Source organism: Glycine max, chromosome 15, assembly GCF_000004515.6.
Source record: "Glycine max cultivar Williams 82 chromosome 15, Glycine_max_v4.0, whole genome shotgun sequence".
NCBI classification, from domain to species: domain Eukaryota; kingdom Viridiplantae; phylum Streptophyta; class Magnoliopsida; order Fabales; family Fabaceae; genus Glycine; species Glycine max.
In genome coordinates, this window is record NC_038251.2 from 479,498 (window position 1) to 541,389 (window position 61,892).

Consider the following 61,892-nt stretch of genomic DNA (forward strand, 5'->3'; position numbering starts at 1 on the left):
TAACTTCTTAATTGAAAGGCCAAGTAGGAAAGAGGCGTATTTCGTTCGAAATTCGAATCATTAGGATGCAATAGGACTCGATATCTTTCAAGGAAATTAGAACAGAACCCGTCCATTGAAGCCAATTTTGTAGAACGGATTTCTGGATAGGAACAAAAATGAGGGAATGCATTATCTAATATTGGAATTTTGTTCTTTGCCTCCAAAATTAATTACTAGACAGGGCATTTTGTTATTCGGTAGAGAATTATTTCTTTTGCATGCATCCTAGGTTTAAGCATGATAAATTGGCATTCTAAGTCGTATAAACCCTTGTCTGTGTCGAGGGAAAAATTATTTGGTATGTTTAGCTGTTGGTGTGACTAATATTTATGGATGGGCGGTTTGGCTCTGTTAAAACCAATGATTTCTATGGATTATCTTCTTAATTTTTCATACATTTATTATATTCATCCTTTATACGTTCCTTTTGGAATCTGATTTGACAAGAATATTCTGTTTTTGTTGTTTCAGTTGATTAAAATTTGATGGATAACAATAATTGGAGACCTAATCAAGGCACTGAAGCCAATATGGATACTAGTGATTGGAGAGGTGGACTGCCGCACGAGTCACGCCAAAGAATTGTCAACAAAATGTAAGATTCAGTTTTAATATTGTATCACTAATATCATTTGTAATTTTTTATTTACGTTTCACATCAGATATAAATCACTGATTTCATAGATTGGCAACATTTCCATGAGGATTCTGGTTGTCTTTTTTACAAGAAAATGATAAATGAATGTATGTGAAAGAACTTAAACAATGCAAATAAATTATGAAACTTGTGCTCAAATTTTTCTCAAAAATGTTTATTTGAATCCCAGCTCAACATTGATTTTTTAAATATCATAATCATATTCAAAGTGTATGCATGAACTTTAGCATGTCAATGTGGCACATGCTTATTAGATGGGTTAGTGGGACCGTGTTGTTAAAATCATGATCTGCCTTGTAAGGTTGTATGATGACAGGTCAAAGGACCCCTGGCGAGCTGAATCGCTGGAGGGTGAGATCACTCTAGGATTGCGATTTACCAAGTTCAATCATGGGATTGTCGATCCCAGCATCCCAGCAAAGCGGAGTATGGCTAAAATTACCCTTTATTTCTCCTTTGATGAAATGTTCCCTGCCATTCGAGACCTAAATCCCATTCAAAAATCACTCAATCGTGTGCCATTGGATCTCTCCTTCTTCACAACTGCCAAAGCTTCACCTCGTGCCACTAGTGCTGCTGTGCGTTGTCACTGCTGTTGCCAGTTATTGCACCTGTTACCCAACGTCCCAGACTCCCAGCATATTTCTTCTCATTTTCTCTAGTTCAGCCTTTGTTACACAGCATTTGGTAGCATCTCTGCCACCGACTATTTGTTTGTGCCTCTACTACCCAGCTCAGGTCTCTCTGACTCAGTGACTCAGTCACTTTCATCTTATCTCACTTTGTTCCATCTTTTAATTCTATTTTTTGGCTTCTCTCACAGAGACTGGACTGCCAAATTTTATTTTTTTTAATCGGCCAATTATTTTCAGATTTTTCTAACATTATCTTTGACTTATTATGAATTTTATTTCTATCAATCATTTTGTTATGAACATCCATTAATCTGTTATGTTATGAATTTTCAGAATTATGAATTTTAATTCTCTCACTCTCTCTGTCTATCAATCTATTATAATGAATTTCCTATTTAAGTTTGCTTAATGCTTTGATTTAGAGGTTATGTTCTTTATCTGTTTTTTTTATGCATATGTATTATTTATAAGTATTTTAGGTTGAAACATAGGATATTCCAATCCGAGTTATGAGTTTTCACCCCCTCCTAATCCTAGGTAGGATCTTGAGTTTAACACTTGGGGTGGGACATTATCATACTTGGCTGTTAAACACCATGTCACCAACATGTACAATTTTAGTGTTTTTCGATCATTTGGTGTTGTATTGCACAATGTGTTAGAACAAACTTTTGCTATCATGGGTGCCTTAGAATATGAGGCACTTGCTTATTCATTTTACTATTTTAGAGGTCTCAAAGGAGGACTATGAAAAAGGTTCATTTTTTCCATGCCCTATCTTTGCTAGCATTTGGTGTGTTTGGTTGGAGCTTACTGCCATTATTTTCAAAGAGGAAAATGTGTATTTTCTGCATACTGATTAGGATTGTGTATTTTGCTCCCTTATGACAGAGGTTATACTTATTTTCTCTTCGTGGAATGTGTGGCAGATGGATGCTTAGTAGAAAACTATAGTACTATAAGTAGGATTTCTTTTTCTTATGTTTTGTATTTAAGAAGTTATCAAAAATAATCTCTGCCGCCTGCAATCCATTTCTGACACACATTCTACTATATTATTTTTCTGAATATGTAGATTTCAATGAGGTCTTCTTACATGCTACAATCTTGTAACATTTGAGTATTGTATAATTACCATAAAATTTCTATAGTTTGTATTATTTAGTCACTAAACTGCTGTTTTTCATTTTTTATAGAATGGACACGTTAAAAAGACATCTTCCTGTTTCTGTTCAAGAGGGATTGCATGAACTTCAGAAGATTGCTCAAAGGTTTGAAGAGAAAATTTTTACTGCTGCAACAAGCCAGGTACATTTCTAATTTCAGATTTATCAATTTATGGTTATGTATACAGACATATGCAATGTGAAAGATTGACGGTTTAATGTGATATTCCCTAATTTCAGTCTGATTATCTACGGAAAATATCTTTGAAGATGCTTACGATGGAGACTAAATCCCAGGGCTCCATGGCCCCCAACTTACCTCCAAATCAAGGTGGCCCCAGTAATAAACCTCCTGATCCAGGTTAACATTTAAGAACCCTGGCATAGTGGTAGTATTCTCATTCTGATAGGATCTAACTCTGAGTTATTTCAAGTCTTTCAGCTTAAGTTGTTGGGAGTGTATTGTGTCCTATTGATGTGAAATATCATTAACATTTTGTTTTTCCTCTGCTATATTATCCTTGTTGCTTGTCTTAAATCTTTCTTCCTTTTAAATTTTTACATTGATATCATCTTGTGTTGTTAATAGTTCATTTGGATCCTGATGTTATATTGTACTTGTTTTGGGGGGTTTCTCTTACGCCAATCATTATTTATTTAATAGGACTTGGTATTCCACCTCAAGTTCACAATCCAGGGCAGCAACATCCTATTCCTATGTCCAATCAAACTCCGAACCGTCAACAGCTTCTACCTCAGAACATTCAAAATAGTATTGCGTCTCAACCTTCGAATATAGCCCAGGCTCCCATCCAAAATGTTGGGCAGAATAATCCCAATGTGCAGAATATACCTGGTCAGAATTCAGTGGGGAGCACCATTGGCCAAAATGCCAACATGCAAAATATGTTTCCTGGTTCCCAGAGACAAATTCAAGGAAGGCAGCAGGTTGTTCCCCAACAACAACAGCAGCAATCACAAAATTCACAGCAGTATATCTACCAGCAACAAATGCAACAGCAGCTTATCAGGCAGAAACTCCAACAACAGCAGCAGCAGCAGCAACAACAGCAGAATCTTCTACAATCAAATCAGTTGCAATCTTCTCAGCAACCTTCCATCCAAACATCAACTGTTATGCAGCAACCTTCCATGATGCAAACATCTCTACCTAGCATTCAGCACAATCAACAGTCCAATAATCAACAACAATCAACACAGTCCGTGCTTCAGCAACACTCCCAAGTTATCAGGCAACAGCAACCACAACAGACTTCGATCATTCATCAACAACAAACACCGATGACTCAACAGTCAATATTACCTCCACAACAGCAACAGCAACAACAGCTTATGGGGGCACAGGCAAATGCACCAAACATGCACCATACCCAAATACTTGGGTCACAAAATAATGTTGGTGATTTGCAGCAGCCACAGAGGTTACTTACACAGCAGAATAATCTTTCAAACCTGCAGCAGCAACAGTTAATAAATCAGCAAAACAACCTATCAAATATGCATCAACAGCTGGGTAATAATGTCCCTGGGTTACAGCCACAGCAGGTCCTTGGACCTCAACCTGGCAACTCAGGCATGCAAACAAGCCAGCACTCTGCACATGTGCTACAACAGTCGCAGGTTCCAATTCAACAACAATCACAGCAAAATGCATCAAATTTGTTACCATCTCAAGTGCAGCAGTCACAGCCTCAGGCTCCACAGCAGCAATTGATGCCACAGATTCAATCTCAACCTGCACAGTTGCAACAACAGTTGGGTTTGCAACAGCAACCAAATCCCTTGCAACGAGATATGCAACAAAGACTTCAGGCCTCAGGTCCCTTACTTCAACAATCAAATGTTCTTGATCAACAAAAGCAGTTATACCAATCACAAAGACCCCTTCCTGAAACTTCATCCAGTATGTAAAATTGCTACTATGCATTTTTCAGTGTCTTTTATCTTTTGTCAATTGATGGCTCCAAGGGGATCAAATTTGTGATCCTTCCTACTACCTTGGATCATATAGGAGGTAGACAAATTGTGTGATCACATCATGGAATATAAGATCCCCCTCTTATTTAAATACTATATTTCAAACATATATAGGTAGGATAACTTTGAAATTGTTACTGGCATTGGAATAACTCTTATTCAAAATACATTATAGATGGAAGTCTAAGCCTTGTCTGCCCAACAAAAGAATCAGATGATCTAAGCCTTCTAATAAAAACCAAGGTCACAAATTAAAGATACAAATCACAACATTAAAACACTAAAAGATTGACCAGCTAAATGGAATTTTGTGAGGGTTGGCCTGCAAAATGTAATATTACAAAAAAGAGAAAGGACTGGACACAACAGGCATATTAATTATTAATATAGTATGCTGGGCTTTCTGTTATGACAGCTGTCATCTTTAACTAACTCTTAGTTAGTTAGACACTGTTAGAGCTTAGAGTCTCTAGCCAAACTCATATAAATACTTAGTGTTTTTTTAAAAGGCATATAAGTACTGAGTGTAACTCAGTCTTTGTAGCTTTTGATTCATATTTCAGAATACAAAAATATTTCACTGAAATTCTCTCTGAAGTCTGAGCTTTATTATGGTATCAGAGCAGGGTTCGAACCCTGGATTTATTCCCTCCCTTCTGTGCACAACAACTCTTCTCCTCCTTCCCGATTGACACCTATTCATGCAGAGCCTGTATCGGCTTTTCCTCTGGCAGCATCTGTTATCTTCTCGCACACCATATCTGAAAAATGGATGTAATCAATAGCATGCTCTAGCAGAGTGCGGACCGAAGCACAGCCATGGGCAGCTATGGGATTCAAATAGTAGTCAGTAGAGTGGTTTTCAATAGTGCTCATTGCATCTGCAGTAGCTGCCAAAATAAGGGGGCACTACGAAGATATGGCCTGCAAAAACCCATTTTTACCCTTGAAAAAATATGATTATTATTATTTATTTATTTACTCTTTTTTTTTTTTTGGGGGGGGGGGGGGGGGTGCAAAGTTGTGATTTCTCCCCTATTTTATAATTCTTTTATTTTGCTTTAGAAACATAATAAGACTTGAAACCCTTCTTCCTTGACCGTTGTACAAAAGGTTACCTCTATTTGACCTTTGTTTCTTCACTTTTTACAAGACTTTTTTCCCCTTTGTGTTTGTTCTATCTTCCTTTAAACTTCCCCATCCTCATTCAGCTACTTTTTTTCTTCTAATTTGTTATGTTCTTTTTCTGTTAATTTCACTATCACTTGTTCTTATTGTGCTTAGATTGGTGGTAATTGTGTGTGTAAATTGTGACTTATATTTATTACCTTTTTTTTTATTGGCAAATGTTAGTAGTTATTATTCATTACTATGTTCGTATTGCGCCTGGATTGGTGGTAGTTGTGTGTGTAAATTTTGACTTATTATTATCATGAATATCTTTAATTATATGTGTAGTATAAATCAGTGGTCCATAGGTTAAGCCACTTTGTGAAAGTATCTTTGTGAAAAATGACAACATAGGTTATCACAATGTCTCATGAATGTATCTTTTGTATTTGATAGATAATGTTCTCTAAGTTAGTTGGCAAATATCTCATTTTTTACTTCCAAAAAAGCAAATATCTGCATTTTTTGGCCTTGAATGCTCATGTACGTATGAAATATCTTTTGTAGCTTCTCTGGATTCAACAGCACAGACTGGACAGTCAAGTGGGGGTGATTGGCAAGAAGAAGTGTATCAAAAGGTAATATACTATTTTCTTATCATCTCTTTTCCTTTAGTAAATTGGGTTGAACAACAGATATTTGTCAAATGAACCCTAAAATAAAATAATGAAGATTCATGGCTTTTATTGTGATGAATTTTCAGCAAGAACATGGAACTCTTCACAAGTCTTGGAAAAATAATGAGAACTCTTCTTAAATCTATACTGTTCAATGTTTATGTGGATGCCATTCATCCTTCACATAATATTTGAAAAAATGTGTACTGCAGCAGTAGAAACTACTGGTGCTTTACCCAAAAAGGTTTTTTATTTTTTGGTTTTCTGTCTGCAGTTAATTTCTTTTATTACTGTGTTTTTGTCCTCTTTTAGTTGCTTGCATTGAGAAAGATTCATTGTAATTGTAAATATGATTGTGTTGATATGAGTGAGATTTTAAAGTTTTCAATTCAATATTCAAAATCGTGGTGCCAGGTGCACGTGTGCATGGTTAACATCTCAATTTTAAGCATGAAAGTGAAACTTGGAATTTATGATGCATTACAAAATTGGAAAATAATTCTTATCCTTTTTTAAGGCATCAGTGGTACATATCTTCTTGCACAAGAGATTACAAGATTTTTAATCCATTGATTATTTGATTCTGTTTATTTTAACTTGCAGATTAAATCTATGAAGGAAAGTTACTTGCCCGAGTTGAATGAAATGTACCAAAAAATAGCTAGTAAACTTCAGCAGGTATGTTTAGTCATGCAAATTTTTAATATCTGCTATGGATAAAGAAGCCTTTTCCATTATTATTATTATGGCAAACTCTGGAGATTGCACTGTGTGCTAATCAAGTCATCACACTTCCTGAAAGGGAGTCCTTTATTGTTTTTGTTTTTACTCAAATTATTTTTACTGTGTTTAACCTTGTATCTTTTCATTATCAGCATGATTCCCTTCCACAACAACCAAAGTCAGATCAGCTTGAAAAGCTGAAGGTATTTAAAATGATGCTGGAACGAATTATAACATTCCTTCAGGTTTCCAAGAGCAACATCTCACCTAATTTCAAGGAGAAATTGAATTCATATGAGAAGCAGATTATAAATTTTATAAATACAAATAGACCTAGGAAAAACATGCCTGGACATCTTCCCTCACCTCATATGCATTCCATGTCACAATCACAACCCCAAGTTACTCAAGTGCAGTCTCATGAAAATCAAATGAACTCTCAGTTGCAAACAACAAATATGCAAGGCTCTGTAGCAACAATGCAGCAGAATAATATGGCAGCCATGCAGCATAATTCTCTGTCTGGTGTATCCACAGCACAGCAGAGTAAGATGAATTCAATGCAACCAAGTACCAATTTAGATTCAGGACCAGGAAATGCTGTGAACTCCCTGCAACAGGTTCCAGTGAGCTCACTTCAACAAAACCCTGTTAGTGCTCCTCAACTAACTAATGTTAACTCCTTATCTTCACAAGCCGGGGTTAATGTAGTCCAACCAAATCATAATCCCCTTCAGCCAGGTTCTAGTATGCTTCAACACCAGCAACTAAAACAACAGCAGGAACAACAGATGTTACAGAATCAACAGTTAAAACAACAATATCAGCGGCAATTGATACAGAGGAAACAACAACAGATCTTACAGCAGCAGCAGCAGCAACAACAGCTACATCAGACAGCAAAGCAACAGCTGCCTGCACAATTGCCAACACATCAAATACAACAACTTCACCAAATGAATGATGCAAATGACATAAAGATGAGGCAAGGAATCAGTGTTAAGCCAGGGGTCTTTCAGCAACCTCTTACTTCCAGTCAACGCTCAACTTATCCCCATCAACAGATGAAAGGGAGTCCTTTTCCTGTTTCTTCTCCCCAACTCCTTCAGGCCACATCTCCTCAGATTCCACAACACTCATCTCCTCAGGTTGACCAACAAAACCACCTTCCATCTCTCACAAAAGTTGCTACCCCTCTGCAATCTGCTAACTCACCTTTTGTGGTACCCACTCCTTCACCTCCCTTGGCTCCATCTCCCATGCCAGGGGATTCTGAAAAGCCCATTTCTGGTGTTTCATCAATCTCAAATGCTGCAAATATTGGATATCAACTAACAGGGGGTGCAGCAGCACCTGCTCAATCCCTTGCCATTGGAACACCTGGAATATCAGCCTCTCCTTTACTTGCAGAGTTCACTGGCCCTGATGGTGCTCATGGTAATGCTTTAGCACCCACTTCTGGAAAGTCAACTGTTACTGAGCAGCCTATTGAGCGCCTAATTAAAGCGGTTAGTTTAGTGGATCTTAAGCTGGCCTGATCAGTGGCTGTGGGTTTTTTATAAATTTGACAAATAAACTACATAAAGGTTTCCATAATTGTTCAACTGACAAATTTATATCCAATCATGATTCCAGGTCAAATCAATGTCACCAAAAGCATTAAGTTCTGCTGTCAGTGATATTGGTTCAGTTGTCAGCATGAATGATAGAATAGCAGGATCAGCTCCAGGTAATGGATCCAGAGCTGCTGTTGGCGAAGATTTGGTTGCTATGACTAATTGTCGTCTTCAGGCTAGAAATTTTATCACCCAAGATGGTGCCAATGGAACAAGGAGGATGAAGCGCTACACTAATGCAACACCCTTGAATGTTGTATCTTCTCCTGGTAGCATGAATGACAGTATCAAGCAGTTAACTGCTGAGGCTTCTGATTTGGATTCAACTGCAACATCTAGATTCAAGATGCCAAGGATTGAGGTACTTATTTTTTTAATTAATTTTTATTTATAATTGATATCTTTTACCATCAATGTCTTATTTTTTGGGCTTGCCATTGCAATTTATTAATGGGCATCAATACATGATGAATGACATGCACCAACACATTATGCAATTACTTTTTCACCCTTTCTGTCTACAAGGATTCAGACTCAAAAATCAATGCTACTAGTTCAATAGAAGTATGTAGAAAGGTGTAATTTCATGTTCTCATTTAGATGGTGAAATATATCTAGAGGCTATATATGAAAATGCATTGTAGGTGGGGCAAGGGGAAAGAAATAACGCAACAAACAAGGATCCAGGTGGGGCAAGGGGAAAGAAATAAACATGTGGTGAGATATTTGAACTGATGTACACTTTTATTTCATGAAAGTGCAAGTTATTTGCAACTACCAGTGTTTTGTACATGTATCAAAACATAAAATGTAGTTTATACCTTTGATTATGATTTTTCAGGACATTTTTGCTGGATCTAGTCAAAATTTTGAGATAGGAATTACTGTATTAGATATTCATCTATGATATTAATTTGATCAATTTAATAGATAAATGTTATTTTTAAAGATTCAAGTGATACCGAATGATTTAGTAAAATAATAGCTATCACAACCAATCAAAAGAAAAATTGTAGTAATAGTGGTGGTAGTAGTAGGCAGTAGCATGCAACAATAAAAAAAATATATTAGTGGTTAGGTTGATTCATGTTGTTGATTTGTTAGTCTTTAATTCTTTTGAATTTTGATTAATAATTTCTCCAATTTTTACAAATAACCATTATCCTTCCCATTTATGGATAATAATCAAGGGTGGGAGGAGGTTAGAGCATAGAACCTATCGTTACGTGTCACTCTTGTAACAGGTCTTGAATTGTTGACCTGGACAGCAACTGGATTCATTATATAATGTCTTGGATTTTGCATGATCTGGATTAGCTATTGACATTTCTTTCATCAGAGCATAATGATTTGTCATATATTAGGTTTTAAAATTATTCTGAAGTTTGCATTGTGAGGATTAGGAAATCACTTTATAATATATGGATTTGCTCTACACAACCTTTGATTGCTGATAAGGAATTTATGTGACTTATATGGCAGGCTAATCATTCCCTTTTGGAAGAAATTAGGGAGGTTAATCAGCGACTTATTGACACGGTAGTAGACATAAGTAATGAAGAAGTTGATCCAACAGCAGCTGCTGCTGCTGCTGAAGGGACAGAAGGGACCATTGTCAAATGCTCTTACAATGCTGTGGCTCTCGGTCCGAGCTTAAAATCCCAATATGCTTCAGCACAGATGGTGGGCTTTAAAACTCTTAAACCATGTGCATATTAAGTATTTATTAATTCTTTTTGTTATAGAACTTTGTCTTTATTTGTGTTTTACTGCCATGCAGTCACCAATTCAACCCTTGCACTTGCTTGTTCCTACAAATTATCCTAATTGTTCCCCCATACTCCTAGACAAGTTTCCAGTTGAATCCAGGTGAGAGAATTAGCATTTTGGCTTCTCTTATGTGTCTTATACTTTTATTTTCTCTGTTTGCATTTATCAATAAAAAGGACAAATGTAATGCTCAAATCTTGCAAAACAAAACTTCTTTTGGTGATTGTGACGTTTTTTTCATTGATGAAACATGTGTTTGCTCTATTGTATCAGACTGAGTAAAGAAGATAACGCTGAAGGGTGCCTCTTATTATTTATAGCAAAGACCATGGCCGTTTTACCTGTCAGATTTGCTTTAATATGTATCCGTCATCCAAATGAACACGTGTGATTTTAGAAAACATATGTTTAATTTATGCCTCAAATTAATCCTCTATTGCTTTAAGCTATAATTTCTCTTTTTAAATAGCAGATGTGAATTTTTGAGTTTAAATCTAACAAGGAAAAATGTGAGATGTTTTTCCTGAAAGATACATATGACTCTGATGTGCTGACGAGACTGACTGACCATTATTAATTTTTATTATCCTCTGAAATGTTGGTTTATGCCCCTTCCAAACAGAATGTATCACTTTACCTTTTATTTTAGATTTGCTTAGAATTCTTCTGTTTCTAATAAAAATAAGTGGTATTGAGTATTTCTTTTTTCAGTAAGGAGAATGAAGATCTTTCTGTCAAAGCGAAGTCAAGGTTTAGCATATCCTTGCGAAGTTTATCACAACCTATGTCCCTTGGGGAGATAGCAAGGACTTGGGATGTTTGTGCTCGCATTGTTATTTCTGAGCATGCACAACAGAGCGGTGGTGGGAGTTTCAGCTCTAAGTATGGGACTTGGGAGAATTGCTTGACCACATGATGATCCTTGCCGTTCCATGCAAACATCTTTTTTCCTCTTAAATTTGCCAAAACTTGTGTCAATCATTGGATACGGAGTTTTTGGGTGCAGGTGAAAAGCGATCATGCATCAGGTCAAATTGGTCTCGTTTCAGTGAATTGTGTATTCAGTTAGTATCCCATTTTCTTGCTTATTTTTACGCTCAAATTGCGATGTTTGCCGCTGCCTAAGACGCTCAATGTAGTAAGATTTGTGTGACTTGAATCAAATTGCCTTCACCAAGGCTTTGTTAATAACTAATATAGTAGCTCAACAGTAAGGCCCGTAATTTCTGCAGAAGAATAACACTTCCAGATGCTCATAATTAAATTGTAGTTATGATTAGTTATATATCTTAAAAAAACTTTTTCTTTCATGTGAGTTATGATTGAATAACTTAAGTCATAAAATGATGTCATTAGGAGTTTAATAATGAGAAATGTGATATTTACTTATTCGTTACTAAAACTATATTATCCAGTAATTTTGTTTCAAGTTACTTTACATTTAAATTTAAAAATTGGCGATGACTTCATTAAACTAAAATAAGTTACGGTCCTTACTGTATATGAGTATATCTCTGTATGAACGTTTTCTTTTCCTTTATTTTAATGTACTCTCTCTGAGACTCATTAGTTTCGACCTTGAGAATTTTAAATGCATGGCCCAAACGTTAGAGGATAACTAGTTATTTACCCTAATCGATAAACACTAACCTAATAAAATGATTGTTTTGTCAATCTCAAATTGAACTTGTTCAACTTTTTACCGTAGATGGATTGCCGGTACAATATATTATTGAAGAGTTAAAATTCAAGTACTAGTGCATTGGCTTCAAGTTCAACTTCGATAATCACAGTATAAGGCATTTTATGCAGGAAATAGTATTAAAGTAAATGGTGTAGCTGTAAGGAACTGTAAGCCGGCACGTCAAATCAAAGTAAATGGTGTAGCTGTAAAACAAGGAAAATATTTTGTGTTGCATTCTATTTTAATCTTATTTTCTTTTTCTTTTCTAATAGAATATTTATCATATCTATTTTTTCTCTTTCTTCTTTCCACTGTATATAATTGGTATAAAAATTTAATTAAAAGTCATTTCAAATGTATTTGTAAAGAATTATTATTTTTATTATAGATGTTAATATATAATTGGATAATATTATAAAAAGTAATATATTTTAACTAAATTGTCAAAATAATTCACAATGAGGATTTTTTTTATTCTTTATTTTTATGAAGGATATTATTATTATTATTTATTTCACAGCCTGTTTATCTTTTTTTTTTCTCTTAATTTTAATTTCCTGCTTGTGTCAAAGTAGCCCACAACATTCTCTAATCTTAACAAAAACAAGCAACGGTTGCTCGACCGCCCAATGTTTGTGCAAAAAAATACTGCTTTGCTGTCACGTCACCATAAATCAAAATTACTGCTTCTGTTTCTTCATTTATCAAATTATATATTTTAAATATTTTGTTTATTTATTTATTCACATGTACATTGCTTTTTTGTTACACAAATAAACCTTTACGTTTCTGAAAAAGACAGTATATTCTTACATTCGTTCAACTTGCGCGATGTTATTTTACTTTAATAGGTAAGTTTGAATTCTAAATATGTTATTTTCACAAATAAATTGAAGTATATAACTATAGTAAATATTCGAAGAGTTGCCACCTTTTTTTTCTAGAAAAAATTTGTGATTGTAAAAAAAAATTGTTATTACTTTAAAAATTTACTTTGGAATACACACTTTTGATTGTCGTGATGTTTTGAAATTTCATAATTCTTAATCACTAATTAGATAATGCTTATAAGATACTCAATTATCCCAAATTACTTCCATTGATTTCATGTACAAGTTTGGTTCTTTCTTTTTTCTCTCCGGTACACTTTCTCACGATTGATGCCGTGGGTAGTTTTCAAAATAAAAAAAAGCAATAAAGTTTTAAAAAATTGTAATCTATGTTGATTTTATTACAATCTCCAACTGTTTTTCCTTTATTATTATTATGATTATTATTATTAAATTATGCATTTCAATGTCATGTGAACAAAGCTTTAGTTTAGCATAGGAGAGCCAGAGCCACAATGATAAACATAAATTATAATTATTTATTATTTATATATTAGCATGAGGCATAATGACTGTTTTAGCCTTGGTGGCCTTGCTATATAAACCTGAGTGGACGTGAGTTTGCGTAACCGATTCCCGAAACAACGCATCCATAGCCAACCGTCTCTAACAAAAAACAAAACTAGCTTCTTCTCTTTCTCACTCTCTCTCTCTCTCTCTGCACTTGTTCAATCAACAATGTCAATGGCTTCTCCTTCTTCAAGAAACCAAACGTCGTCGCCGCGTTCGTACTCCTCGGCGTTCGCGTCCACGTCCACGTCCACGTCGTCGACTAGTTTCTCTCCCGTCAGAGTGCAGGAACACCGTCCGTTGCCGTCGAAGAGTGAGAGGAACAAAGACGCGGTGTCGTCGTCGAGCGAGAAGAGGACGTGCATGTGTTCTCCAACGAATCATCCTGGCTCGTTCCGTTGCGCGTATCACAAACAGTTAGCGGAGAAGCAGAAGCAGCAAACGACGTCGTTGAGTTGTCGGAGGCTGAACCTTCTTAGATCGGCGATGAAGAACTCGGTGGTGAGAATCGGAGGAGTGGAAGGTGATCAGATTGTGAGGAGAGCGTTGACGACCACTCTCATTAGGCCCTCCTCTCATCACTTGCGTCGCCGCGAAACCTTTCAGCCCAGGCCCACTCGCCTCTCCCTCATGTCCAAAGCCCAAGATCACTGAACAATAAGCGGAAAATACTTCTTGTAAAATTCTGTGGATAATCTTTCAAGAAATTGTTTCTTTTTTGGAATGAAAATAAAAATTACTGAGTTGTAAGTAATGCTTCCAGTTGTAACCTGTTAATTAGATATAGACGTACACCGGAGTTAGTTTTGTTACAAATTCCAATTAATTGTTCTCACTCATGGAGATCCACTTTGCAATTTCATTCACACTCATCTATTTTCACCATTTAATTCACAACGAGATACATTATATATGACTCTAGCTAGTACTTGTCTTCTTAATAAGATTCTGGTCTCCATCTAAGTTAGTTTCTTTGTTTTGGATTCATGTATAATTATCAAACTTGTCAAATTTCTTTATTTTAAAATCAAGGAAAAATTATTTATAAATAAAGTTAAATTTAAGAGTTGAACGTTATTCAAATGCATGCATGCATGTATGTATTGTATGTAACAAAAAAAAATAAAAATACATGCATGTATGGAACTGATGATCTTTCAACCGTTGAACTTTCAATGGGAAAACGAGGGGCTCTAGCTACTTTAGCCTTTTAATTTACTTCTGAAACAAAAATAGTATCTATTTCATTTTCATTTTTTTATCATATCCTTCATTATATTTATTCTTACATTATAAAAAAAAAATATATTTATTATTTTTTTTCTATTATTTCCTTCTGCTGAAAGCATCTTATTTTAATTTTTTTTATCAATAAATATTAATTGTTAATATTATTAGTAAAAAATTCTAATCCAAGACATTTCCTTCTTTCTTTTTCTCTACTAGACTAAACCTTATATCTTCTATGTTTATGGATCTTAGTTTATAATAGATGTTTATGAAAAGTACAAACAAGTTATTGTTTTATATTTATCTAATCCAAAACATTTAACCTCTCACGTATGTGTTTGTATATCTTCAAACGGTAAAGGATTTTCTTTTAAATTTAGGTTCAATAAGCACTTGTAAAAAAATAGTTTTTCATATAAATTAGAATTAGTTTATGCATAAATTTTTATAAGTCCTCTCAAATAAATTTAACTTGTAAAAAAACTTATAATTTTAACAAGAATGATGATATTTTTACATAAATGTTTATAACAATTAATTCTTTATATAAAACAAAAATAAAAAAATTAAGTGATATGACAGAGATGTGTATAATTAGAATCAATAAACCAATTACAAAAGTGTTGTGAAAATTTAATTCATGTGTACCATTAAACTTTTAAAAATTAGATTTCATATCTAAAATCAATCAGTTAATAAACCGTACTTTTAATTAGTTGACGATGTTAAACCTAAATATCATACAATTTTCTTTAATCACTCTAACTAGTGCAAATGAGTGATTAAGTCTTTGCTTGCTTTGGAATTAGAAAATAATTTACACATTCTTATGTTAATTTATTGCGATGGATAATTTAGATATATATCTCAATTACGTTGAATAATTTAAAATTAATTTATTAAAAACAATTGATTTAAATTATTTTTATCAAATTCAATTTTATTTAATTTGCACTCAATTTATAGGATATATATATCTACCACATTTGTGATACAGCTTATTATAGTTTTTTTTTTTGGGTAGAATACAGCTTCTTATAGTTATTTCCCATTGCAGACGAAAGTGTATTTTTGTTAGCGGGGCAATAAATGTTAAAATATTTCGTATGTATCCTCTCATACACGGAATATGATTCGTAAATGATAGTGATATTCTAATAGTATACTATAATGTCTGGAAAGACAGTAACTATTCCACGTTTACGAGTGATAGTAACACATTTTAAAACATTTTTTTTAATATTAGGAAAACATTCTTTCTAGTATATTCTCTTTTAATGATAAAATCTTATTAAAAATTATAAAATTATGAGATATTCACTAAATAGAACATGAAACTTATAAAATTATAATTTTTAGTAAATTTCAATTAATTAAGAAAAGTATATTTAAAAAAGTGTGTAAGAGATTGTTTTTCAGAGATTAGGCTTTGTGAAATATGATAATGCCTACATTGATATGCAAATGCAAAAATGAAATATGTTTTAATTATAAATAGTCACTTTTGTTTATAAATATGTGATTCTATGATAAATACGTCCTTAGATGAAAATATAAAATTTAGTTTTCGAAAGGGTATAAAGTATAACAAATATATCCGCTTGTTAAATTTCGTTCGTTACCGTTAATAAAATAGTTTACGTGATACATAGAGATGAATTGATCAGTAAAATGATTGTCCGCGTGGCCATCTCTAATTGTGACATATTTGTTATATAATATTTTTTTGACTTTTTGTCTTCCCACTCTCTGCGAATATGAATGGATAAATAATCATTTTTGTCTTTTTGAATATGTCCCTAAAAGATGAAAATATAAAATTTAGTTTTCAAAAGTGTAAAAAATGTGATAAATATATTTGACGGTTAACTTTCATCGGTCAGCATTAATAAAAATAGCCAAAATTCGAAGAAGTGAAATATGAGATATATTTATTTCTTAGGAAAATTTGTAATGATTAATACATCGTTACATTATTTTATTTTGGTAAACCGATACAATGTTTATTTTGGATAATTTCTACTGTGACACACAAATTATGGTTGATAATCGATATTAGTAATTATTGTAATGTTATGTTTGTAATGATAAAAAATAACGAAAATTTATCATAAAATTATGGTCTAACAAATTAGTTCAATAGAAACATATTGATATTTAGGTCCAATAAGAAATTATTGACATTTTTCATACAATAATAATAACTTATTAACATTTTTGGTCTAATGGAACGTATTGACATTTAGGTAAAAAAAAATTAATGACATTTTCTTCCAATGAAAAAATATTAACATTTTCGTCTAATAATAGTATCTTAGTAACATTTTTGTTCAATATAGTTAGCATGATCACGTTAACTATCATTTTAATGACAAATTCGTCCTTTGACGATTTCATTAACGGTAACGGACGGAAGTTAACGGTTAGATATATTTATTGTATTTTTTACATGTTAGTAAAACTAAATTTTATATTTTCATCTTTCAGAAACAAATTTATTAAAAAATTATAGATTTAAAAACAAAAATAACTATTTACCCATATTTTAAATATTTCTAAATATGGTCATATTTAATTCTAGTCATTTAAAAAGTTTGGTTTTAGATCTTATAATTAATAATTAATATGCGTCTAAACATGAAAAGACTGTTAATTAAAAAAAAAAACTACCACGTAGGATTCATTTATCTCAGGTCCTAATGATCTTATTAGGTACAGTTGATGTTGATATTGGATGTGAGTGAATTCACTTGTGACATGACATGTTCACAGCTCACTCAACCTTCACATTTCAAACCTACCATCTCTGGCATTCTTAATTTCATCGAGGCTCACTTGTGGCTTCTAGCATGCAAGCAAAGTCCTTGTCATTGTCATCAAATCTGAAGTTGAACAACGCAGACACAACAAATCCAAGGACGAGCAATGCCTTCAACGTTCCCCGACCCTCAAATACCACCATCCTGATTTTCTTCGTCGCCTCTTACAACAACAAGTATATGCAGTCCATCTACAATTTTAAATTCATTTTTAAGAAGAGCCAAAGTGTGATCCACTGCATTTCCTCTGAGAAAAACTCCACTCCAATATCTTTGGTTTACTTTTTTTCTTTCAGGTGTAACAGTTCTCAATAATTAATTGGAGTTGCCTTGGGTGTACAAGATACAACCATATTGCTCTCACTGTCGGTCTTCAGCATTTACAAGGTATTCTCTTCTATTTAAATGTTGATAATTTTAAATAAAATTGATTTTAAAATAATATAATTTATATTTGAATGTTTTTGTTATAAAATCAACTACAGAATAAAATTTAATACAAAAATTTTAATTTAAAGTAAAAATTACTTAAAAATGATTCAATCCAGAGTTAATTTTAAATTCTTCTTCAACTTTAAAAATGTATTCAAAATTAATTTTAAACGTAAAATCCATTTCCCAACATGAAACCTAAAAATACATTTCTAATAGTTTCTTTATGAACCGAATCGTGAATTTGAATTGTCTTGTGGTAAACTTGTGTTGTGTCTTTTACTTGGTTCTGGGATTTGGGCATATATACATGAGGTTACTACCTCGAACATTTTGGATGACAAGTACACACATAATTATGTCTCGATGGCACTCTTTATGCTGCAACGGCTTTGCTTGGGATCTGCTACGGGGCTCAATATTCTACAATGATTTCAACTGTCTCTGAGCTTTTTGGTTTGAGGCATTTTGGTGTTATTACTAGCTTCATGATGCTATTGGTGCCCTTAATTTCCGCTGTTTTCCTTGCGGGGAATAGTGTATGATGATACAGAAGCAAGGAAACTCGACTCGACCTGCTATGATGCAAATTGCTTCAGGCTCACTTTTCTGGTTTTGGCTGGTGTCTGTGGACTTGGTACCATCTTGAGTATAATTTTGTCCCTTAGAATACGACCAGTATATCAAATGCTGTATGCTGGTGGTTTATTTCGTCTATCTGAGACTTCATATTCAAACAATTGAGAGTGAGCAAAAATTATCTGTAAGGTACAAGCTGTATCAATTTTGTGGAGTCACTCTTCAACAAGCATATAGCAACTACCCTAAGCTTATTTATGGCTTTGATGTGTTACTCCTGAAAAATACTCAGCTTTAGGCGCTCCCTGTATTTGATTGCTATAGGAAATAATTCTGGGGAATTGTTCTTTCGTGATTCTCACAATTGCGATCAAGAGTTTTTGGGTATAGATTAAAGAATTTCCTAAAATTTAAATTGTGGTTTGTGCATGTCATACTCATACCATGCTGCTGTATTTATAGTTGAAAATGCTTTACATTATTCCCCAAGTTTTTTTACTTACTAGAAGTTTCTTATTTTTTCAGGTACTTGTCTGCAAATTAGAATGCACAAAATTTTGCATCGCATGCAGTCTAATTTCATCAATCTCAAAATTTTGAGCGCATCATAGGTAGATGTAGCTCGGTATGAACTTTAAAGTGATCAATGCTTCAACTAATTGAACCTGTCAAAGTGTACATATAGAAGTCAATAGAAATTGTTGGAAACCGCTGCCCCAGTTGAGGGGTTATGTAATAAGAGCAGAAAACAGCAGGACACAGAGCAAGAACCAGAACCAAAGAAGGAAGAAAGGCCAAGGAGAGATTTCATAACAGACTAGGAGCAGGGTTTCTGAGCTGGCACCATAGGATTGGTCACTTAGAATATCCTGTTGGGAATATATCTTTCTGTTAGGATATTTTTCAAAATCTGTTATTGCTAGCTCCTTCCTAGACCTGTAGAAGGAACAAATAATTAGTATTTTGGAGCCTATAAATAGATAATCATTGTAATGAATATGAAAGCAGAAATATAATCAGAAATTTCCTCTCCTTAATCTCTCTTTCTGGAGGAATCCTATCCTACGCCTCGAACACTAGGAACATAACAGGTTAGCTGAAGATATCTTCCTCAAAGGCAAATATAAATAAAATAAGAAATTGCCAAACAAAAATAAAACTAAATAAATAAAGGCAGTTTACAATATTTATGTGCTTTCTTCCTGTCTAGTGCATTAACTCGCCTACTCCGTGTGATTTCATTATTTCAAGCTCTCATTGGATAAAAATAAACTTCCATAATGTTATGGTTTCTACTTTCTATAGTTCCTGATTTTCAAATGCTTATTAAAAAAAAAGACACTAGTAAACTATCTCGATAAAACAAGTCTTGTAGGTGCTGTATTGAGCCATATTGTGTAAGAACTGAAAATTAACAATGCCAGTAGTAAAGGTGCTTTCCTCTCCTCTCTGAATAGCTTAAAAGTTTGTAAAAGCTGAACTATTAAGCCCCAATCTCTGTTGTTGTCTTCCTTATCTCATTTCCCTGGTTATTGTAATTTCTAAATTTCTGAATCTCTGTTGCTCATACTCTTGATTGCATGGATAGGCACTCCTTATGATTAATCAAAAGTTGAAATAAAATAAATGAAAGCATTACATAGAAGGAGATTCTAAACTGATAATAAACTCGAACAAAAATGAGGTCACTCCCGCTCAATCCCAATCCCTAGTTAAGTGCCACCAACTTGGATTCTGCAGTCACTGACATCACATACATGGTCACGTTACGTGATCCATCTCTTCTCTCTCCCCTTCTTCTTCTACATGGTTTCAGGGTTCAGAACAGAATCCTGTTTCCAAAGATCTTCTAATTTATTAAATGCAGTAAAATATTGATTAGGCCCAAGAATGCCAAGATAGAATCAAATTGTTAATATGATCATCACCATTAGACATAACACAATACAGTAGCTAAAGTAAAGTCAGGCAGACTCAAGCCTAACTGCTTATGCTTCAAAATTCAAATTATATACTTCTTGCTATATAACGGCCTAGTTAAATATCTACCTCGATATTTCTCTGCTCATGAAATCTGATGCAATTTTCCCCCTATCAAATCTAAAGGACATGAACAGAACATATAATAGTACAAACTCGATACTACAGAACATACAGGGTGCTAAACTTACCCACCACCAGTATCTGAAAGAAGAAGAAAAACACTCAAATCTCTCACCCATTAGTTTAAAATCAGGGATAGAGTCAAGTCAACCCCCAAAGAAAAGAGAAAGTTTCAGTTTGGCTTTAGATCCTGAAACATGGTATCCCATTTGATCTCTTCAACAGCGGCAGACCAATAGCCATCATCATCATCTCCACCCATCTTCTCATCCTTCTGGAAATGGTAGACCACAGGACTAGAAAAACCAGGCTGAGCTGGAACTACCGTGGAACTTCCATTAGTGAGAAAGAGTGTCTCTTGCTTTTTGCCCCTCTTCATCATAGCACTCTTCCATCTTTTCCCCAAACCACTACTACTAGGCCTTGATGGTGGCACTGGCACTACAACAAGTGCTGAATTAGATGATGATGATTCTTCTTTGTGCATCAAAGTCCTTACATAGCTGGCAAAGGTGTTCTTAGTCCTCTTGATTGCCACCGCGAGCCTTGCCACCGCGCGTGGGCTCTTTCCCTTCTCTTTTCTGGCAAGCTTGAGGATCTCTAGTCTGTGCTTTGCTATGGAGATGCCCATGCTTTGGAGAAACTCGTGGTTGAAGTAAAACATGTCTTCTTCTTCGAGCTCGTTGTGAGCAAAGGTAAGGCCATACTCGTACACTAGGGATGGCTCAAGCCCACTTTTTGAAAGCCATGAGAACCAATCCATGTCGATCAGCCCAGTTTAAGTTTAAGGAAGCTGTATGACTTCAATCCACGATTCATATCTATATATACAATAGATGCTAAAGAGTAAACTACCATCCCAAATCAAGAAAGCTTAATGAATTACCTCATCCCAAAACCATATGGATTCAAGATTCTCCTTCATGACGTCAAAATCTTTGTTGTTGGTAAATAATTTTATAAGTGTATATAATAGTTATATTATTTCTTAAAATTAATAAGATTTCAAATAAATCTCCGAAAATACAATCGTCAATTACATTAATCTAAAATTTAAACGAATGTGTGACTTAAATAATTAGAAATTTCAAAGACTGAGTAAATGGACTATGCTTTTTGTAAAAAACAAAAGTAGTAATTTGTTGAATCTTGAGATATGGTAATAGTATGTGAGCATGTGGAGCATGTAACCCATGTTCACTGTTTCGTCCTAGATGAGGTCGAAGTGTCATAAATAACTCATCAGACTTTGATTTTGAGTGAGACCAAAGAATTTGATGTCATGTGGACATGTTATGCCGACAATCAAGGCTAGGACGATTTCGATGACCACAACTCGTTTGGCGTATGTACTTGATAAAGAAGTAGGGATTAGGGAATAAAAGTTTTCAAACTGAAAGCAAGGCATTCTATTATCCTTTTGCTACAAAAGGTTGTGAATTAAATATGATAGATCTCAATCAACGGTATAGGTTTGAGTGCTAAAGAATTTCTGTTTTTCATTAGTAACATTTTGATTGAAATTTTGCAAATAGACAAATAAATCAAAGTCTGCCATGACTTTTCAACTCTTTCTATTTTTAAATAAATTATTGATTTCCCCTTGCTTCTGAAACTTGTCCCAAGTATTACGCTCCAAAAATATATTTATTATTTTAACAAATTAAAAGACTATTAATTTTTAATAATAATTTGATATATTAGTATCCCATGTAAATAATTGAACAATTCACAACTATATTTTTCCTTTTATAAACCACGAGTATTTTTTTCATAAAAGATAATCATATTTTGAATATGATAAGATAATTATGAGTAACAAGTTTTTGTTATTAGTATTTAAATTTAACATAGTTGCATACTAAAAACACAAACTCTAGTCACTTATTATACAAACTCTAGTCACTTATTATATCTATGTGTTTGGTATATTTATGTCAATTAATCTACATACTTGGTGATATTTATAACTATATTCTAATTCCTTTAATAAATATGTTTTTGTTAAAAAATAATTTATTCTAATAATTTATATAATTAATATTTTTCTTCAAAAAAACTTACATACTTGTAAAAGACAAATAATATAAGAGTATGAATTTATACTTTCGTATCAATCATTTAGAAATGTTTCCTTTGATATCAGAATTGGAGTCTACTTTTCTTGAAACACTTATAAGATATAGAAAGAAAGTGAAAAGGTGGGGAAAATACTGATCACTGTCCAAAATTACTTGTATCGACTTTAATTTTGTGTGCCATGACAATCGAATTGGTCTCTAATTTATGGGTAGTATTTTCTATTTAGTTGAGCACAATATATGTGTGATTTGTATACATCTCGGGTCGTGTAGCTTTCTTTCTCCTTTGACACCATGCATGAACAATAATTGATAAGAAACTCTTTCGAGACATCCATTCTTAAGCACCAAGGCAGTTATAAGATTTTACTCCCTAGAAAGTATACTGGCTGAAAATAATTTTATTTCAATAAATAACTTATTTTGTACCTTGTATAGGGATCGATTAAATAGGGACAGAGCATTCTTCACTTATTTTTTCCCCTTTACCCCGTAAACAGAACTCTTAATTTGAATTTCTTTGATTTCAAGTAATTGATTTCTTTGATTTCAGAAGGATTGACATCAGAAAATGACAATGTTTTGGCCACCCAAACCAAACTATATTACTTTCAGATATCAGAGTGTCTGCCGCCGCGTGAATTTCTTTATTTCAAAAGCATATTACTATTAGTAGTATTTCATTAACTTCCAAAATTTATTGATTCTTTTTTCCCAAAAACAAAAGTGCAGCTAAAATTAATTTAAAGCAGAAAGTAATCCTTAACTCGTTGACTCGTGATAAGAATTTTTTTAAAGTGAATCAAAATATAAATTATAGGATTAAAAAGATCTATTTTAAATTATAAGGATTAAAAGATAATTAAAATATAAATTATAAGGACTAAAAAAATTATTTTTAAAATAAAAATGACTAAAATAAATTTAAAATGTAAATTATTTTTTAAAAAAATATTACTTTCAGACTATAAAAATTAAAAGATACAAATTATAAAATTATAGGTATTTAAACATATTATAAATAATATAACTAAATATATAAAAAAACAATAAAATTAAAATTTTAGTTTTTTTTAATAAAAAATTTAGATTATATGGATTGACAGTTTGTATAAGTTATATAAATTAATAATCCGTATAACACTTATGGATTAACAATTCGTATGATTCATACGAATTAACAACAATCTGTATGATTCATACAAACTGTAAATTTGAAAGTTTTATACGGATTGTTAATACATAAGTTTTATACAGATTGTAGATTCATATAAAATTAGATTGAAGTTACATCAAAAATAAATGTACCTCCGTCGTACTACCACACCAATTACCACTTGCCAACGAACCAAGATAACCAATTTTCCTCAACCAAAACAGACACAACAAAGAAGGAGGAGCTATCACGACAATGAATGCGAAGAAAAGAATGAATGGTGCGTGAAGAAGGAAAAGGAAGAAGAAGAAGTTAGCAAGGTTATTTTGGGAATTTTCATAAAAGTGTTGGGTGCAGAAGAACTTTTGCTGTTGCAGGAAGAAAGTCCCAAGGTTGTAACTGTAGTGGGCTACACCTACGCGTGAAGGAAGGTTGTGGGCTTTATGGTAAGAGAGCCCAACACAACAAGAAGTATATAATCTGTCTTGTGTTGTGTTATCGTAACGTAACTCAACTGAAAATGGATCGAGAATGGGGATCGAAGCCGGGGAGCGGAGGTGCGGCGTCGGCGCAGAACGAAGCCATAGACCGGCGAGAGCGTCTCCGGCGACTGGCTCTGGAGACCATAGACTTGGCGAAGGATCCCTATTTCATGCGCAACCACCTCGGAAGCTACGAATGCAAACTCTGTCTCACTCTCCACAACAACGAGGGTAACTACTTGGCCCACACTCAGGGCAAGCGCCACCAAACCAACTTGGCCAAACGTGCCGCTCGCGAGGCCAAGGACGCCCCCGCCCAGCCCCAACCCCACAAGCGCAAAGTCACTCTTCGAAAAACAGGTTTCATTCTATTCACTAACTCAATTTCGTGTTTTATGAACTAAACAAATGAAACAAAAAAACATAAATTGATGTGTTTGCAGTGAAGATTGGACGCCCTGGGTATCGTGTGACCAAGCAGTATGACCCGGAGACAAAACAAAGATCTCTCCTATTCCAGGTTCTTTTTCACGCAATTTTCATACTTTTCTTTTATCATATTTTATGTACTTTTTTTATAATTGTGTATTGTTTGATGTAGATTGAATATCCGGAGATTGAAGACCTCATGAAGCCGAGGCACCGGTTTATGTCCTCCTATGAACAGGTGGGACTCTCTGATTTTATTGATTTAATTTTCTCTCAACTTGTTTTCAGTATCGCCATGTTTTAATATTTCTCTTTGTTTGTATTTGGATGGTTACAACAGAGGGTGCAACCCTTTGATAAAAGGTATCAGTACCTCTTGTTTGCTGCTGAACCATATGAAATCGTTGCTTTCAAGGTATTTTCTTACTTTTGGACTTTCTTTGCACTTTGCTTTTGCCTCTGTTTTTGCTCATTACTCTACATTTTCAGGTGCCCAGCACGGAGATTGACAAGTCCACTCCAAATTTCTTCTCGCACTGGGATCCTGACTCCAAGATGTTCACGGTTATTACATTTACTCCTCTTTTTAGTTTGTCATGGAAAACTCGATCTATCCAAATGTTTACGTGTTATATGCATTTTATACAAACATCTGAATGGCCTTGCAGCATGTTTGATAAATGTTTGTGGTGAAGAAATAATGATTATTCAGTTTTCAGAAGAGGCTCTTTCTTCAAGCTTTTGATTAAAAACCTGTTTTAACCTTAAATTGAGCTACTAATGCTCATATACACATGGCCCCGACATCCAAACATGAATGAGTCTGGTCTAGAAAATTAGTTGTCGCGTTTTAATTGTTTGCTCCTGTATGTATCAATGCAAACCAATTATTCAAGCATTCAGCAGCAGAACTAGGTTGGCGATATCCTGTCTGCTTTCTTGCCTTAATTCTTTCTGTTTGTGTGGTTTGCATTATTGATATTTAATTTCCACCATCTGCGATGGATGACTTGAATTGATACTTGTTTGCAGCTACAATTGTATTTTAAATCCAAGCCGCCAGAGGCGAACAAACCGCAGCCTGCCTCTACTGCCAATGGCACAGCACCATCTGGTGTACCACCAAGGCCTTTGCCCCCACCACCCCAAGGTCCACTACCACCACCTCCACCTCCTCCACAAGGGCTACCTCCTGGTGCACCCATGGCAAATCCTCCTAGAGCTCCTCCACCTCCAATGCCGGGATCTATGCCACCTCCTCCTATGGCAGCAACTAACGGTCCTAGACCTGCACCTTCTGGTGGAATGCCATCTATTCCACCCCCACCCCCTGTTGCAAGTGGGACATCGGGTTTCAACATGGGTGCTAGACCTCCATCAATGCCACCTCCACAAGGTTTTCCTTCCCAACCCATGCAGGGCCATGGTGTCCGTCTTCCTCCTCCACCCCCAAACATGGGACAGTAGGTCCTCAGGCTTTAGGACAGCAAGCATCATTGGAAGTGCTAAACAACTGTAGTAGAATGTGTCCGTTAAGGACTTAATGCTTTGTATGGTAGAGGCAAGGTTTCTTAAGCAATACACCAAATTACCTGTACACTCTTCATTGTGCCATTTTTACATTTACAAATTAAGATGTTGAAGTATCGAGATTTTTGGCTTTGGTGGTATTTATGTCTTTGGAGTGACCGTGTCCACAAATTTAGGTCTCAGTAGCTTGATATGATTGGAATATTTTGGTTTGTTGCAAGTAATTTAGGATCAAGGCTTGATCGGGTCATTTATGTAGTAGTAACTACTTGATTATGGGGAATCACAGGTGATACGGTTTCCGCAACTTGGTTTTCGGAATTTTTTATATGAATTTACGACAAGTTGAAGTTAGATTCAATCGCTGTTCTTTTTCCGTGGTTGTAACTTGTAAGTAATTGAATATCAGGTACAGTAAACAGGTCCCCGATGGAAATTCATAAAATGAGGTAGCAAAAGATCCACAAGAGAGTAGTTTAGCAGATGGGACATCAAATAATTGAATTTCAAAATTCATCCCTAATATTTCTGCTACCACTCCAAAGATGGCAACCACAAATGTTGCGGTTGAGTAAAAGCTCAAACTGGATAAGCTGATTTCGAACATTTTCCTGTGACAAAAAATTTCGGTCAGCTGTTCTAAATTAAAATAGTTCAGCCAGTCAAACAAGTTCAATGAACAATCCATATCATCACATAATGCAAATGAAGACACTGTGTAACCATTTTTGTTCTTTTAGAGCCCTATAAAATTTCAGATAATCAGTAATATTAAGGGGGAGTTTGTTTCAAGGTACATAATTATATTATCAGGAATCACATTCCCAAAGAATTTTATGCCCAAAACTAAAATATTATCACCATGAACATGGAAGAAGAAATGTGAAAGAATGAAGTGGAGATTGGCCTTTATTGTAAAATGTAACTTCTATGTTTCACCATGGGAATAAGAAGTCGTTGTCCCATACACCTATTATCATAAAGCAACAAAATTCGAAATACTCCTACCTCTGCCCATTCTGAGTTGTTTGGGTGAACATGTGCAATAATTTGCATGTATGATCAGACATAAGAAAGATGACCAAAAATTAGGATAAATAAAATTGATATGAACCCAGGGGGAAAGAAAACAAACCAGTTGAATGTTGATGAAATCTTCTGTGTCATCAATGTATTCTTTCAACTGAAACAAAAGGCAGGAAACGGTGGTTGATAAACTGTTATGAAGCCAGAAAGAAAAGGGTTAGTGTAGATAATACTATGTTTACCGATAATGACAACAAAGTATGCTTCCAGCAACATCTCAAGCTCCTCTATTCTTTCCTTAGTACTTTAAGAACTCCTCATGCTCTCGTGTCGACTCCTAGCAATGCTGTAGCTCTTTTCAAGCTTCCGAGAATCAGGAGAGACCGGAGCAGAAATAGATGCACCATTAACTGATTTATATCCAACCATAGACTGTTCTCCATAAAATGACAACTCCATTCACCTTTTCTTCTCAGGAAGATACATTTCGGCCATATCACCATCATCGTCCATAAATTTCATCTCTAACCTGAATATATGCATTTGCAAAGCAAATAGTAATAATAAGACTCATAAAATATGGTAACTCTCACTTGCAATCATAAAGAAAGAAGAAAATATAAATGAGCATTAAAAAAAATTAAAATTAATTAGATCAAGTTAAATGATAAATAGTAATTTAAATATTATATAATTTAACAATTAATTATTTGTCTTTCTTAAATTCTGGTTGTCACGTGATGAACATAATCCGTCAACATTGATGTATCTTTGGGCCCTCCAAAAAATCCTATGTATCAGTACTTACATCATTAATAACGGGCTTTTGTGAGACTGCTTATGAACCTCGTTAACTGGATGATTCACATGCTCAACATCCTTAGCAGCAGCTGCAGCTGCTAGTTGTCTATGTGCAGCTACTGTCGACCTTCGACGCTGAGGGGATTCTTCTACATCACCACTAATCTGTCTCCCTAAGGCTCTTCCTAAAATATAAACGACAATAACAATTAATGTCATCCTTCAAATAATATTTAAGTTTCATAAATTATATAACAAATTCACTAATAAATCTTCTAAAACCCTATTGTATTATACAATGTAGTATATTTTAACAAAGGTAATGACTAACATTTAAATTAAAATTAAATCATTAATGTAACAAACTAAAATATATCATGAAAATCAAACTACAAATTTTTTTAATTTCAAATTTTTTATAAATTACTATTTAATAATTCATAAATACATATTTAATTATTTTTAAATAACTATTTTGATACTTTTATATATTCATAAATTAATATAGAAATTCTTTTTTAAAATTTTTATACTTGACATCACCAATTCTAGTAAATTAAAATAAATCATCCAAATTTAAGTACAATTTTGTTTTTTTTTTATTTCTAACAAATGACTGCTTCATTGTTTTATAAATAAGTATTTTAATAATTTTAAATATTTATAAAAAAATGAAGAAATTATTTATTTTTATACTTCTAAACACTATTTATATAAATATTTAATACTATTAGTGTAATAATATTGATGCGAGTATACCAATAAAAAAAATTTGTCCTATACAATATTATCTTATATTGTTTAACTAAATTCTACAATATATAGTTATAAAAAAATTGGAATTTTTGTTATTTCACAATTTTATAAAAAACTATTTTAAATATACAAATTAATTAAATATGTTATTTTCAAAATAATTAAATAACAATAAAATTTATAAATTGATTTTTAAATAAATAAAATTCATAAATAAATTAATTACTAAAAAACAACTTAAATAAACAAATATGAATAATTAATTTTTTTAAAATCAAATAATACAAATAACAACAAAATTTTATATTTATATTTAAATAAATAAATAAATTCAAATAATAATTTATTATTAAACAACAAAATTAAAATAAAAAAATAATTATATAGATTGTCAATCTGTATCATTAATACGAATTGTCAATCTGTATGCATTATACGGATTTTCAATCCATTACAATGTTATGGATTCTCATTTTCAATCAACAGAGAAAATAATCTCAGACAAAGGGATTCACGGTGACGACAACAACGGAGGCAAGAACTGGCGGCACGGTGCAGAGGGAGGGATGAACAACGGGGACTTGACGGCACGGTGCAAATGGACGAAAAGTGAAGATGGAAGCAGCATGCAGGCACGCAATGAGTTGGGTATAAGGAGAGGGAGACTGGTTTTAAAATTTTAAGTGAAAGGTTTTACCACTCCACTTAAAATATTAGGTGCATAAGAACTTTTGCTAGTGCAAGAAGAAAGTCCCTACAACCTTTATACCCAGGTGCTCCGTATAATCATAGAAAAATTAAATACAATAAATATAGTAATTTGTGATTAAAAAATAAAATAATATTTGTGCATTACATTAATATAAAGAAGGGTTTGGCTAACAAATGTATTTAACACATTGGTTAAAAAATTAAAAAAATATTTATTGTGAAAATTATAGAAAAATGTAAAAAAAATCACAAACATTATAATGTTTTACAAAATAAAAATAAAAGATAATGGATCAAAAATAATTAGCGGTTGATAAAATTAAGTACTTCCCTATTCCTAAATATAAGTTTATTTTTTAAAAATTTATTTGTCTTTTTTATAAGACTCTTTTCAAGTTATCTTTTACATTAATTATGTTTTTTTATCCAAATATCCTTTATTACTCTACAATAAATATTATATATTTAAAAGATAAATACATTATTTCTCTTATAAGAATTGAATAAGAAGAATAACACACATTAATTAGGGACAAAGGTAGGGATGGCCAAGTGTACCGGGATCCTATGGGTATCCAAAAAAATATCTACAAGGAGGGCCAATAATTACTTGTAGTATTGGGGTTGGATATAGGACGAGTATATACCTCCAAATTTACGAGGGTATGAATGCTAGTGCAGTAGTATGTATATTATAGTACCTAACCCGTCTTGTCTCACACATATCATATATATAATTTTTATTATTAAAAATAATTATATTTTTATGATAATACTCTAAGTCTTTAATTTCTAATAGTATCACTATCAGAGAGTGAAAATAATAAACCTTTAATTAAAGTTTTTGTTAAACCATTATTAACCAACTTTCCTAAATGGCGTGAATTAGTTAAAAAAAATTATATTTAGAAACAAAGGTAGGGATGACAAAGTGTATATGCGGGTAAGTAACTACTTACAATATTAGAGTTGGACATGGGATGAGTATACACTTGTAAATTTACACGGGTATAAGTGCGGATATGGGTATTATAATATATATATATATATATATATATATATATATATATATATAATTTTGTTAAAAATAATTATATTTTTATGGCAATACTCTAAGTCTTTAATCTCTAACAATATCACTATAAGAGAGTGAAAAACACTAAACTTTTAATTAAAGTTTTTGTTAAGCAATTAGAATATCAACTTTAACAATTACTATGTTGGATGATTATCTTTGTTGTTTTGTTTATTTATGACTTGAGTTTGAATGAATCAATTTTATATTTACTTGTTTTAACTAAATTATTTTTATCAATTTATTATTATTAACCTTATATATAAGTAAAGTGCGGGTTGCATGTACAGATATAAGTATATAGGTACCCAACAAATACAATGATGAAGATTAAAATTATTATCCGTGCGAATATGAGATCAGATATTCGGATACGAGTATTATTTTTAAACGCGGGTATGAGGATGAGTATTGTAAGACCCTAGAGAACATCAATAAATAAGACATATGTAATTGAGATTTCCAGGTAGATGGGAGTATATTAAAAGAGTGAAAGAATGAAAAACGCCATATATGTGAAGCTGTTTTCAATTAGTATGTTTTAGAGCTAATCTTGTACTAGTGTGTAATGGTGCATGCACAATGAAGTACAAACGAGGTGATAATGCTATATTTAAGTAAAGAGCGATATATAGGTTGCATCGCATGAGTTAAATTCAGTCATGTTAAGTGTTATCTGACCTCCAGATGAGCAATGACCAATGTGATTCTAGAGCTGGTTTTTCTATGATAAGGAAAGGAATATGTCCTGTTTCTGTTATTGTTTGTTCTTTACCTTGATTCCAAATTCCAATTCCAACAGGGCTTTGTTGATGAAGAAGAATTTGTAATGTATGGGCCTCCCACTCAGATATAAACTTGGATTTGGACAAAGCTCTGAATCTGCCATCCGCTCAGCTGGGTCTAGATCATTGGCCTTGGACAAAGCTTTGAATCTGTCAAGTTTTAAAAATACACGACTATAAAATTTAAAAAATGTTTAAATTATATATATTGAAATAGTTTAATTAGTTTTACAATAATTTTGAAATAGTATAAAATGACTTTATTTTTAATAATGAAGATTCGATTTTTATATTTATTACTAATTAACTCAAGGATACGGTGTGATACAATTTAAAAAGAATAAAAGAAATTAAAAATGAAGGGAGACGTAACGTAAGAATGAAAAAGTCCACGTAGGAAAGTGGGAGTCTTAGTGCAAAGAGGTTTGTTTCCCTCCCCAAAAAAATTGCCGCACCTTTTGTGTTTTTCATGTTATTCGGTAGAAGCTGGTGACGAGAATTAGAGAGATTATCCAATCCCAAATCAATATCCATTGACCCAGAGATCTAGCTTCACTCTGCGAAACGATCACCGTGTCTTCTCTATCTATCTCTTTCTAATCTGTAAGTTTTTTTTCTCTTTGTTTCGCAAGATCTACATATTCGTCTTTCCAACAACCAACCATTTTTTCTGATCTGCCCAAAAAATGTCTCACAGAAAGGATACCAACAATTATTCTTCCTTACCCATTAGCTCGTATCTAGAATTGCAGCCTCAAAATGATTCCTCAAAATCCTTACAAAGGCCTACTTTTGACGAATCCGAGGTGTATTTGGGATCCAAGGTCGATCACGACGACGATGACGATTTGGAAATCGACATCGATAATTATCCCCTTGTCGTTATGGGGCCCAATCACGGTTCTGGGATACCTGGTGCTGTTTTCAATTTAACAACCACTGTTATTGGGGCAGGGATTATGGCCCTCCCTGCCACTATGAAAGTTCTAGGAGTGGTTTTGGGGATTGTTTTGATCATTATTATGGGAATTTTGTCTGAAATTAGCGTCGAATTGTTGGTGAGGTTTTCTGTTTTGTGTAAGGCATCCTCCTATGGGGAGGTTGTTCAACATGCTATGGGAAGGCCTGCCAGGATTTTGTCAGAAATTTGTATTATTGTCAACAATGCTGGTGTTTTGGTGGTTTACTTGATAATCATAGGGGATGTTATGTCTGGTTCCGTTCACCATTTGGGGGTTTTTGATCAGTTAATGGGGAACGGGGTGTGGGATCAGAGGAAGCTTGTCATTTTTGTTGTCATGGTGGTTTTCCTTGCCCCCCTTTGTTCACTTGACAAGATTGATTCGTTGAGCTTGACTTCGGCCGCCTCAGTGGCTCTTGCTATCTTGTTTGTCCTTGTCACTTTTACTGTTGCTTTCATCAAGCTCGTGGAAGGACGGATTGATGCTCCCAGGATGGCTCCTGATTTTAGCTCTAAAACTGCCATCTTGGATTTGCTTGTCGTGATTCCCATCATGACTAATGCATATGTTTGCCATTTTAATTTGCAGCCGATATATAACGAGCTTGAACAGCGGTCTCCTCAGAAGATGAACCGAGTTGGAAGGTACACCACAATTTTGTGCATCCTAGTTTATTCTTCCACTGCCATATCGGGTTACCTGCTCTTTGGGAAAGATACTGAGTCTGATGTGCTGACTAATTTTGATAAGGATCTTGGAATTCGGTTTAGCTCAGCCTTGAACTATATTGTCCGGGTTGGCTACATTCTTCATTTGATACTTGTTTTCCCTGTAATTCATTTCTCACTACGCCAAACAGTGGATGCACTAGTGTTTGAAGGATCACCACCTCTATCAGAAAGTAGGAAGAGATCTCTGGGGTTGACTGTGGTTCTGTTGGTCCTCATATATATTGGCTCTACCATGATTCCAAGCATATGGACAGCTTTTAAGTTCACCGGGGCAACCACGGCTGTTTCATTGGGTTTTATATTTCCTTCTCTTGTTGCATTGAGATTAAGTCATCAGGGGGATTTAAGCTATGGGGAAAGGATTTTATCTTGGTTGATGTTAGTATTAGCTGTGACTGTTAGCATAGTAGGAGTTGTTGGCAATATCTATAGCCTTGAGAGTAAGTCTTAGTCCACGATTTGGTTTCTTTTTCACAGGAATCATGTGCTAAAATTTAGTATACAACATTTGTTCATTGGCTCTGCTGCAATGTAATTCAAACAGCAGAGGATTGGGGGTGACAGGATTGTTCTGTAGTATGGGATAAGTATTTTTGCCCCAGCTATGATATATATGATATGAGATGCACATAAACTTTCATTTGAGGAATGATGAATTGATGACCGATTGATTCAGTATGAGAGGAATTTGTGGCTGATTATTTGGCCAGACATAGCTATGTATACTGTTCTCAGTGTTCTGTTCTTTATGCCAGTATGAACTTTTTTGTTCATTGATTTTACACAAGGACAGTGTTGTAACATTTGTAACAGATTCACAGAATTGCTTAACTGGCACATTTCCACGATCTATTTTCATTTTCCAACAGAAAATCTGTTTTAGTTGTTTTCCATTGACCAATTTATTTTAGTGTGCTGCTAAGACTCGAATAATCTTTTCATCTTACTTGTTACTTGAAACATTTGAGCTTAATTTTAGTCGGTATTCGATGGTTGTACTGTGAACAAAGCTCCCGGCCAAAGCACATATTGGCTTGTTATAAAATATGTGCTTTGTGAATAGAGTTTATATTTGACCAGGGAAATAATAATAAAAGGAGGATCCTGCACACGCCACACACATAAAAAATGGAGGGCACGAGAGACAAACACTACCACACCACATTGCATAAGAATCACGCTCACCTGTAACATTTGCTATTAACGGTATGTCGGTATCACATTCAAATTAGAATGCAAACAAGGTGCTTAACATCAGCACAAATTTGATCCAATGTGAAGTTGTTAGTTTATATTTGCTTCTCCACATTGTTTAGACTTGTGTCATACAGCCGCAATAAGCCAATATCCTGTCTTACTGCTTTTTCCTTCAGTTTTTTTAAAAATGATATTGGTATGAAATATATACCGACTTTGCCAACACTGATGTTTGCCCAAGAGATAGAGTCCAATTTCATTTTGTTTTTTCCCTTTAGCTTTAAAACAATGCTAAATTGTTCAAACCCATCTTTGCTGCTATACCAACATTCACTTTGGTTCTCCGGGTTGCAACCCACGTAAGAAAGCCGAAAACATTATAACCTTTTTTTTCTGCTAGACTTGTGGAGAATATAGAATGAAAGCTTGGCCCGTCAAATAATATTATTCATTAGACACGTATTATTTCGTGTAAAAATAATAACAAAGGTTAGTCATTATCTCTTGTGAACCCTTTAAATTGGGCTTGGGTGGTGAAACAACCGGACCCTGAACATCAGATTCATCAAAACAATTTGGGAGTTGCTACGTGCACCCAGCATTATTGCTGGGGCACCCAGCAAACAGTGAAGTGGTGAAACTGCCCTTCAGCAATTATTCTTCCGGAAGAAGTTTTCCGGAAAGTATCGGAAATAATTTTCCGGAAAGTTTCCGGAAGAACCTTCTTCCGGAAGAATAATTTGTGTCTTCCGGAAAAACTCACGGACAATTTCCGGAAGAACGTCATCCGGAATGTTTCCGGAAGAAGCTTCTTCCGGAAGAATTCAGTTTGAAAACTTCCGGAATTCCGGAAGAAGCTTCTTCCGGAAGTTAGTTTTTTTTTTAAATGCGTATGTAATGACGATTTTGCCCTTGTGTAATTTCTTTAAATTAACGTCTTCAGGCTTTTTTACTGCGCTTTCTTCTTTTCTTCGCTTGCGCTTTCTTTCTTCTTCTGCTTTGTTTCTTCCGTTGCTTTGTTTCTTCTTCGTTTGCTGTTGTTTCGGTGGTGGTCCCTTCGCAGTCTGTTGGTGGTCCGTGAGTGAAGTATTTGAAGATTTGGTGGTCCCGTGTTCCGTATTTGAAGTTTTATTAGTGGCTGTTGTTCCTATTTTGTCGGAGGTACGCGTTTATTTCGTTTTCGGTTAGCTTTTAGAGAAGAAAAACAGTAAAAAATGTATCCGGAAGAAATCTTAGGCACAGAAGGAGGAAGGTCCGGAATGACACTTCCGGATGAAGGTCTTCCGGAAGTTAAGAAGGCCATTCCGGAAGAAGTGCTTCCGGAATTGGCCTCGTAACTTCCGGAAGACTTCTTCCGGAATGTTAAATTATTACTAATTTTTTAATTTCTGTTTTATAATTTTTTTAATTTTTTTTATATATATTTCTGTTAGTTAATAATGAATTATTGGTTTAATTAGGTATAATGATATATATTGTGGATTATAATTTTTTTTGTTTTATAATGGTATATATATTTCTGTTTTATAATTTTTTTTATTTCTGGTTTATATATGTTGTGGATTATTGATTTAATTAGGTATAATGGTATAATATTAAATGATTTAGGTAACTTAAATGTATAATGGTACAAAAATGTTTTATTAGTTGTTTATTATAGTGATAAGTTTAGTTTAAGTAAATAATGTAGTTATAAATTTAGAATATAGTGATAATTTTAATATAGTCGTGTATGATGCATATGTCCTATTAATATGTTTGTTATTTAAGGTGTAGTAAATTTTTGGATGTGGTTATATGATAATTTGAATGTACTTGTGTATGATGCATATGTCCTTAAGATGGACGAAGATCAATGGAGGTATGACTTTGCGATGTCACAAGAAGTTCATATGGATTATGATTATGATAATCAAGAAGAATGTGGAGTGAATGAACCACATGTCGATTGTTCAAATGCTTTTAATACATCTCAGGTAATCATAGATAATTTGAGTCATTGGTTGAATTGATGGTTTGTACGAAAATTAATGTGTTAGGGTTGCGTTGTAGGTATTCGCTACTCGAGATGATGTTTTGCAATGGGCTCGAACAGTTGCCCATGAAAATGGATTTGTTGCAGTGATTATGAGATCTGACACAGAGACCGGTAGCAGAGGAAGAAGTTCATTTGTGTTAATTGGGTGTGAAAGGAGTGGTACGTACAAGTGTAGAAATAAAGAATTCGTTAGAAAAGACACCGGGAGTAGGAAATGTGGTTGTCCCTTCAGGCTTCGTGGGAAACCAGTGCGTGGAGGGGAAGGTTGGATGGTGAAGTTGATCTGTGGGATTCATAATCATGAATTGGCGAAGTCCTTAGTTGGACATCCATACGCCGGGCGATTGACTAAGGAAGAAAAGAAAATTATTGCTGATATGACAAAGTCGATGGTGAAACCGAAAAACATCTTGCTAACGTTGAAGGAACACAATGCCGACAGTTACACCACGATAAAGCAAATTTACAATGCAAGAAGTGCATATCGTTCTTCAATAAGAGGAGCTGATACCAAATGCAGCATCTGATGAAGCTTCTCGAACGTGATCAATACATTCATTGGCATAGATTGAAGGATGAAGTTGTGGTGCGTGATCTGTTTTGGTGTCACCCAGATGCAGTAAAGTTATGCAATGCATGTCATCTGGTGTTTTTTATAGACAGTACCTACAAAACAAACAGGTACAGACTCCCACTACTTGACTTTGTTGGAGTGACACCAACGGCGATGACATTCTCTGCTGGGTTTGCATATCTGGAGGCTGAGCGTGTTAATAATATTGTATGGGCTTTGGAACGATTTCGAGGCCTATTTTTAAGACACGATCGCCTCCCTCTTGTTATTGTCACTGACAGAGACCTAGCACTGATGAATGCAGTGAAAACTGTGTTTCCCGAGTCTACTAATTTGTTGTGCAGGTTTCATATCGATAAGAATGTGAAGGCGAAGTGCAAATCTTTAATCGGGGAAAAAAATGCGTGGGACTATGTAATGGATAACTGGGGTACTTTGGTTGATTGTCCGTCCGAATACGAGTTCCATGAGTCATATCAGAAGTTTCAAGTTGCTTGTTCGCCTTGGCCGATGTTCGTTGACTATGTTAACGACACATGGATTATCCCCCACAAGGAAAAATTTATTACAGCATGGACGAATAAGGTCATGCACCTAGGCAACACAACAACAAACAGGTATTAACAACTGATTTTATTTGTTAGTAACGATTAATATTAAATGGTATTTAATTGTTGTATATTTTCATGTTTGTTGTGTATTTTAAATGTAGGGTTGAATCAGCTCATTGGGCTCTCAAAAGAGTACTACAAAATAGCGTTGGAGACCTATGTAGTGTTTGGGATGCCATGAACAACATGATCACGCTGCAACACGTCGAAATTAAAGCATCCTTTGAAACCAGTACGCATGTGGTTGGCCATGTATATAAAAAAACCTTATACAAGAGGCTTCTTGGGATGGTTTCGAGGGATGCTTTAAATCAGATTGCTTCTGAGATTGACCGTCTACGTTATCTCGGCAACAATCTCTCTTCTTGTGGTTGTGTGATGAGAAGCACGCACGGGCTTCCTTGTGCATGTGAGCTTTCTAGGTATACTGCTAGCAGCATCCCATTGGAGTCAGTCCATCTTTTTTGGAGGAGACTTTGCTTTTCAGACCAAGGGTTATGTGAGACGGAAGTCACCATCAAGGAAGAAATAGAGGTCATATCTAAAAGGTTTGATGAACTTGATGTGGCTGGCAAAGTAAATCTGAAGAGTAAACTTCGAGAAATCGCATACCCTGATCATAACTCTATGTGCCCTCCTCCATCAAAGGTGAACACTAAAGGTGCACCGAAGAAACCGATGAAAAGAAGTCAAACATCCACAAAGCGTGATCCGTCTTACTGGGAGTATGTTGATGCTTTTCATTCTGTTCAAAGCAGCAACTCTCCAGTGAAACGAAGTGCATCATGTTCTCAACCGCGTCAGCCAACAAGGATCATCCCGATGTTGGATCAATTTGCGTCATTCTTTCAAGGTTTCATTCGTGACGTTGTGGATGTGAAAGCGGACGGTAACTGTGGATATCGGTCCATTGGCGCTTTATTAGGTATGGGGGAAGATTCGTGGCCGTTAGTGCGTAATGAATTGCTTAAAGAACTTGGCAGGTGGTCGCATGAGTACATGAACCTCTTCGGTGGGCACAGAGAGATTTGAACAATTAAAGTTGTCCCTACTTGTTGATGGATTTTCAAAGGTATGTTTTTAGGTTAATTTTTTTTAATAACAATGTTTAAATTACTTACATGTGTATGTTTGGTTCATTCAGGTTAGTGTGGACAAGTGGATGGATATAACAGACATGGGATATGTGATTGCTTCACGGTATAACGTAATCCTTGTATCGTTGTCACAACAACAAAGCATGACATTTTTCCCTCTTAGAAGTCAACCACCACCTGACTCTTCTGGCCACCGCATCATATGTGTCGGTCACGTGTTTGGAAATCATTTTGTTCAGGTACATTGAATATAGTTAGTGTAACAATTATGCAATGACTTCGCTTGTTCGTTTGGCACGGTCAGCACATGATATAATGTTTGTTCATGTACAACAGGTTTATTTGAAAGACCATTGTCCGTTGCCGCCCCCAGCGCTGTTGTGGTCAACCAATTGTTATTCTCAGGCAAAGCAATGGGCAATTCCATATATTAGTAGAATGCAGGAATACACAAGCTTGATGTCATTCAAAACACACTATGTAGACCTAAATGAAGACTAAACATTCATTGTTTATTTATTTGTATTCATTATGCGATATAATTCGTTGTAACCCGTCACTAACCAATTAATATTATCAACTACTCGTTTGGTTAAGCAAGGAAATTGTTGGTCCAACAAAACGTGTTAGTTGACGGCTTTGTTTTGAGGCTTTGTTTTGACGTGTTAGTTGACGGAACTGGGGAACGGGACTATTTTTTTTGGATTGTTTGACGTCCAAACATGAGAAATGGCCGCCCTCCATTGTCTCAGAGCACAGGCACACCCACGCAAAAAAATCCCAAACATGGGTACTTGAACATGGAAAAAGGGTTCATTTCCTATTTTTTTCGATTTTGAGGCTTTGTTTTGACGTGTTAGTTGACGGAACTGGGGAACGGGACTATTTTTTTTGGATTGTTTGACGTCCAAACATGAGAAATGGCCGCCCTCCATTGTCTCAGGGCACAGGCACACCCACGCAAAAAAATCCCAAACATGGGTACTTGAACATGGAAAAAGGGTTCATTTCCTATTTTTTTCGATTTTGAGGCTTTGTTTTGACGTGTTAGTTGACGGAACTGGGGAACGGGACTATTTTTTTTGGATTGTTTGACGTCCAAACATGAGAAATGGCCGCCCTCCATTGTCTCAGGGCACAGGCACACCCACGCAAAAAAATCCCAAACATGGGTACTTGAACATGGAAAAAGGGTTCATTTCCTATTTTTTTCGATTTTGAGGCTTTGTTTTGACGTGTTAGTTGACGGAACTGGGGAACGGGACTATTTTTTTTTTATTCTTTGACGTCCAAACATGAGAACTGGGGAACGGGACTATTTCCTGATTTATTAATTATTTTAAAAACTTTTATTTTTTATGTAATTCTTACAAACAAAACTCATGATTCTAGGTTCCCTTTTTTTAAAAATAAATTTAAAACAACCGTAAACTTCGCTTAAGGACCACAAACAATCGGAATAACAAACTATATTATAAAATAATAAACTGTGCAAAACACGCCAACTATATTAAACAAAAACTGTAATAATTACAAATATTCATGTCAACTACAACACAACAATATAAATACAATGATCAATGGTCCGTGCGGCGTCTCTGACGAGCCCTGACCGTCCCATCAGCACTGGGTCCCCCTCTCGCGATCGTCAGGCAGTCCTGCATAATGTCATATAACTCTGTGCCTGCAGTGACTATCCTAAGGTTGAGCACACGCTCCAACCTCTGTGCAATCGCCTCATATCCCTCGTAATCATCCTGTCAAAGTCAGTAAAAACATTTATTATGAAATTCAAAATAAACAACAACTCATAAAACATTAAACGCGCAAATAATCTTACCACATATGGAGGGGGGTCAAATGCCACTGGAACCTGGGGGCTGGGCGGCTGTATGTAGTCCTCAGGGTCTGCAGCTGGTGCATCCCTCTGCTGGTCAGCTGCCTGGGTCGGTGTCATGAAAGGGTGAGATATGCGGAAAAACCACTCAATGTAATCCGCAGATACCTGCCCAGGCACTAAACAAGGCTGACCCGCAGGTAGTAAGTGATCCGCAAACTCCATCCACCTGTCATCTATCTGCTCCTGTGACAATCGTGCACTAACAGGCGGCGGAGGGATGCTCTGGATGTAACCGAACTGGCGTACCACCCTCTCCGGTCGAACTGCGACGATCATAGGACCCCATCTGAGCTGACCCTGGAACGATGAAATCTCCTGAAACGCCCTAACACCCCGATGCTCCGTGTACGGCAACCAGGACACATCTGTGACGGTCAAACCATCACAACGTGCCCTGTAGGGTGCTCCTGTGATGCCCTTCATGTGCGCCTTCGACGTCAACCACCGGGAAGCACGTGGGGACGTCTCCTGGTATGTGTCGTCAGTCACGCACTGATGCACACTAGGGAAGTGCTCATAGATCCAGCACTACACAATAATTGAGGTTAACATAACATAAAAACATGTTTAAATCATAATCGAACCTAACATATTAATAAACACAAAATTTACCTGAAATAGCGTCAAGTACCCCGGAAGCTGTCGGGTGGTGGTCCTACAAGCCTCATCTAACTGGTCGTACATATGAACCAGCGCGGCAACCCCCCAAGCGTAACCACCACTATGAGCGAGGTCCCGGAAAGCGTCAAGGTGGACCACATGCACGTATGTTGCACTCTTATTAGCAAAAAGAGTGCAACCGACAAGGTGCAGCAAATAAGCGCGAGCTGCGACAATCCACCGCCGGGCCTGACATCTGGTCTCATAAATGTCACGAACCCATCCTAATCGTACATATGCTCCACGTGTGAGCGCTGTCTCGGCTCTGGCCTCCTCCGCAGACACTTCCAGCAACTCCGTGAGCAAGAATCTGGCCTCCTCCGTAGAAAGAGCGTGGAAACTGTGCAAGGCGCCAGTGATCGGCAAATGTAGAATGGACGACACATCATCCAATGTGATCGTCAGCTCTCCTACTGGAAGGTGGAAGGTGCTAGTCTCACTGTGCCACCTCTCCACAAATGCGGATATAAGTCCAGGATCGCCAGTAATAACTGAACAATCTATCAGTGGACTTAATCCTGTGGCAGCCACCAGGCCTTCAATCTCAGGCACTGGCCTCCCAATCAGTGTCAGCTTCCTCCCATGTGACACTAACTTCAAATCAGGACGTTCCTGATTTGAAGTACAAATTATACAATTATTAAAAAAAAATTAATCATAAACAAATAAATAAACAATGACAAATAATTAACAAATTAAAATACCTGTCCACTCCACACGGCATGTGCAACATGCTCGGCAAATGATGTGAGCACTGACGGGTCACGTGGACCACCAGGGAATCCCTCTGCAGCATCATCACCATCTGACCCCTCACCACTATCAGCACCCTGTGCGTCCGCACGCATCTCAGGTGCCTCCGTAGGCTGCTCAGGGACATCATCAGTGATGTCAGCGACGTCCTCAGCCATATCACGTCCCTCCGTAGTCATCTGATGAACGCGTAGCCTACGGGCTGAGGCAGTAGGCCTACGCCTCTCGGGAACATCGCCAGCATCCTCGTCAGCAGCTCTATCTCTGCCTACAAATCTACCTATGGCACGACCTAAACCTCGTGTTCTGGCCATGATCTGTAAATCATGTCGAACACGTTTTTTTTTCGGTCAAAATATACACAATTTTCTTTATAAAAAATCAACTTTATTTATAAACAAATAAGACTAACTTAAATCAAATCATTTTCACACATACACGACCTAATTTTAAAAAAAAAAATTAAACAACTTCATTTATATAAAAAAAACAACTAATGTAAAATAAAATTATTAATAAACATGCACAACTTAATTTTTTTAAAAAAAAATTAAACAACTTCATTTATATAAAAAAAAACAACTAATGTAAAATAAAATTATTAATAAACATGCACAACTTAATTTTTTAAAAAAAAAATTAAACAACTTCATTTATAAAAAAAAAAAACACAACTAATATAAAAATAATTCATTACTAAACATCCACAACTTAATTTTTAAAAAAAAATTAAACAACTAATGTAAAAAAAATTATTTAGTAAACATCCACAATTTTTTTAGAAAATAAAATACTTCATTTATAATAAAAAAAACTAATTAATTTAAAAAAAATAGTATTTTTATAAAACTTCCAAAACACACAACTTTAATTATAAAAATAGACAACTTCATTTTTAAAGAAAAAACACTAATTTAAAAAAATCAACAATAAACAAAAACAAACACAACCACTTTTATAAAAAAAAAATTTACAAATTAATATTTAATAAAAATACACAATGTAAATTATAAAAAAAAACATGACATAAAAAATCCAAACCTCATTTTTCATAAAATCTATAAAACAAAATAATCAACAGAAATATAATAATTCATTTAAAAAAAGCAAAAATCATTTTTCATTTAAAAAAAAAAAAGAAAAAAAAAAACTTTCCGGAAGAAGTGTTCTTCCGGAATAATTCCGGAAGAACACTTCTTCCGGAAATCCCAAACGTTTCCGGAAGAAACCTTCTTCCGGAAAGTTTCCGGAAGCAGGGTTCTTCCGGAAAACGTTTGGTTTCTTCCGGAAGAACACTTCTTCCGGAAAGTTTCCCTAACGGGTCTTCCGGAAGTCTCGCCGTCAGCCCCCTTTCCCCATTTTTTCCGGCACCTCCTGCACTCGTCTTCTACCCTATGGTTCTGCTAACCTAAGGTTTTTTTAACCTAGCCTAATGCTACAACTACACAGTGCATAATAAAACCAAATGGAAGGTTAACGAAACTTACCTCGAACGGCAATGGCGTCCAGGCGAAAGAAGCAGCAGCTGGGCTCGCGGTGGCTTGCGGTGGAAGAGAATGCTCCCGGAAGAGGAAAGAAAAGAAACAAAAGCACTGGGTGAAAGTGAAGAGAATGCTCCCGGAAGAGGAAAGAAAAGAAACAAAAGCACTGGGTGAAAGTGAATCCGGGAGAAAAGAGGGAGTCTTTTAAAATTTTTTAATGAAGGGCAAACTTGACCTTTCAATAAATTGCTGGGTGCACCAGCAATAATGCTGGGTGCACCTAGCAACTCCCAAACAATTTATTTCAACTCAAATTGAACTCCTGCGCGTTTACATAAAACTAATAAAAAAATTGTACTATTCATATTTGTAAAAGTAAATATTAATGGAATTAACATATTATTTTATAATTTTACAAAATTTATTAGAGTAGTGCTAAATGGTACGAGACATCATGATACAATTTGTTTTTTACGAAACAGCTGTTATAATGTAATTGGCTAATATTTAAATTTCAGAATAAAGGAGATTGGATGATTAATGGAAGTCATGGATTATGAACTATATTTAGAATTTGTGCAGTACGAATTCGCACTAGACAGCATTTTCCAATTTATCATCTAAATTGTGCTCATTATTCTAACATTTTTGTAAGTTTGTTTGCTTTATTTGTTTAATTTTTTTTTATCTTTCGTTCTTTATTATTATGTGACTTTTATATTGAACCATATACATTTTAACAAAGAGTAGATAGAACAAACAAAATATATACTAATAAGAAGTAACAAGTCTAAAATTACACAAGAAGCAGTAATTTATATAATGTATTATTGGATTTACGAATAATATATATTTTGTTTTAAAAAAAAACTAAGAATTATTTTAAATAATGATATATAATTTAAAACATGATATGACTTATAATGATAGTATCTTATTAATATTGTTACCTTAAAAAAATCAAATGAGCCTAACTTAATCTAAACCTTTAAAATTAAATTAGATCAAATTTAATACTATTTTAATTAATTTAAATTAAGCTGTCATTATTTTTATAATCAGATAATATGTTTTTTTACGTAAAAATCAATCTAAGTCAAAACATGAACATTGGTTTAGCATCGATTCAACATTTTTATATTTGACAAGTTATAAGATATTGAAAACAACTTCTGATTAGAATTCAAATATCGATAACACATTTAAAATAAGATATTGAGAACAACTTCTGATTGGTATTCGAATATCAATAACACATCTAGTTTCTCTTTTAAATGCAGTAACTTGGTGTATCTTTATCCCATTAATGTTATGAAAGTAAGCAGCAGTAGTTAAAGATGAGTTTTTTTTTCTTAAAAACAAAAGTTAAAGTTGAATTCTCACACATGTGAGATGACACCACGTAAGTCACATGCTCCAAATTTTAGTCATATCACGCTGAAAGGTGATGAATTGATTATAGACAGATAATCTCTATTTACGCATTATTAAGTATCTCGAGTATCTTGGTAGATTTTAACTTCATCGAGTTTAACTGAACTCAATCAATTTATACAAGTTTATAATATTACATGTTTAACGGAAAGAAATTCCACTGAAAGAAAGAGTGTTGGCAGCAGGTGGAGACATTTCAAAAAAAAGAAATGCGGGCAGGGTTAAGCTCGGTAGAGGGGTCCTGTCTTTAAGATTAAGATAAGAAAAGAGTTCCAAACCTTTATGCATGCACCTTCGTATACAAGTTCCGGCCAGCAGAATTGGTGTGATTTGACGGAGTTTCTTTCCGTTAAGTTGTATTGATATTATAAACTTGCATAAATTTTTATAATAAAAAGTGAAATAAAATATGTGATATGATGAAAAAATATTATAAAAATAATAATTCTTTTTTTAATGTGTTATTAAGAAATTATTCTATTACTAGATTTGAAAAAATTATTTTTATTCAGATTTTATTTATCGATCAAACTTCGAATTAATTAAAATTTTCATTGTTGAATCAGAAGGTTAAGAAAAAAAAAATTCTATTGATCAGAAAAAAAAATTATTAGTATCAATTTTTTTAAGCAATTTTAGTACCATTTTAAGTTTTTCATAGAAGCATTCTTTTTTTAAAAAATAAACTCTGAAAAATTCAAAAATACTTTTTTTGAAAGAAATTTAAATTGTTTGTATAATTTTAAAATAAAGAAAATGTGCACTATCTCTGGTCCTTTTATAAGAACCAAATTAAAAGTTTTTTTTGAATTTTTTTATAAAACCAATCAAGAATATTTCTTACATTATGAATCATTTTTCTAGTTTAATAAATAAGAGGTAGAATATATTGCTGGTTAATGTTAGATTTCCTTTTAACGCTAATTGACACTGAATAAAGTTTTCCAACACATAAGAATTGCAATGTGGTACCATGAAACAATTAACTTTGTTTCGTGCGTAGTACATTTTGGGAACCTTATTTTTTTTCTCTTCACATGCTTAGCTAATAAAATTTAAAATTGATCTTTGTGCGTAACGCTGTCGTTCGTTGCCTTTTAGTTAATTAGGCCGATGCACATAATTAAGTATATTCAATTTGGCTGGTCCTTTGAACCAAGCATTTTCATTAGCGGCTAGTGCCACATCTATAACACAGACCAACAGACTGTTGTGAGATCTGACTCTTTTTTTCTTCGTCTGTAATTCAATTTCTGTCAATTTTTTTAATTCAATATTGTAACATATATCATATTATATTTTTTTTTAAATTATTGTATTAATAAATTTGCTGAAAAATTTTCATTTTGAAGTAATTAAAATAATCATTAAATATATTTCATCAAAAAATTACATGTAATTGATACATAATTTATTTTATATGAAATAAATCATTCCTTCACTAGTGAATATAGTGAGACTGTATTACCATGTCAATCCTAATCGTTGTTAATAAAATTATGTAACTAACATTTAATTATTTATAAAAATTTAATAATTATATTTCATAAAAAATATACTTAATAAAATTGATATCACAATACAAATTAGTCCTAATTACCATGATTAATAAAATTATTAATCAATACACGTCAATTCAAAATAATTTAAGAGATATGTATTTTAGTTGGAAAGATCATAACAATCAATACACAAATATGTATTATTTTGAATTAGCATGATTAATAATACTTTCAACACAATAATTTAATACTCGTGCTAGTCATAAGTTATTACATTAGTAATATATAAAACACAAAACACTCTTAGATGAGTTTGCTAAACATATTCGAGTGTGTCTAGATTCATTTGTTTTTTTCTTCTTTAATTATCATATACTAAAACAATACATTAAATTACTATTCATAAATGACAAAAATAATCGTATCAATCTTTTTCTTCGATTTAGAATTTTCGTAAACATAATTGTCAGATTAATTATTGGGTCAAATATAGTAATTAAATAGTGTCTTTCCCAATGATAGTCTAAAAATCAAGTTACTAAAATTATAAGTAAAAATTGCCTAAAATTACAGGCCATTTTTATTGCTATATTGTTATATCTTTACATATTTGTTATGTTAACTGTATTTGCAATGCCTAAAATTAATAAAACCAATTTTTTTATCATTAAGATATTAGAGAAAAATATTTATTAATTTTATTAATGATTAAATTTTATAAAAAAAATCGGACTAATTATTTTTTTTAATGAATTTGGTAGTATTAAAAATGTGAGAAATGAAATGAAAAAGAAATAAAAAAAATGTAAGAAACTAAAAAGTTAGGTTGTTTGTATGTGATGACAAAAGTGTGAAAGGAGGGAAAAAGAGTGACAGGACCCGTACCTTGACACATTCTGAGCGAAAATGAACAATACCTCTGGAGCTGGAAATGATATTTAGTGGCAGTTTGTGATAAAAACATTTCTTTTTGTTTTTTTAGCGATTTAAAATGTCAGTTTTGGTATTTTAAAAATAATTTTAAACATTTTTAAACGAAAAAATATTTTAAAAAATTAATTCAATTATTTGTTATGTAATTTATTTTTCTCTTTTCTATTTTCACTCTATTCTTTTCATTTTATTTCACTTCAATCAAATAATTTTATTTTTTATCATCTTTTTATTCTTCTTTTTTTTTAAATCTTTTCATTCTTTTTCATTTTTCATACTTTCATTCCTCACAACAAAACAAAGTGATAGGGGAATATTTTATTTTAATCACCTTCTTTATCTTTGAGTTTCAAATCTAAAATTTTATTTAAGAGGGCACAACCTATGATACGAACGTGAATTTTTTTGTATTTGGTGAATTATTGACTGTTGGATTCATTTAGGTTCTAAAACTATATTCTAAGTTCACCACATTGGATTATTTTTCCTAAACCACTTCCTTCCGTCCTTCTTTGCCGCTTGCAACCTCACTGCACTCTCTCCCTCTCACGCTTCCTTCGGCCATTTGTTTCATTCTATTTAGCATACATGAATCGTACAGAACATACCAAAAGTGTTACAATAATAAAAAAAAATAAAAGAGACGCTTCAATATCTTGTAACAGAAATGAAACAAGGATCAAAGTAAATAAAGGAACGAATCTTTAATTAACAGACACAAATTTGGTAATTTACAAATTTTGATTCGCAAATCCGATTTTGGATTGATTGAAGTTGTTGAAGTGTGCTCAGATTTCACAGTCTTAATGTGGAAGTTCGTGGGTCGTTCTTCAGATCCGGCGAGGGCATGTGTCTGACATTGCCAATCACTTCTAAGAACCATGCCACCGTCCTCTGTCGCAACTCACAGCGTGTCCACGTCCTTGCTGCCCATCACCTTCCGTGGTGGTGCCGTGAACAAGCAATTCTTGTCGATGGAGACTAGAGAGATCACCTCCACGCCATGCAAGAGTTGGAATACATTACGAGGGCACCTAAGAAGAAGGAGGGAAAGAAGTGGTTGAAGGAGACATGAAATACGGTGGATGCATTACCTGTGAAGCCTAAATGAACCTAATGCTCCATAATAAAACTTGTCCATCAAATACAGAGAAATTTATTTGTCCAATGGTATAGCCTGCGCCATAAGAGAATCTCATTACAGGTTTCTTATATAAATTTTTTTTTGTCTCTGCAACATTTTTTTGTGTTCCTATAATGTTATTAATAAGAAATTCATACATATTTTACTTTAATAAAAGAAATCACAAAAAATGACAACAAATTTTAAAAAATCACATATTTAAATTTTATTATTATTAATTAATTATTATTGTAATAAAATAATTAATTATTTTTTTTCAACTACTTCATTTCTTCACTTCACTTTTCTACATCTCTAAAATCATTCCCTTTTCATGTTGTCTTTCCCACTTCTCTAGTCTTTTCTCTCTTTTACTCGGAACTTACCCCTTCTCCACATGTTGATTTTCCCACTTTTCCAACTAGAGAATCTTATTTTTCCTTCTCATGTTCCAACTTTATTTTTTTTTCAAAAACAAAAAAATCACCCACCTTCATTTTCTCATTTCTTTTTCTTTCTTTTACATTTTCTCTCCTATTGTCTTTTTTTATTCCTTTGGCTTCTTCTTTCTCCTTTTTCTTCTTCTTCGTTTCGCAACCACCCTTTGCTATCGCCTGTTGACGTCGCTCTCTTGCGTAATCACAACTGTCCCTCGAGCCACTAGTGTCACTCCTTTGTAACCACGACAACCCTACTCCTTAGCGCGACCGTTGCTACCCCTCGAGCCACCACTGCTGCTTGCTCGCACAGCCACTGTTGGTCCTTGAGTCATCACCATCGGTGATGATGACATGGGATTTTTTTAGATTTGTTTAATATTGCTTTCCTCCGATGTATTTTTTCATATTTATTCATTTTTCTTGTTCTTGCGATTATTTTTTCTTTTTTTTACATGAATGGATTAAAGGCAGTTAATGTTGGATAATAATTTTTTAATGTTAAACACCTCTTACTTATATAAGAAACTCGTTTTATTTTAAAGGAACGATTCTTTCGATTCCTTCCATGCACAATTTCTTCAAGAACTCATCAGCCAACAGTTGGAATACTCAAGAGAACCATACTTAATTTCACTCATGCCATATCTTATTAATGACAACAAAACTGTTAACTAAACCTTATTTTTAATTGAATTAGCGCATTTTATGGCTGGTTTAGGGGAAGAGGTGAGCGTACACATCTGACAGGGACAATAACCTACACATGCTCTGACCATACATTTAATTCACTTCACTTACTTTATTAACTCCCATATCGCGATACTTCACTCCATCTCATATAGTATCCTATCGCAGTCATGAACCGTATCACTGTATCACGTGATACAATAAGTGCCATCCCTCCGTGGCAGACACCGTAATATTCCCCAAATACTGAGGCCAAACACTTTGGGGACCCGTCCGAGAAACTTTGTCGTTACTCGGGAGATCTAAACCCAGTAAAAATGACTTTCTGGGCAATTATCTTCTCCTTTTCCCAACAACTCTTCCTCTCTTCTCATCCCTACAATCTCTCCGTCCAGTGAAATTCTGAATTAACGGTAGAGATCGGAGATAAGACCCTAGGTGTGGAAGTAGAAAGACACTACCCGTCTTCTATTTTTACTCCGAGCCGATGGACAGCTGTCAGCTCGAGATTCCGAGCCGATGTTTAAGACAAAACAAAGCCGGCTTAGTGGGCCCCTCACTAAACTGCACTTGAAATATAAGCTGTAGTGCTTCTCTTATAGCTTATTGTCACACTGATAACCACTAAACGATAAGTTATTCTGCTTATCATCTCCTTCTCTGTCGCCTCCTATGTAAAAAACACCTATTTGAGCAAGTTCATGTGTCCTATATATATCTAGAGAGAGGTAATTAGAGACAGAGAGTGAGTGAGAAGTATATTAGGACATTTCTTGCAGGAGAGAGAAAGTGGAAGAGAAGAGAGAGAAGGTTTGGTCTTTTGTGTTTTGGTCTCTCTTCTCTTGTGGTGTGTTGGTGGTGGTGGTGGTGGTGGTGGTGGTGGTGGTGCGTTCCATATTCGGGGGACCTTTCTTCCCATGTGTGTGTGTGAGCTTTGAAGGTGAGAGTTTCTCCAAATCCTTTCTCTCTCTTTCAAGTTTCCGAATCTGTTGCTTTAAAGTCTGTAACTTTTATTTGTATTTTAATTTCGACTTTTCCTTGTTTGTTTCCTTTTATGAACACTTTTTGATTTTTTTCTCTTGCATCTTGGATTCCCTCATGGGACTAAAGCTGCTTTGTTTGTTGCCCTTTGATCTTATGGGATACATTCAATTTCTTTTGCCCTTCTGTTTTTGCTCCTAAAAGCCTTGTTTCTGTTTGATTTTTCGGACATGGAAGGTTTTCTTCCCTAAATGCTTTCCTGGGGCTAGTCAAATGATTCACTCTCGGTGTGAATTTTCATTTCTGCATTTTTTCGTAACTGGTCGACGTGCAATTTCTCTAACCGCTCATTATTTAAAATAATTGTTTTTCCCGCAGATCTAGTCTATAGTTGCTCATTTTGGTGCTGGTCTAATCGAAGACGAGGCGGTTACGATGTCATCTCTAAGTAGGGAGTTGGTGTTCTTGATCTTGCAGTTTCTGGATGAGGAAAAGTTCAAAGAAACTGTTCACAAGTGGGGCTTGTTCCATTGCAGTTTCTTTTTTTGTTATTGTTGTTGTTGTCGTCGTCGTTAATTATAATTATTATTATCATTGGTTATCTCTAGTGTTGATTAGGTTTTATCTCATTATTTGACTATTTTTTTTAAAAAAATAATAGGCTTGAGCAGGAGTCTGGGTTTTTCTTTAACATGAAATATTTTGAGGATGAAGTGCACAATGGTAATTGGGACGAGGTTGAGAGGTACCTCTCTGGTTTCACCAAAGTGGATGATAATAGGTATTCTATGAAGATATTTTTTGAGGTAATGAAGCAGAAGTACCTGGAGGCATTAGATAAGTAAGCTCACAACAAGGTCACATATGTATTCTGTTGACACTCAGCATTCTTTTTGAAGTATTGAACTTAGCTTTAATTAACATTTTGGTAGGCATGATCGGTCCAAGGCTGTAGAAATATTAGTGAAGGATTTGAAAGTCTTTGCCACATTTAATGATGAACTGTTTAAGGAAATCACACAGCTTTTGACATTGGAGAATTTTAGGTACGTATATAATTCTTAGCTTGGTGTAAAACTTCTGTAAGAAACATAAAATGATTTCTGGCATTATAGGGAAAACGAGCAATTGTCTAAGTATTGTGATACAAAGTCTGCAAGGGCAATCATGTTGGTTGAGCTCAAAAAGTTGATTGAGGCCAATCCCTTATTTCATGACAAATTGCAATTTCCCAACCTTAAAAGCTCAAGGTTACGGACTCTAATCAATCAAAGGTAATTCATTCAAAGTCTAAGATATTGTCAATAATTATACAACCATACTGTGTTGTGCACTGCATGTAATAACTTACTGGTACACACTATAGGCATGAGATTTCTTTTGGTATCTTTACTTACAGTTGAAGGAGCTCATCTGCCATCTTCCATATTTACATTTCTGTTTTATTTGTTGTAGACATGCCTCATGTTATTGTTATCCAAGATTCCAACCATTGAACTCCTATTGAATTTTTCATCAGTGATAGGATGTCTGGCACCATTGTAATTTTGTTCATAGAATGTTTTGATTATGTATCCACCAATTCTTGGCTGCATAATTCCTGCCTCAATGCTTCTTTTCATTAGATAATTTGTATGTAGAGGAGCTTCTGCATGTAGAGGGGCTACTGCATAGGCTTTTGCACTGTAAATGCTCTTTAAACAACTGATTAGACAATCTTATATTATGGGATAACTGATTTTTTTTTTCCTTTTTCATTTTCGTGTTTCAAAATTAAATTTCAGCTTGAATTGGCAGCACCAACTTTGTAAGAATCCACGGCCAAATCCAGATATAAAAACTCTTTTTGTGGATCATTCATGTGGACAACTAAATGGTGCACCGGCTCCATCACCTGCTAATAATCTGCTACTTGGATCATTACCAAAGGCCGGAGGATTTCCTCCTCTTGGTGCACATGGGGTGGGCTACTAAACTGATTTGGTTTCATAGGAATTGTATGATATGTTGTTATCTTTTGGTTCTTATTATGGTGCTGGACTCTGCTGTGGTTCATGCGTATAGCCTTTTCAACCTTCTCCAGCCCCTGTGCCAACACCCCTGGCTGGTTGGATGTCAAACCCAACCACTGTAGCACATCCTGAAGTTTCAGGAGGAGCTATAGGTCTTGGTGTGCCATCAATTCCTGGTACTACATTCATTTGCTTTCTATCATTCTCCAATTCTTCATGACTAGTAGTACTTAGGTTTCATATGCTATGTTTGGTTTGTATAATCTTTGACCTCTGATGCTCCTTGCCTTTTTAAGCTGCTTTGAAGCACCCTAGGACCCCTCCAACTTATCCTTCTGTTGACTATCCATCTGGTGATTCAGATCATGTTTCTAAGAGAACAAGACCAATGGGAATGTCAGATGAGGTAATCTGGTGTCATTTATGGAAACATCATACATGGTCTTGGAACTCACAGCAATGCAAGTTATTATCTCACATTTCTGGTATCAATCTTTCTTTATTTTGTGCAGGTAAATCTGCCTGTCAATGTTTTGTCAGCAACGTTCCCTGGTCATGGTCATGGTCATGGTCATGGTCAGGCTTTTAATGCCCCTGATGATTTGCCAAAGACTGCCATGCGAACTCTGAACCAAGGCTCATCTCCTATGAGCATGGACTTTCATCCGGTTCAACAGACACTGCTTCTTGGTCTGCTACTCTTTTAAGGCCTTTTGTTAGTGTTGTTGACATGATTCTTAGTTATTTACTATTCATATGGGAAATTGACTGAATTTTTTTTCTTGATGCAATGTGTCAGTCGGTACGAATGTGGGGGACATTGCTTTGTGGGAAGTGGGCTCTAGGGAGCGGTTGCTCATGAGGAACTTTAAAGTTTGGGATCTTAGTGCTTGTTCAATGCCCTTTCAGGTTGTCCTTTCTCACCTTTATCCATTGATATTTGTGATGAGTATTTGTACCAAACCGTGAAACTTGCAAGTTTGCAGTAACTGAAAATAAAACTAATTATAATCAATTCAGGCTGCTCTTGTCAAAGATCCGGGTGTTTCTGTCTACCGTGTGATTTGGAGTCCTGATGGGGCTTTATTTGGTGAGAGTTTTTAAATTCTTCAAGTTTAATATATTAATCTAAGTAATATTTACTTTCAGAACTCAGCTATACAAATCATTTATTTATGAGTTTTTCTGTTAAAACAGGAGTTGCTTACTCAAGGCACATCGTTCAGATATACTCTTACCATAGTGGGGATGATGTTCAACAGCATCTGGAGGTATACACACATGCAAACACTTGTATAATGAAGAGTTCTCTCTACTTTAGGTTTTATATATACTTTTTTGTAATTGTTTACTTATGAACTTTTCTAGATTGATGCTCATGTTGGTGGAGTAAATGATCTAGCGTTTTCTCACCCAAATAAGCAACTATGTGTCATAACCTGTGGTGATGATAAGACCATTAAGGTAGGTTTGCCAAAGCATGAGCTTGGATTTCTTAAGTGAAGATAACATATGTCACTAACTAAGTTATGCAACTTAAGGTTTGGGATGCTGCTACGGGTGCGAAACAGTATACTTTCGAAGGTCATGAAGCTCCAGTTTATTCTGTCTGTCCGCATTATAAAGAAAACATTCAGGTACAAGTTGACTTTGATACCTATGGGAAAATGTTGGCTGAGTTTGTTGTCATATGATTCCTTTAGCCCTATTGGTAGAGTGCCCCATAGAAAATCCTTTGACTATGTTTCCTATTCGTTTTCTTGTTGAAATTCTTTTTTATGCTATAGTTCATCTTTTCAACGGCATTAGATGGAAAGATAAAAGCATGGTTATATGATAATTTGGGATCTCGTGTTGATTATGAAGCTCCTGGACGTTGGTGTACAACCATGGCCTATAGTGCTGATGGTACAAGGTCCCATATACTCAACTGTGGCTACTTGTATTATTGAATTATACTATCTGTTTTGATCTATTTTTGCCCAAACATTTTTTTTTGGCCTGAATGTATTTTATAGACTCTTTTCATGTGGGACAAGTAAGGATGCGGAATCCTCTATTGTTGAGTGGAATGAAAGTGAAGGAGCTGTGAAAAGGACTTATCAAGGATTTCGGAAACGATCTTTGGGTTTTGTACAATTTGATACAACCAAAAACCGATATTTGGCTGCAGGTGATGATTTCTCCATTAAATTCTGGGATATGGACAATATTCAGCTTTTGACAACTGTTGATGCGGATGGGGGTCTCCCTGTAAGTTCAATATTTTATTGCAAATTGGATAGCCAGTCTCTGGAAATAGTAGTTGCTAATTGTAACCTTATATTCTAGGGAAGCCCACGAATCCGTTTTAACAAGGATGGAGCTCTTTTAGCTGTTTCTGCAAAAGAGAATGGAATTAAAATCTTAGCCAATGCAGATGGTATTCGTTTGTTACGCACATTAGAAAATTCTTTATATGATACATCAAGAACATCGGAAGTCATGACAAAGGTAGACTTATATAGATTTTATACCTTCCTTTCCTCATATTAATAAAATCTTGTCTGACATATTATATTTGTGACAGCCTACAATAAATCCAATTTCAGCAGCCGCCGCCGCTGCAACTAGTGCTGCACTTGGAGAGAGGGCCTTGTCTGTGGTAGGTATTAATGCGATGGTCTCTTTATCTTCTCTAATATCAGTTGGATGTTATTGACTCAAATGCCACTTGTTGCCTTTTTTTATGATTTTTTTTTTGCTTATTATGCAACTCCTATCCCGATGGAAAAGTGGTTTAAGCGTGTCACTGTGATTGTTTTAATGTATTTATTATTGTTCCTATTTTTTTTGTTATTATTGATACAATCTGTCAATTTCAAATCATCAGAATGGGGATGCCCGGAACTTGGGTGATGTTAAACCTAGAATAAGTGAAGAATCCAATGATAAGTCAAAAATATGGAAGCTAACTGAAATCAATGAACCATCTCAATGCAGATCCTTGAAGCTACCTGAGAATGTCAGAGTGAACAAGGTATTTTATTTACTTACTAACTGTATTCTTTTATTTTTTTTAGGTGTTCATGTCATTAATTATATCAAATAGCCATTTCAATTTCCATGGCATTTTTATTTCATTGAAATTCTCCCTTTTCAATGGAATTGGTTTCAATTGAACAACAAAGGAGCAGGGAATATGTAATGTCTATATATTTCCTTTATAATATACCTTTGTGGACTAGGAGCTCGTCTATATGCAGAATACTTTGTGTACCAGGTCATGGGTTTTATCATGTGTCCTTTATTTCTTTATACTGATGAATACTATGTTAAGAACACATCAAATTTCCTTCTTGTAACCTGATACCCCTCCAAAACTAAAATTGTTCTGATTATCCGCATCTTTGTTATGACAGATATCAAGGTTGATATATACTAATTCAGGTAATGCTATCCTGGCATTAGCTTCAAATGCCATTCATCTGCTCTGGAAATGGCAGCGAAATGACCGTAATTCAACTGTAAAGGTGTGGGAATATGCAAAATTACTCGTCAGACTACTCTTCTCTAGTCATATAGTTGGGAAAGGGAATTATATTTTATTTGATGATATTTATTCCTGTAGGCCTCTGCCAGCGTGCAACCCCAGTTGTGGCAACCTTCTAGTGGCATCCTGATGACTAATGACATTACTGATAGCAATACTGAGGATGCCGTTCCCTGCTTTGCTCTGTCGAAAAATGATTCTTATGTAATGTCAGCATCAGGAGGGAAGATTTCTCTGTTCAATATGATGACTTTTAAGGTTAGCTATGATCCTTAGTCATTATTCAAGACTGTATTTGGTTTGCAACTAATCAATTTCAATCTTCTCGGCCAAGTACAGACAATGACGACATTCATGCCTCCGCCACCTGCAGCAAATTTTCTTGCTTTTCATCCTCAAGATAACAATATTATTGCTATAGGCATGGATGATTCTTCCATACAAATATATAATGTCCGCGTAGATGAGGTATCATTGCTTCCCATAAACATTTCCTGCTGAGTTTTTATTTGAGTAATAAGGTGTTTATGCATTTATTTTTCTTTGCAGGTAAAAAGTAAACTTAAAGGCCATACTAAAAGAATAACTGGTCTTGCTTTTTCTCATGTGTTAAATGTGCTAGTTTCATCTGGGGCAGATGCTCAGGTAATAATTGTCCACTGAAGATCTTTCTCTGGAATCCCTTTTCTACGATTAAATTGCATTAGAAGACTTAATTTAGTATCTTTTAACCTATTGGGAAAAAATCAAGTCCCACATTGACTAGAGATAAGACCAAGATAGAGTATATAAGTGGGGGGCAACCCTCACCCCAGGAGCTAGGTTTTGGGGTTGAGTTAGGTCCAAACCCACATTCTAAGATAACCACTTTTCATCAATTATGGTCCCGTCCGTCTATTGTGCAGATTTGTGTGTGGAATACTGACGGATGGGAAAAGCAAAAGTCTAGATTCTTGCAACTTCCTGCTGGGAGGACTCCACCAGCACAAGCAGATACCCGTGTACAGTTTCATCAGGATCAGATCCGCTTCTTGGTTGTACATGAAACTCAGCTTGCCATTTATGAAGCAACAAAGCTAGAATGTTTAAAGCAGGTTAGTTCATTAAGTTCTGTTTTATGTTAACTGTAAATAATTAAATTTATCTTTTGTCTAATGTATGAAACTTGAATTGTAGTGGTTCCCACGGGATTCATCAGCACCAATATCACATGCAACTTTCTCATGTGATAGCCAGCTCATATATGCCAGCTTTTTAGATGCAACAGTCTGTGTATTTAGTGTTTCAAACCTTAGATTACAGTGTCGAATCAATCCTTCTGCTTATCTTTCTGCAAGTGTCAGGTAATGCTTTGTTTGACAACTGACAGACTTCTATCACACTTTGGATGGTACTTGTTCCAAGTTACTAATGGTTCAGTTTTCTCAATTTTAATTTATGACAAGTTACAAAACATTATTAAATTATTTATGACAAGTTACAAAACATTATTAAATTATTTATGACAAGTTACAAAACATTATTAAATTATTTGGTAAAAATTTGCTTGGGATTGAAGTCATTGAAAATCCCAAGCAGTTGTCCTTCAACATGTATTTTTCTTGTCTCATTTAGTTAATCACTTAATCTGTTTTAGCATCAAAATCTCATCGAAATTGGGAACATTTTACATTTCATTGTTATCGATATCCTTTGGAAATTCAAGTTCTTCGAACTTCCTCACTAAAAAAAAAATTCTCTTTACACTTGGACATTATGGGTATGCAAAAAATCATTGTGTGCTTATACAAAGAGTATAATACTATAATGTAAATGATTTTAAAGTTATGTCCAGTATGTTTTGCTATGTTGTTTCTTCTAAAAACAATGGAAAAAGGGAGTGAGTCTATAACAAATCTATTCCAATTAATATTGCAAATAATTCATTGATTCTTTATGAAATTTATTCTGGATTACTCTAAATTTAGAATTTGCTTGTTTTATGTTGGCAACTAACAGTCTTTTCTGCAGTACTTATTGTTGAATACTGAGTACCTTGTTGGTTTTTATGCTACAGTTCTAACGTACAACCACTTGTTATTGCTGCACATCCTCAAGAACCAAACCAGTTTGCTGTAGGACTGTCAGATGGCGGAGTTCATGTCTTTGAGCCCCTTGAGTCTGAAGGCAAATGGGGTGTGCCTCCACCCATTGAGAATGGGTCAACGAGCAATATGGCAGCTACTTCAGTTGGAGCTTCTTCAGATGAAGCTCAGAGATGATCCATGTCAGCCAAAGACAAGTTTCTTTTACATACTTGGCTTGCTGGCCATTTCAAGAATTAGGTATGTACTTATGATAATGCAGGGCACCCTCTGAATTAGTTGATCCAACTATTCTCTTGATCCATTGTGTTGTCTGGCCTTTGTGCAGTCACATACCAGAACAATGGACCAAACCCCAAACCAAAAACTAAACCTTGTAATTGTCAAAATATGTGAAAATTTCTTTCAAGTTTAATGCTACTGAAGCAGAAGTTTAAGTAAAGAGGATCCCTGTGATGAGATGACATCCATCCAAGCATCAACCACAATTGCAGCAGCAGCACCACCACCACCATATGCATTTGCATATTCTCCCAAGTAACTATCCTATAAAACAACAACAACAACAACAACATAATAATAATAATAATAATAATAAGAGTAAGACCTGTAAGGAAAATCAGAATCAAATAACGTAGATGAGGGAGGAAGGAACACAAGAGAAAGAATTTAAAATTGTAACCTGGAGGGCAGAATCTCGAAAGGGTTGGAGGGAAGCAGGTGTGAGATAGGAGGAGTAAACCAAATTGTTAAAAATTCGCTGACTCAAGTCCGGTGAGAGTGAAGAAAAAGTGTTATATTTATGTATGTCCTTTGAATGGAATGCAGTGGCAGTGATTAGAATCAAAATCAGATTATGAAAATAAAATCATATAGTAATAGAGTAGAGTACCAGAGCGTGAGTGATTAAGTTCAACAAGGATGGACATTGAGATAGGAGGAAATGAGTAGAATGATGTTTGCAAGTCACACATCTGCAACATGTTCCTCTGCTAAAGTGGAGGAGAAAATTAAGGAAAGGAAACACTAGTAACTAAGCAATAGCAATAGAAAAGAAAAAGAGTGTACCCTGACTCTGTCTCTGACTCACATGCTGCAGCTACCATTATTTTGCTTGTTGCAATCTGATGGCAGTAAACAGAGTTGGGGGTTGGTTCCCACTCAAATACTAATTACTACATACAACAGCTGTTTTTGTTTCTTTTATTTGAGTAAGATGTGATGTCTCTTCGTACACGTAACGTAAATTCTACCAACTTCATCTGATTGATTGTGTGTCATCATTACGTAAACAATAAACTTGATCATAACTTCAAGTGGTCCAAGCAAATTAATGGGTAAGGATCGGTTTTAATTTAACAGGTGGCCCTGAAGAAGGTAAAAACATTCGCTCAAGCAGCAGGACAACAACATTTTTGGTAGACACCACACATAATAAGAAAATCAATTACCTTTGAGTTAGATAAAATTATTATAACTAACAAATCTCTCCTTTTAAATATTTATCAATTACATATTTAAATATTTAAGATAAGAATTAAACTCAGAGACCACTCACCCTGTCCAAGCCAGCTATACAAAACTATTTTTCTATATAAATTATAAATTTAAATATATTTTTAATCTTTCAAATTTAGATAATTATTTTTTTAGTCCTTAAAAAATAATTTATTTTTACTAGTTTTTTAAATTTTTGAAAAATTGTTTTTAATCCCTTTTTGTTCAATGTGTTTATGATTTCATAATTTTTAATTATCAAAATTTATTTTTAATTTTGTTTTTGAAAATAATATTCGATGATTTTGAACCATCAAAATATCTTACTCATATGATTGGATGGCCATTTTTTACATATTCTATTGGTTTTATACAAGAAAAATAATTGAATAAATGTAGAATTGTTATAATTTTTTATATATGCGAATTGTTCTAAAATGTCACAAATTATTTTTAAAGAAATTAAATTTTAAAAAAATTATAATGACAAATTGACATAAATTGTAACATCATTAACATAAAAAATAAGTAAGATTAAAAGTAATTTTTGAAAATTTAAAGACTGATAAACATAAATTCTTTTTTGAAGGAATAAAAAAAATATTAATCAAATTAAAGGACTAAAAGCATAGGTCTACATTAGAAGGAAGAATTTTTTTTTTTTTTCTGTCCATAGAATTAGAAGGACTATAAAAGAAAAGATGTTTTAGGTGCAACGTTTGAAAACTAAAAACAACAACGTATCAAATCAACTTATTTATTTAAAAAAAATTCAAGTTAACCATTATTTTTCTGTAATTAATCATTTCACTAGTTTTGACCAGGATTATTTTGGGTTTGAATACTCGAAGGACAACTATAGAACGTACTCATTATGAAAGGGGGTGTGGGGACTGGGGAGGACTTGTCAACCTCTATTGTGTCGGCATTTATAATTCTTTTTTCCTGACAAATTCAATAATTGTTAATAAATTATTATGTCCTAATTAGATAAATTTCTTTATAAATACTTATAAAATAAATAAGAAAAAATATAATAAATTCATAGACTAAAATACAATTTCCATCCTTACTTTTAAAAAAGAAAATGTAGCATAGATGCAACGTTTGGAAACTAAAAACAATACTATACCGGATTTGTATCAAATCAACTGATTTTGTCATAAAAAATACTCAAGTCAACGATTATTTTGTGTTTGAACTTTGAATATTCAAAGAATAAATTTAGAAGGTGCTCATAATGAGGGGGAAGGAGTAATCAATCTTCGTTGTGTAGCCATTTATGAACATTTTTTCCTGACAATTTCACTAACTTTTAATCAATGATTATGATCTACTAATGCTTCTTTACCAAAAAAGAAATATTCTACTAATACTTAAGTCTTATAAAAATACTTAAGTCTTATTTAAATAAGTTTCTCCCTAAACATTGGAGAAAAACTGACAGATTATTTTATAAGTTAAAATTATCTTATGAACAAGTTAAAAGTCATATTTTTAAAACTACTAAATGATTTTAACTTCTTTAAAAAATTATTTTAATTTATACATAAACTAATTTTAACTTTATAAGATAAAATTATTTCACTTTTTTTCCCAATAAGTACTTATGGTAAAACTTATTGAAGCAAGATCTTAATTGGTAGCGTATGTTTAGAAATGTTTCCTTTTAAAGAGAAATAAGGAGTTTTTTTTTTTCAATTTTTTGAAAAAGCTAAAAAAATAATTATTTCTCTAAAATATATTAAATCGTAAGTTACCTTTGGTGTTTTTTTACTTGTAACTTAATTCTCTGTCATTTTAAAATTTAAATATGACATATTGACATTAATTACAACATTCTCAAGTATTTTGTTTTAACCAACATCATTCTCAAGTATTATGACTACAGTATTATAAAAAATTTGTTGGCTTGAATCTCATTAATTTCACTTTTCGAAAAACATTATTGTCGTGGTGGGCATGTGCTACTCTTTAATAATGCAATTTCAATTTCATTCACCAATAACATCTCGTGAAACTTGTTAATGTGAATATCCATTCTTTCTCCTCTAACAACTGAAATCAAGCTTCAGTAAGCTAGGATTAAGTTTTCTTGACTCAAACTTTATCTGCTTCAGGGATGAGATTTCTCTATCGGTTTTTTTTAACCACCTTCCTTCATTTGGTGGATGGCAAGTATTGTCCGC

The 61,892-nt window shown here is 34.2% G+C and overlaps 6 protein-coding genes and 1 long non-coding RNA gene across 15 annotated transcripts in view; 5 read left to right on the forward strand and 2 right to left on the reverse strand.

Annotated features, from left to right (window-relative positions):
- The window catches only part of LOC100783762 (mediator of RNA polymerase II transcription subunit 15a), an 11,807-nt gene extending 224 nt beyond the window's left edge, over positions 1 to 11,583 (forward strand). The window contains exons 2-12 of one of the 3 annotated variants that reach the window (XM_003547575.5): positions 514 to 637; positions 2,532 to 2,643; positions 2,742 to 2,862; positions 3,166 to 4,425; positions 6,177 to 6,247; positions 6,890 to 6,964; positions 7,162 to 8,517; positions 8,645 to 8,986; positions 10,108 to 10,308; positions 10,406 to 10,494; positions 11,107 to 11,583. In XM_003547575.5, the coding sequence (XP_003547623.1) occupies positions 528 to 637; positions 2,532 to 2,643; positions 2,742 to 2,862; positions 3,166 to 4,425; positions 6,177 to 6,247; positions 6,890 to 6,964; positions 7,162 to 8,517; positions 8,645 to 8,986; positions 10,108 to 10,308; positions 10,406 to 10,494; positions 11,107 to 11,311 (3,942 nt within the window). In that variant the 5' untranslated portion in view covers positions 514 to 527 and the 3' untranslated portion in view covers positions 11,312 to 11,583. Of the gene's footprint in view, positions 1 to 513; positions 638 to 700; positions 1,439 to 2,531; positions 2,644 to 2,741; positions 2,863 to 3,165; positions 4,426 to 6,176; positions 6,248 to 6,889; positions 6,965 to 7,161; positions 8,518 to 8,644; positions 8,987 to 9,269; positions 9,343 to 10,107; positions 10,309 to 10,405; positions 10,495 to 11,106 lie in introns of those variants that run through there. The other 2 variants (XM_014767878.3, XM_006597048.4) reach the window with 2 other exon arrangements.
- Positions 11,584 to 19,167: 7,584 nt separating this feature from the next.
- Positions 19,168 to 21,839, reverse strand: LOC102660142 (uncharacterized). Of its 2 annotated transcripts, XR_005888727.1 has the most exons (2): positions 20,711 to 21,794; positions 19,168 to 19,475 (listed from the first exon to the last, which is right to left on the reverse strand). XR_005888727.1 is itself a non-coding variant. In XM_041009816.1 (1 exon), the coding sequence occupies exon 1, from the start codon at positions 21,403 to 21,405 to the stop codon at positions 20,815 to 20,817; it is 591 nt and encodes a 196-aa protein (XP_040865750.1). In that variant the 5' UTR covers positions 21,406 to 21,839; the 3' UTR covers positions 20,441 to 20,814. The 2 variants fall into 2 exon arrangements, 1 of the variants encoding a protein (XP_040865750.1); XM_041009816.1 differs by lacking the exon at positions 19,168 to 19,475 and having other exon boundaries at positions 20,441 to 21,839.
- A 2,546-nt stretch (positions 21,840 to 24,385) lies between these two features.
- On the forward strand, positions 24,386 to 26,440 carry LOC100818114 (splicing factor 3A subunit 2). 2 transcript variants are annotated; one of them, XM_003545663.4, is made up of 6 exons: positions 24,386 to 24,721; positions 24,805 to 24,881; positions 24,963 to 25,028; positions 25,131 to 25,205; positions 25,280 to 25,354; positions 25,823 to 26,440. In XM_003545663.4, the coding sequence occupies exons 1-6, from the start codon at positions 24,400 to 24,402 to the stop codon at positions 26,255 to 26,257; spliced, it is 1,050 nt and encodes a 349-aa protein (XP_003545711.1). In that variant the 5' UTR covers positions 24,386 to 24,399; the 3' UTR covers positions 26,258 to 26,440. The 2 variants fall into 2 exon arrangements, with proteins under 2 accessions (XP_003545711.1, XP_040865730.1); XM_041009796.1 differs by having other exon boundaries at positions 25,131 to 25,354.
- A 5,402-nt stretch (positions 26,441 to 31,842) lies between these two features.
- LOC100813328 (amino acid transporter AVT6E) lies at positions 31,843 to 34,040 on the forward strand. Of its 2 annotated transcripts, XM_014768390.3 has the most exons (2): positions 31,872 to 32,077; positions 32,172 to 34,040. In XM_014768390.3, exon 2 carries the CDS (start codon positions 32,359 to 32,361, stop codon positions 33,616 to 33,618), a length of 1,260 nt encoding a protein of 419 aa, XP_014623876.1. In that variant the 5' UTR covers positions 31,872 to 32,077; positions 32,172 to 32,358; the 3' UTR covers positions 33,619 to 34,040. The 2 variants fall into 2 exon arrangements, with proteins under 2 accessions (XP_003546923.1, XP_014623876.1); XM_003546875.5 differs by having other exon boundaries at positions 31,843 to 34,040.
- Positions 34,041 to 38,860: 4,820 nt separating this feature from the next.
- LOC121173594 (uncharacterized) lies at positions 38,861 to 39,120 on the forward strand. The gene is made up of 2 exons (XR_005888731.1): positions 38,861 to 38,923; positions 39,021 to 39,120. It is a non-coding gene; the product is annotated as an uncharacterized lncRNA (long non-coding RNA).
- An 11,100-nt stretch (positions 39,121 to 50,220) lies between these two features.
- On the forward strand, positions 50,221 to 58,648 carry LOC100798219 (topless-related protein 1). 2 transcript variants are annotated; one of them, XM_006597050.4, is made up of 26 exons: positions 50,221 to 50,537; positions 50,957 to 51,093; positions 51,240 to 51,419; positions 51,511 to 51,624; positions 51,694 to 51,852; positions 52,363 to 52,540; positions 52,643 to 52,766; positions 52,887 to 52,996; positions 53,103 to 53,280; positions 53,390 to 53,499; positions 53,611 to 53,680; positions 53,788 to 53,861; positions 53,959 to 54,054; positions 54,132 to 54,227; positions 54,378 to 54,505; positions 54,609 to 54,843; positions 54,922 to 55,083; positions 55,160 to 55,234; positions 55,463 to 55,609; positions 55,992 to 56,102; positions 56,201 to 56,380; positions 56,462 to 56,590; positions 56,672 to 56,767; positions 57,028 to 57,216; positions 57,299 to 57,465; positions 58,179 to 58,648. In XM_006597050.4, the coding sequence occupies exons 2-26, from the start codon at positions 51,014 to 51,016 to the stop codon at positions 58,381 to 58,383; spliced, it is 3,393 nt and encodes a 1,130-aa protein (XP_006597113.1). In that variant the 5' UTR covers positions 50,221 to 50,537; positions 50,957 to 51,013; the 3' UTR covers positions 58,384 to 58,648. The 2 variants fall into 2 exon arrangements, with proteins under 2 accessions (XP_006597113.1, XP_006597114.1); XM_006597051.4 differs by lacking the exon at positions 50,221 to 50,537 and adding an exon at positions 50,714 to 50,865.
- LOC102660607 (uncharacterized) lies at positions 58,064 to 59,614 on the reverse strand. 3 transcript variants are annotated; one of them, XM_014768039.3, is made up of 4 exons: positions 59,275 to 59,603; positions 59,099 to 59,198; positions 58,889 to 59,017; positions 58,612 to 58,752 (listed from the first exon to the last, which is right to left on the reverse strand). In XM_014768039.3, the coding sequence occupies exons 1-4, from the start codon at positions 59,310 to 59,312 to the stop codon at positions 58,624 to 58,626; spliced, it is 396 nt and encodes a 131-aa protein (XP_014623525.1). In that variant the 5' UTR covers positions 59,313 to 59,603; the 3' UTR covers positions 58,612 to 58,623. The 3 variants fall into 3 exon arrangements, with proteins under 3 accessions (XP_014623526.1, XP_014623525.1, XP_006597112.1); XM_006597049.4 differs by having other exon boundaries at positions 59,099 to 59,195; positions 59,275 to 59,392; XM_014768040.3 differs by lacking the exon at positions 58,889 to 59,017 and having other exon boundaries at positions 58,064 to 58,752; positions 59,099 to 59,195; positions 59,275 to 59,614.
- Between the last annotated feature and the right edge of the window lie 2,278 nt (positions 59,615 to 61,892).

Coding starts and splice junctions, on each gene's coding strand:
- LOC102660142 (XM_041009816.1), bottom strand. CDS start 21,405: ATGGATTGGTTCTCATGGCTTTCAAAAAGTGGGCTTGAGCCATCCCTA.
- LOC100818114 (XM_041009796.1), top strand. CDS start 24,400: ATGGATCGAGAATGGGGATCGAAGCCGGGGAGCGGAGGTGCGGCGTCG. Junction 24,882..24,962: donor AAAGATCTCTCCTATTCCAG/GTTCTTTTTCAC, acceptor TGTTTGATGTAG/ATTGAATATCCGGAGATTGA. Junction 25,355..25,822: donor CTGACTCCAAGATGTTCACG/GTTATTACATTT, acceptor ACTTGTTTGCAG/CTACAATTGTATTTTAAATC.
- LOC100813328 (XM_003546875.5), top strand. CDS start 32,161: ATGTCTCACAGAAAGGATACCAACAATTATTCTTCCTTACCCATTAGC.
- LOC100798219 (XM_006597050.4), top strand. CDS start 51,014: ATGTCATCTCTAAGTAGGGAGTTGGTGTTCTTGATCTTGCAGTTTCTG. Junction 51,094..51,239: donor TTCAAAGAAACTGTTCACAA/GTGGGGCTTGTT, acceptor AAAAAATAATAG/GCTTGAGCAGGAGTCTGGGT. Junction 52,767..52,886: donor TGGTGTGCCATCAATTCCTG/GTACTACATTCA, acceptor TGCCTTTTTAAG/CTGCTTTGAAGCACCCTAGG.
- LOC102660607 (XM_014768039.3), bottom strand. CDS start 59,312: ATGGTAGCTGCAGCATGTGAGTCAGAGACAGAGTCAGG. Junction 59,199..59,274: donor GAGTCAGAGACAGAGTCAGG/GTACACTCTTTT, acceptor CCTCCACTTTAG/CAGAGGAACATGTTGCAGAT. Junction 59,018..59,098: donor ACTTAATCACTCACGCTCTG/GTACTCTACTCT, acceptor TTCCATTCAAAG/GACATACATAAATATAACAC.